Genomic DNA, 72,089 nt, shown 5'->3' on the forward strand with positions numbered 1-72,089 from the left:
GCTTGGGTCATAAAGACGTTCCCCTTCCACAGGTCTGAGAGGTAAACTATCCTATGTTCTTCTAATTTGTTAATAATTTCATTCTTTATGCCTAGGTCATGAACCCATTTTGACCTTATCTAGGTGTATGGCGTTAAGTATGGATCAATGCCTAGTTTCTGCCATATTAGTTTCCAATTTTCCCAGCAATTTTTATCAAACAGTAAGTTCTTATCCCAAAAGCTGGGATCTTTGGGTTTGTCAAAGACTAGGTTGCTATATTTGTTGACTGTTTTATCCCTTGAACCTAATCTATTCCACTGATCAACTAATCTATTCCTTAGCCAATACCAAATAGTTTTGGTAACCTGCTGCTCTATAATATAATTTTAGATCTGGTACAGCTAAGCCACCATCATTTGATTTTTTTTTCATTAATTCCCTTGAAATTCTTGACCTTTTGTTTTTCCATATGAACTTTGTTGTTATTTTTTCTAGGTCATTAAAATAGTTTTTTGGGAGTCTGATTGGTATAGCGCTAAATAAATAGATTAGTTTAGGTAATATTGTCATCTTTATTATATTTGCTCGCCCTATCCAAGAGCATTTAATATTTTTCCAATTGGTTAGATCAGACTTAATTTGTGTGAAAAGTGGTCTGTAATTTTGCTCATAAAGTTTCTGATTTTCCCTTGGCAGATAGATTCCTAAATATTTTATATTATCAGTAGTTACTTTAAATGGAATTTCTCTTTGTAACTCTGACTGTTGGATTTTGTTAGTGATATATAAGAATGCTGATGACTTATGTGGGTTTATTTTATAACCAGCAACTTTGCTAAAGTTGTGGATTATTTCTAATAACTTTTTAGCAGAATCTCTGGGGTTCTCTAAGTATACCATCATGTCATCGGCAAAGAGTGATAATTTGGCTTCCTCATTGCCTATTCTTATTCCTTTAATCTCTTTCTCAGCTCTTATTGCTATAGCTAGCGTTTCTAATACAATATTAAATAGTAACGGTGATAGTGGGCAACCTTGTTTCACTCCAGATCTTATTGGGAATGGTTGCAGTTTGTCTCCATTACATATGATGCTTACTGATGGTTTTAAATAGATGCTGCTGATTATTTTAAGGAAAAGTCCATTTATTCCTATACTCTCAAGTGTTTTTAATAGGAATGGATGTTGGATTTTATCAAATGCTTTTTCTGCATCTATTGAGATGATCATATGGTTTTTGTTAATTTGGTTATTAACATGGCCAATTATATTGATAGTTTTCCTAATATTGAACCAGCCCTGCATTCCTGGTATAAATCCTACTTGATCATAGTGTATTATCTTGGAGATGATTTTCTGTAGTCTTTTTGCTAATATCTTATTTAAGATTTTAGCATCAATATTCATTAGGGAGATTGGTCTATAATTTTCTTTCTCTGTTTTCAGCCTACCTGGTTTAGGTATCAGTACCATGTCTGTGTCATAGAAGGAATTTGGTAGGACTCCTTCATTCCCTATTTTATCAAATAATTTATATAGCATTGGGGCCAATTGTTCTTTAAATGTTTGGTAAAATTCACATGTAAATCCATCTGGTCCTGGGGATTTTTTCTTAGGGAGTTGTTTAATTGCCTGTTCTATTTCTTTTTCTGAAATGGGACTATTCAAGCAATTTACTTCTTCCTCTGTTAGTCTGGGAAGTCTGTATTTTTGGAGGTAGTCATCCATTTCACTTAGGTTATCAAATTTATTGGCATAAAGTTGAGCAAAATAACTCCTTATTATTTCTCTAATTTCCTCTTCATTGGTGGAAAGTTCTCCCTTTTCATTTTTAAGACTACTAATTTCATTTTCCTCCCTCCTTTTTCTAATCAGATTTACCAAAGGCTTATCTATTTTATTGGCTTTTTCATAGACCAACTCTTAGTTTTATTAATTAGTTCAATAGTTTTTTTACTTTCAATATTTTTAATTTCTCCTTTTAATTTTAGAATTTCCAATTTAGTATTTGATTAGGGGTTTTTAATTTGGTCTTTTTTTAGTTTTTTTAGTTGCAAGCCCAATTCATTAATCTTTTCTTTCTCTGTTTTATTCAAGTAAGCCTCTAAGGATATAAAATTCCCTCTTATTACCGCTTTGGCTGCATCCCACAAATTTTGGTATGATGTCTCATCATTGTCATTATCTTGAGTGAAATTATTAATTGTGTCTATAATTTGCTGCTTCACCCAATCATTCTTTAAGATGAGATTGTTTAGTTTCCAATTACTTTTTGGTCTATTTTTCCCTAACTTTTTGTTGAATGTAGTTTTTATTGCATCATGATCTGAAAAGAAAGCATTTACTATTTCTGCTTTCTGCAAGGGTCATTCTTGAAAAATTGTCCATGTACATGTTTTGAAAATAAAAATTTTAATAAAAATGATGGATTATAAGGCAATTTGAGGGGAATTTTAATTTTATAGTAAATGCAGGACAGGTCCAGAAATCATAAAAAAAAAAAACAAAAAAACAAAACCTAATTTCAATTCCTACTTCTTGCATTATTTTATTCACTTTATGTTTACATCATCTAGGCAACATATAAAAGTTATAAATTATAGAGAAGTTACTGATCCTCACTGATAGAGAAAGTAATCTCATCTGGAATTTCTCTATATAAATAAAATTATTGTTCCAATTTATATATCTTATGCTTGTGTGTTTAGAAAACCAATGGAAACAGGAAAAACCTTTAAAAAATAAAATCCTACTATGTGAAATAGTAAGTAACCATATTCCATTTCATTAATATAGACTATTTCTAGGGAGGACATCCATTTTTCCATTGCAGATCACTACTTTCTCATAAAATTACAGTTTCAACAATTGCCTGAGGCACTGAGAAATTAACAGTCACAAATCTAGTATAGGTCAGAAAAATAAATTAAATCCCCAAATCTTCTTAATATACAAGCTAACTATTCACTATCCCATGCTTCTTTCTCGGACATAGACTATAATCACAAAATTATTAACACTTTTACACATCACCAACAATAAAACATACATAGTAGAAAAAAATAAAGAAAAAAATAGCTCAAGATTAAAAAAAATACATTTAATATTTGTGCCCTACCCTATACTCCATCAGCAAACCTAGTCAGTTAAAATGTTGATGACAAACTTTGTAGAATTAGATGAGCCATTATTTCATTACCAAAAATCTACAAAAATTACAAAATTGGGGATACAAATGTGAATTATGGGGAGAAAGGGAAGAAGACAGACTTGTATTACAATGTATCAAACTACATTATAACTATATGATCCTTAGTAAAAATAGCAGAAAATAAAGAGTGGAGTAGTTTATTTAAAAATGAGAACCAAATTTATGTAATACTTTCAATTTATTAAACATGATAATAAAACAAGAAAATTAATCATTAGGCATATAAAATTATAGGAAAACCTGAATAGAAATTTGGTAGATAGACTTAGCTTGAAAAATTTTATCCATATCCAGAGAAAGCTATGGAGACTGAAAGTGGATTGAAGCATACTATTTCCACTTTTTTTCTTGTTTTTTTTTTCCTCTTTTTTCTTATTTTTCTTTCATAACATGACAAATATAGAAATCTGTTTGAAACAACATATAACATTCATGAACATTTAACACATACATTGCTACCTTAGGGAGGGAGAATAAAGAATGAAAGGGAAATTTTGAATTCAAAATCTTAAAAAAGTGAATGTTGACAACTTTCTTTACATGCATTTGGGAAAAAATAAAATAATATTGAGGAATAATAACAAGTTGATAAAATATATGAGCAAATATTTATCTCATTAGCACAAAGCATAATGAGTCTCAAATGGTTCAGTGACCTGAAAACAAATTTTAGAATGAAAATTTTAAAAAAATAGCAGACAGGGAAGTCTTTTATCTTAAACACTTGGAGAAAAGGGATAAATTCTTAACATAATGTCATTTAGAATATGATGGAAGAAACTTGCTTGACTTTGACCACCTAAATCCAAACACTTAATTGCTAAATTATCAGTTACATTCAAAACTCTTCAAAGAGAAATTAAAATAAAAATGACTTTATAATTCCAATACATCAAATGGACTACATAAAATTGTGAAATTATTGTAGTTAAACAGATTTATTATTCAATTGCTAAATATTAAGTATTCCTTAATCTTTTTGGAAAACTATGTACATACATGTATATACTTAGAATTACAAAAATTGTATACTTAGCCCCTATTAAAATAAGATTATTGATATTATTAAAGACCCATCTATTAGAAAAAAAATCTGTGCAATGTTAGTTGTGACCTTGTCAAACTGAAAACAAGCTAACTTTTCAATTCTTAGAATAATTGAATAATTATTAAGAATAAATGAACAAATTTGTTATATTAATAATTTATTTTATCTTATTTTAGAAATAAAACACTTTTTGTGTTCCAGGAACTATGCAAGTTCTGGTTAAAAACATAAGCACTCAAGTTAGTCTTTGTCTCAATGATCTTTAAGTTGAAAAGTTGAAAAGAACACAGAGACTTGGATAAGCAAGAATTTTGAGAAAGATTACGATTTTGCTTTAGGGGAAGAGGGAACAGAAATCTAGAAAATTCATGGTAGCCTAGAATCCAAACTAAGGGATCACTATCATAAAGTAAATCCAGGGAGAGAGTAAAACTTTCCATGGACTAAGAAGGAGAAAAAAGAAAGAGGAAAATGGCCACAGTGAGGACACCTTTTTTAGAAATGGCTGGGGAATATATCAATATTAGTTCACTATAAATAAAAATAAATATGAAAAATTTTAAGAAACATGTAAAAGATTCTAAGAAATAAAATTGGGTAAAACAGTAAAGCAGGACAAATATATGTGTGTGTGTGTGTGTTTATACATATACACAGACTTATAGAATTGATTGCAATAAGAACAATATCATTGTCACTATAAAAAAAGAATGATTTGCATGTTAATGTCACAGTTAATTGACAGCCGTTTATTGTTGAGGCTATTAATTAATAAATATCAAATATTGATATATAAATATAGAAAATTTATAATCACTTTTTATTTATTTAAATTAAATTTATTTTACCCTAATTTTATATTTAGATACATCTGTTCATAAAGAGAAGCATATAGTTATATGACAGATGTGTGTGCATAAATATGTAAACCAGATATACATGTATATATGATACGCATATGTCTATATATGTAAATATGATAGTGACTATAGATAGATTAATAGATCTTAAAGTAATTGCTTCTCTGTTATTGTTAACATGAATTCCAAATTCCTCATTTTGACACTAAAGTTTTCTGACATTATATACTCCCATTTATCCAATCTCATATATATATTTTTTCAAAGGGTGCCACATTTAATAATTTATAGATCTTTCCATTAATTCCTGATTAATAATTATTAATAATGAAAATCCAACAGCACATAGGAGATATAATAATAACTTTTATTTATATACCACTTTACTTTTTACAAAACACTTTTTTTCCTGGTCAGTCATCATGTGAGGCAGGCAGTAGGGTATGATGATGATTTGTAGTTAGAAAAGCCAGGTTCAAATACTGGCCCTACATCTCCTATCACTCATATGTCTTCCTCTATTAAGCTCCTTCTTCAACCCTGTCTTATATGAAGAGGTGGGCTTTCTTCTTGCCAAAGAAAAGTTTCCTATGTGTACTTGTGACCCTCTTTCATTCTGTCTCCTCTAGAATTTCCACTTCAGTTTTTTCCATTTATCAGCTGCAGCTCTGATGTTTACAAATACCTGTGTCTTCTAACAATCCTAAAAGAAATTCTCACTTAATCAAATCATTTTTTAGTATTTATTATCCATCTCTTTTTGGCTGCTTAAACTCTTGATAATTCTATCTAAAATTGGTGCCTGCACTACTTTTACTATCCTTCTCTTCTAGGTCCTCTGAAGTCAGTCTTATGTAGCTGAAACTGCTCTCTATGAAATTGTCAGTGATTTATTTCTCAGTCTCTTCCAACCTTATATTTTGCATTCATTCTATCACACAATATAACTTGATGTTCAACTAAACCAGATCTTTCTCCTAATTTCCAATTTTTAATTGCTTTATCAAGCAACCAGCTATTTTTGTCATGTAGGACATGGCATATACTTCCTTTGAGGCTGCAACATTAGAAAATTTCTTAAAGATGACCACTTTTACGCACAGACTCAATGATCTCTCTATCAAAATTTCATGAATAAATCATATCATCTCAAGTTAAGATTTTGTCACAATTACATTAAAATCAGTGCACATTTTGGGGTTTCTGATTTAATAATCACATAATTTCATGGTGTCCATCTTATCACATTAATTCATGGTGGTATCAGAATATATTTGGTGCACATTTTTGTATCTTAAAAGGTGGCTCATACATGGCTGCCATTTAGGACAACATGGAAATTCCCCTGTATACCCAAAAAATAAGAGATAAAATTCACCTTTAAGTAACTTCCTCAGATCCTATTCAAACTAACTATGCTTATATTCTGTTCTCATCTGTTTTATACATCATTGAAATTGTTCTTATGTCAGCAAGAATGACATAAGGTACTCATGATTATATTGAAGTTTTGCTTTAGAATAAAGATTCCTTTAGTTGGTTGTATTTCTGATTTGTTCTATAATTTCGGTTCTCATAGATTTCTCAATTTCTTCAAACTAACCTTCCTAAATTCTTCAATATTGACCTGTTTTGACTTGCTCTCTTTCATCAATGCTTTCTCTATTCCTTTAATTTTATTTCATATGTATCAGACCACCAAGATTGATGACTATTTCATGACATTATCATGACATTAGTTTCAGTACCTGTTCATACCCTAATTTTGCCTGACTGTCTGATTTCTCATTCAGTTATTTACTATAGCCAATTAACCACCTTTGCTGATACACTTAGTACTGGAAAATTATGTTTTTCATCTGCAAATCTGTTTTATCTAGCAAAATAGAATAAAAACAAAAACCCTACATTTTCTAGGCTTAACTATGCTCTTCATCTTCAAATCTGTGGATACATCAGAAAATTGGAATATGTTAGTAGATTTTATTTTTATAGAACCATTCGATCTCCACTTCTATTTCTGTATTTCTCTTGCTGTCTTTGTCTCTGATTTTCTGTTAAATCCTTCTTGAGTTGAATGAAATCACCAACCTTTTCAAATTTCACCCAATTTGACTTTCACTCCCCCATACCTAAACAGATACATACTAGACGATAGTAATAGTCAAATAACTGCACTAAGACAGACATTTACCAGATATTAAGCCCACTTTTCTATATCACTACAACAATAAATGTATACAACTATAAAAGGAAAACAGCTTTCCCCCAAACCTTCTTTCCATAAAATTACCAAAACGTTTGCTGTCCGATTACCAATGGCCAGTCTAGACTTTTCCCTCTGAACAAATAATGGGTCTATAAAAATGGAACTCACTCTACTAACTCATGCCAAAAGTCTTGACAATTACTTCTGGGCATTCTGCTGCAAATGACTAAAAATCTTTTGGTCTAAAAAACAATTAAACTTTGACATGTAATCTCCATTTCAATGATTACTTTTTCTTGACTGTAGAAATTTAATTCTCATATTGACAACTACTGAATATCAAATTGTTCTCCTTTTTATGTCTCCCCAATTTATTACTTTACTAATTTGTTGAAGACAGAAAAAAATCATCTTGCCTTGAAAAGTATATAACACTTAAAATCTTTAATAATTTTTCTGAAATATTAAAGGTTAGGGTTTGCAGTTTCTCCTAAAACTGATTGGCAAAAGGTGTGTGTTTGTGTGTGTGTGTGTGTGTGGGATGTGTGTGTGTCCAACAGATTATATCTTTTTTCAATGGAGAACCTACTGAAGGAACAGTTCCCAAACCTTCATGTTTTACACTATGTGTTTTAGGAGGGAGGTTAGCTAGGCAAAAAAAGTAAAAATGACAAACCAAAAAAAAACTGAAATTTCTAGTGCATTCTCGCTCTAATAATTTAAATAGAGTAAGGATTTAAAACCAATTACTCCTTCAAGTACAGAATATATTTTAAAGTTACTTTACTATCTGTAAATAATTGAAGAAAATGATTATCAAAGATGCATCCCCAGAAAGAAAACAAGTATTAAGGTAAGAAAAAGTAGCTGGGGCAGAAAATGGCAAGAAGACACACAACTTTCTAATCTTCTCTACCTTTATCAATAATATTCGAGCCTCAAAATACTTGCAGCTGCTACAATTTGTAAGATGAAGTAGAACAACTTGCCAAAAATCTGCAATCTCGCCAAAGGTTGGTTCCGAGGGCCAGGGAGGAGATCATGCAGACAGGAGAGAAGTAGAGTTGAGGAAGAACTCAAACCCAAAAAAAAAACGTAGTGCCATACTGGCATCAGATCTCCTTCGTAAATAGCGAGCCAACCCAAATGGGCTTACTCACTTCAGCAGATGTGATCCTCACAGGACTACATTCTATTAACTCAATCTGCGCAAAGTGGGATAAGAGCATCCATGCAGGCAATGAAGGAAACAATGTATTCACAGGTAAGATTATGCATCTGGGGGCAGAGACTCTGATGGCAAGATTCAAGAGTCTGCGTCAGCTGCTTACTCTACCCTCTACAAAGCTCTGGCCTGGGGCAAGAATTTCATCTTAGTCTCTAGCATCGAAAGATAAGAGATCAACTCTAATGCCAAGAATCTGCAGTCTCCTAACTAAGCAGTTTGATAGCTGGGCCAGTGTGAGGATCCACTTCCTGTTGGCGGAAGGAAATTACTCTCCTCAGGAGCACACCCATACCATCTGAAGGCAGAAATGCAGTATTACATTCTCCCTATTCTGCAGAGGCTAGTTTACCTGCACGCAGGAGGACGCAGCCCATAAGCTCAAAACATGATAAAAGATGAAAAGGACGATCTACAGCTTCTATGCAGAAAAGAGCTAGGTCAGCAAACCTGAAGAGACTCAAACAGACAAAAATACATCAGACTGTCCTCTTACATAATGCTCTCATAGAAGAGACCATTAAAGTCCTCAAAGAGAGTTAGAAGATAAAAGTGGAAAGGAAGAGCAAGCCCTTACAAGAGAGCAACAACTACGAAATACGAATTGAAAAGTTAAAAATTCCAGGAAGTCAAATTGGTGAATTGGAAAAAATAAAAATCACAGAAATGTGAATTGAGATGAAAAATAAAGAATTCACTCAGAAAGTAGGATCCTAAGTTGGAAAAAGACAAAGAACACGCAAGAAAAGTAGGATCGGTGAATTGGAAAAGAAATAATTCACTAAAAAAAATTAGTAGAAATGGAAAAAATCTCCACAGACCAAAACAATACATTCAAAACTCTATTGACATATACAGAAAAAAGTAAAAAAGCTAATGAAGAAAATAATTTTTAAAAATTAGAACTGAACAAATTGAAACTAATGATTCATTGAGACAGCAAGAATCAGTCAACAAAAACAAAAAAATGACAAACTGGAAAAACCATGAATTATCTACTTGCAAAACGACAGACTTGGAAAATAGATCTCAGGAGAGATAATCTGAGGATTATTGGACTTCGAAAACTATGATGAAAAAAAGAGCCTAGATACTATTTTAAAGAAATCATCAAAGAAAGAACTACCCAGATGTAATAGAATCAGAGAGGTAAAATAGGCATTGAAGAATCTATCGACATACCTTCTGAAAGAAACCTAAAATAAAACGCCTAGGAATATTGGCTAAAATTTCAGAACTATAAGATTAAGGAAAAAATTTTACAAAGCAGCCAAAAAAAAAACATTTAAATGCTGAGTGCCAAATAAGAGATCACTCAAGATCTGAGCTGCTTACATTAAAGGAAAAGAAAGGGCCTGAATATGATATCCAAAAAGGCACAAGAACTTAGGATGCAGCCAAGAATAAACTACTCCAGCTAAGTGAGCATTTTCTTCAGGGAAGAAGATGGACATTTAATAGAAACAAATGAATTCCATTTATTTCTGAAGAAAAACCAGAATTAAACAAAAAATTTGATCTCCAAGAATAGAACTCAAGAGATGCAGAAAAAGTAAAAATAACTCTTGAGAATTGTATTTCCTGTTGTGGATATACAAAAAAGAATACATGTATAATTTGATTGAACTGATACTAACATAAAAAGGATAGATATGGAAAAGGGATGATGGCAAGAATAAGAATTAAGAGGAAAAAGAGGAAACCACATCCCACAAAAGAGGCTAAGAGAAACTTATCATATCTGAGGGAATATTAGAGAGGGGAGGAACATTGTGTGAATCTTACTCTCATCAGAGTTAGCTCAAAGAAAAAATAATTGACATTTGTTTTAGGAAAATTCTCTCGCCTCATTAAAAATAGGGAGAGAAAAGGAAAAGAAAAGAGTAATAAGGGAAGGAAGGGAAAGTCAAAGGGGAGGGAGGGATTATAAAGAGGATAAGTATCGAGATACAAGAGGTACATAAGTTCAAAGAGGGAAAGAGGGTTGGGAGGCAAAGAATAAGAAAGCAATCGGGGTTATTAGGATGGCAGGAAATACAGATTTAGTAATTCTAACAGTAAATGTAAATGGGATGAACTCCCCCAGAAAGAGGAGGCAGATAGCAGACTGGATCAAAAGTCAGAACCCTACAATATGTGGTTTACAAGAAACACATTTAAAGCAGGGGGATACATATAGAGTAAAGGTAAAGGCTGGAGCAAAATCTATTATGCTTCAGGTGAATCAAAAAGCAGGGTAGCCATCCTTACCTCAGATCAAGCAAAAGTAAAAATTGATCTAATTAAAGAGATAGAAGGAAACTATCCTGCTAAAGGTAGCATAAAAACGAAGCAATATCAACATTAAACATATATGCAAGTGGTATGGCACTCACTTCCTAAAGGAGAAGTTAAGAGAGTTGCAAGAAGAAATAGACAACAAAACTGTAATAGTAGGAGATCTCAACCTTGCACTCTCAGAATTAGACAAATCAAACCACAAAACAAATAAGAAAGAAATTAAAGAAGTAAATAGAATATTAGAAAAATTAGGTATATTGGATCTTTGGATAAAATTGAATGGAGACAGAAGGGAATACACTTTCTTTTCAGCAGTTCATTGAACCTATTCAAAATTGACCAATATTGGACATAAAGACCTCAAAATTAAAATGCAAAGAAAGCAGAAATAGTAAATGCTTTCTTTCAGATCATGATGCAATAAAAACTACATTCAACAAAAGTTAGGGAAATAGACCAAAAGTAATTGGAAACTAAACAATCTCATCTTAAAGAATGATTGGGTGAAGCAGCAAATTATAGATACAATTAATAATTTCCTCAAGATAATGACAATGATGAGACATCATACCAAAATTTGTGGGATGCAGCCAAAGCAGCAGTAATAAGAGGAATTTTATATCCTTAGAGCTTACATGAATGCAAAACAGAGAAAGAAAAGATTAATGAATTGGGCTTCAACTAAAAAACTAAAAAGACCAAATTAAAAACCCCAATCAAATACTAAATTGGAAATTCTAAAATTAAAAGGAGAAATTAAAAATATTGAAAGTAAAAACTATTGAACTAATTAATAAAACTAAGAGTTGGTCTATGAAAAAGCCAATAAAATAGATAAGCCTTTGGTAAATCTGATTAGAAAAGGAGGAGGAAATAGAAATTAGTAGTCTTAAAATGAAAAGGAGAACTTTCCACCAATGAAGAGGAAATTAGAGAAATAATGAGTTATTTTGCTCAACTTTATGCCAATAAATTTGATAACCTAAGTGAAATGGATGACTACCTCCAAAAATATAGACTTCCCAGACTAACGAGGAGGAAGTAAATTGCTTGAATAGTCCCATTTCAGAAAAGAAATAGAACATGCAATTAAACAACTCCTAAGAAAAAATCCCCAGGACCAGATGGATTTACATGAATTTTACCAAACATTTAAAGAACAATTGCTCCAATGCTATATAAATTATTTGATAAAATAGGAATGAAGGATCCTACCAAATTCTTCTATGACACAGACATGGTACTGATACCTAAACCAGGTAGGCTGAAAACAGAGAAAGAAAATTATAGACCAATCTCTAATGAATATTGATGCTAAAATCTTAAATAAGATATTAGCAAAAGACTAAGAAAATCATCTCCAAGATAATACACTATGATCAAGTAAGGATTTATACCAGGAATGCAGGGCTGGTTCTAATATTGGGAAAACTATCAATATAATTGGCCATGTTAATAACAAATTAACAAAACCATATGATCATCTCAATAGATGCAGAAAAAGCATTTGATAAAATCCAACATCCATTCCTATTAAAAACACTTGAGAATATAGGAATAAATGGACTTTCCTTAAAATAATCAGCAGCATCTATTTAAAACCATCAGTAAGCATCATATGTAATGGAGACAAACTGCAACCATTCCCAATAAGATCTGGAGTGAAACAAGGTTGCCACTATCACCATTACTATTTAATATTGTTAGAAACGCTAGCTATAGCAATAAGAGCTGAGAAAGAGATTAAAGGAATAAGAATAGGCAATGAGGAAGCCAAATTATCACTCTTTGCCGATGACATGATAGTATACTTAGAGAACCCCAGAGATTCTGCTAAAAAGTTATTAGAAATAATCCACAACTTTATGCAAAGTTGCTGTTTATAAAATAAACCACATAAGTCATCAAGCATTCTTATATATCACTAACAAAATCCAACAGTCAGAGTTACAAAGAGAAATTCCATTTAAAGTAACTACTGATAATATAAAATATTTAGAATCTATTCTAGCAAGGAAAATCAGTAACTATATGAGCAAAATTACAGACCACTTTTCACACAAATTATGTCTGATCTAACCAATTGGAAAAATATTAAATGCTCTTGGATAGGGCGAGCAAATATAATAAAGATGAGAATATTACCTAAACTAATCTATTTATTTAGTGCTATACCAATCAGACTCCCAAAAAACTATTTTAATGACTTAGAAAAAATAACAACAAAGTTCATATGGAAAAACAAAAGGTCAAGAATTTCAAGGGAATTAATGAAAAAAAAATCAAATGAAGGTGGCTTAGCTGTACCAGATCTAAGAATTATATTATAGAGCAGCAGTTACCAAAACTATTTGGTATTGGCTAAGAATAGATTAGTTGATCAGTGGAATGATTAAGGTTCAAGGATAAAATAGTCACAAATATAGCAACCTAGTCTTTGACAAACCCAAAGTTCCCAGCTTTTGGGATAACAACTTACTGTTTGATAAAAGTTGCTGGAAAATTGAAACTAATATGGCAGAAACTAGGCATTGATCCATACTTAACGCCGTACACCAAGATAAGGTCAAAATGGGTTCATGACCTAGTATAAAGAATGAAATTATTAATAAATTAGAGGAACATAGGATAGTTTACCTCTCAGACCTGTGGAAGGGAAGGTCTTTATGACTCAAAAGCAGAACTAGAGATCATTACTGATCACAAAATAGAAAATTTCGATTATACCAAACTGAAAAGTTTTGTACAAACAAAACTAATGCAGACAAGATTAGAAGGGAAGCAATAAACTGGGAAAATATTTTTACAGTCAAAGGTTCTGATAAAGGCCTCATTTCCAAAATATATAGAGAATTAACTCTAATTTATAAAAAATCAACCATTCTCCAATTGAAAAATGGTCAAAGGATATGAACTAGACAATTCTCAGATGCAGAAATTGAAACTATTTCTAGTCATATGAAAAAGATGCTCCAAGTCATTATTAATCAGAGAAATGCAAATTAAGACAACTCTAAGATACCACTACACACCTGTCAGATTGGCTAAGATGACAGGAAAAAATAATGGATGATTGTTGGAGGGATGCGGGAAAACTGGGACATTGATGCATTGTTGGTGGAGTTGTGAACGAATCCAACCATTTTGAGAGTAGTTTGGAACTATGCTCAAAAAGTTATCAAACTGTGCATACCCTTTGATCCAGCAGTGTTACTACTGGGATTATATCCCAAAGAGATTATAAAGAAGGAAAGGGACCTGTATGTGCACGAATGTTTGTGGCAGCCCTTTTTGTAGTGGTAGAAACTGAAACTGAATGGATGTCCATCAGATTGGTGAATGGCTGAATAAATTGTGGTATATGAAAATTATGGAATATTACTGTTCATGTAAGAAATGACCAACAGGATGATTTCAGAAAGGCCTGGAGACTTACACAAACTGATGCTGAGTGAAATGAGCAGGACCAGGAGATCATTATATACTTCAACAACAATACTAGATGATGACCAGTTCTGATGGATCAGGCCATCCTCACAACGAGATCAACCAAATCATTTCTAATGGAGCAGTAATGAACTGAACTAGCTATGCCCAGAAAAATAACTCTGGGAGATGACATTACATTGAATTCCCAATCCCTATATTTATGCACACCTGCATTTTTGATTTCCTTCACAAGCTAATTGTACAATATTTCAGAGTCTGATTCTTTTTCTACAGCAAAATAACGTTTTGGTCAGGTATACTTATTGTGTATCTAATTTATATTTTAATATATTTATCATCTACTGGTCATCCTGCCATCTAGGGGAGGGTGGGGGTAAGAGGTGAAAAATTGGAACAAGAGGTTTGGCAATTGTTAATGCTGTAAAGTTACCCATGTATATATCCTGTAAATAAAAGGCTATTAAATAAAAAAAAAAAAGAAAAAAAGAAAAAAAAAAAGAAAATATTGGGGAATATGGAAAATATATATTGCTTCAGTAGCCATTAATAAAAACCTTAATTTCATTAGGTACCCCCAAATACTACCATGTAAACACATTTCCACAGTATGGGTCTATAGCCCATCATGAGAAAAATGCTATAACTTACATCTCACTGTCACTACAGACAGCCTTTTACCAAATACACTATTTCATTGGGGAAGAGAATACACAAAGCCTTATTTATCACACACAGGAACACTAGTGGAGGATCTCATACAAGCTAGAGATGGAAAAGAGTTCCCCATCTTGTGGAGGGCTTTTTTTGGTCTTGATTGGGTGAATTGTACAAGAGTGAAAATGGCATATTTTAATAGAAGGAAGAAGATCCTCTGTACATGCTTACACAATTACCCTCAATCATTCATTGCTACTAGAGGGAAACAAGAAATTATCTATAAAATACAATAAAGTATCAGAACATTTAATATTACTTGCATAAATTGCTTTTAAGCATCCTGTTTAGACAGCCCTCTTTTGCTATTTTCCTACTTCACTTGAATCATTCCTAGTTATCAATTAGCAAAGATTATTCATTACAAATGCTATCTAATGTCTTAGTAAAAGGATAAAATGATTTGTTGGACTTCTTATAGGAATAAGTCTTCTTACTACATTAATTACTTGTACTACTGTTTCAGCTGAAGCTTTGCAAACTGGTGTATAATCTGCTGTCTTTGCTGAAGAATTAGCAAAAAATATTTCCATTGCATTTAATGAACCACAGAAAATAAAAACAGATTTAGAAAACAAAATAGATTAGAAAAATTGGTATTATATCTAGGAGATGATATAGAAGTGATTAAACAACAGTTATCCCTCAGATGTGATTACAGATTTCATATATATGTTTGTGTCACACCCAGTAGGTATGATAATATTACTTCTAACATTATCTGGGATAAAATTAGAACAATCCTTAAAGGTGTTTGGCATTCTTCCAATATCACACTGGATATGAGAGATTTTAATGAATTAATTAATAACATTGAACATAATCAAAAACCAGGAATTGATCCTAGAAATGTTGCAAAAAATATATTATTTGTCATACAACAATTAAATCCTTTAGGCAGCATAACTTCTGTTTTGATCCACTTTGGACTAGTTCTTATAGTGCTTGTGTTATTATTATTCTGCTTGCAAGAGGTTATTGAAAGTGTTGCTTTGGTCTGTCAGTCATATTGGCACCCAATTTCATTTAGCTTCTCTAAAACAAAAACAGGGAATTGTTGAAGGCCACACAAGTGTTTGTAACCCAGAAAATCCTGTAAAAAGGTTCAAGGGAACTACATATTTAAGAGCAGATCATTTCTCCAAAGCACACCGCCCCCAGCTGAGAATCCCAGTCCCTACAGCTGTGAATCACAACACACTTAGAGAGACTAAAAGATATGTTTTGGTAATCTTTATCTCACTCTCTGAGCAGAACCGGCTGACTTTAGAGACTGCTTTGACCCACACTGGCATTCAGTGATAAGAGTCTGGAGGTCTTAAAACAAATTTATTGATGCAGATGTTGCTTGTGAAAGAATGTGTGCTTTTATTTTAATAGCCTTGCAGTACTTAAAAAAACTTTTATATATTCTGTATGGGGAATGGAATAAAGAGAGAGGTTAAGAGATTTTCACTGCAACTGCCTCTCTGTCTCCTTGTATCATTCTCGTCTTTCCACATGACACAATCTCTTCTGCTGGTCAGAATTAGATCCCTGGCAGCCACTAGCAGGTGACTCCCATAACAAATAGAGAGAAAATAGAAAAGCAAATGTGAATGATACAAGAATATTATGAAAAGAGAATTCACAGCTAAATGAAAGAGGAACAAAAATACTGAATAAAATATTTTCTTTTTTTTTTTTTTTTTTTTTTTTTTTATTTAATAGCCTTTAATTTACAGGATATATACATGGGTAACTTTACAGCATTAACAATTGCCAAACCTCTTGTTCCAATTTTTCACCTCTTACCCCCCAGCCCCTCCCTAAATGGCAGGATGACCAGTAGATGTTAAATATATTAAAATATAACTTAGATACACAATAAGTATACATGACCAAAACATTATTTTGCTGTACAAAAGAATCAGACTCTGAATTATTGTACAATTAGCTTGTGAAGGAAATCAAAGATGCAGGTGTGCATAAAATAGGGACTGGGAATTCAATGTAATGGTTTTAGTCATCTCCTCAGAGTTCTTTTTCTGGGTATAGTTAGTTCAGTTCATTACTGCTCCATTAGAAATGATTTGGTTGATCTTGTTGCTGAGGATGGCCTGATCCATCAGGACTAGTCATCATCTAGTATTGTTGTTGAAGTATATAATGATCTCCTGGTCCTGCTCATTTCACTTAGCATCAGTTCGTGTAAGTCTCTCCAGGCCTTTCTGAAATCATCCTGTTGGTCATTTCTTACTGAACAGTAATATTCCATAATTTTCATATACCACAATTTATTCAGCCATTCTCCAACTGATGGACATCCATTCAGTTTCCAGTTTCTAGCCACTACAAAAGGGCTGCCACAAACATTCGTGCACATACAGGTCCCTTTCCCTTCTTTATAATCTCTTTGGGATATAATCCCAGTAGTAACACTGCTGGATCAAAGGGTATGCACAGTTTGATAACTTTTTGAGCATAGTTCCAAACTACTCTCCAAAATGGTTGGATTCGTTCACAACTCCACCAACAATGAATCAATGTCCCAGTTTTCCCACATCCCTCCAACAATCATCATTATTTTTCCTGTCATCTTAGCCAATCTGACAGGTGTGTAGTGGTATCTTAGAGTTGTCTTAATTTGCATTTCTCTGATTAATAATGACTTGGAGCATCTTTTCATATGACTAGAAATAGTTTCAATGTCTTCATCTGAGAATTGTCTGTTCATATCCTTTGACCATTTTTCAATTGGAGAATGGCTTGATTTTTATAAATTAGAGTTAATTCTCTATATATTTTGGAAATGAGGCCTTTATCAGAACCTTTGACTGTAAAAATATTTTCCCAGTTTATTAGATTAGAAGATCTTGTCTGCATTAGTTTTGTTTGTACAAAAACTTTTCAGTTTGGTATAATCGAAATTTTCTATTTTGTGATCAGTAATGATCTCTAGTTCTGCTTTGGTCATAAAGACCTTCCCTTCCACAGGTCTGAGAGGTAAACTATCCTATGTTCCTCTAATTTATTAATAATTTCATTCTTTATGCCTAGGTCATGAACCCATTTTGACCTTATCTTGGTGTACGGCGTTAAGTATGGATCAATGCCTAGTTTCTGCCATATTAGTTTCCAATTTTCCCAGCAATTTTTATCAAACAGTAAGTTCTTATCCCAAAAGCTGGGATCTTTGGGTTTGTCAAAGACTAGGTTGCTATATTTGTTGACTGTTTTATCCTTGAACCTAATCTATTCCACTGATCAACTAATCTATTTTAGCCAATACCAAATAGTTTTGGTAACTGCTGCTCTATAGTATAGTTTTAGATCTGGTAAGCCTAAGCCACCATCATTTGATTTTTTTTCATTAATTCCCTTGAAATTCTTGACCTTTTGTTTTCCATATGAACTTTGTTGTTATTTTTCTAGGTCATTAAAATAGTTTTGGGAGTCTGATTGGTATGGCTAAATAAATAGATTAGTTTAGGTAATATTGTCATCTTTATTATATTTGCTCGCTCTATCAAGAGCATTTAATATTTTTCAATTGGTTAGATCAGACTTAATTTGTTGAAAAGTGGTCTGTAATTTTTGCTCATAAAGTTTCTGGATTTTCCTTGGCAGATAGATTCCTAAATATTTTTATATTATCAGTAGTTACTTTAAATGGAATTTCTCTTTGTAACTCTGACTGTTGGATTTTGTTAGTGATATATAAGAATGCTGATGACTTATGTGGGTTTATTTTATAACAGCAACTTTGCTAAAGTTGTGGATTATTTCTAATAACTTTTTGCTAGGAATCTCTGGGGTTCTCTAAGTATACCATCATGTCATCGGCAAAGAGTGATAATTTGGCTTCCTCATTGCCTATTCTTATTCCTTTAATCTCTTTCTCAGCTCTTATTACTATAGCTAGCGTTTCTAATACAATATTAAATAGTAATGGTGATAGTGGAGCACTTGTTTCACTCAGATCTTGATTAGGGAATGGTTGCAGTTTGTCTCCATTATATATGATGCTTACTGATGGTTTTAAATAGATGCTGCTGATTATTTTAAGGAAGATCCATTTATTCCTATATTCTCAAGTGTTTTAATAGGAATGGATGTTGGATTTTATCAAATGCTTTTTCTGCATCTATTGAGATGATCATAGGTTTTTGTTAATTTGGTTATTGACATGGCCAATATATTGATAGTTTTCCTAATATTGACCAGCCCTGCATTCCTGGTATAAATCCTACTTGATCATAGTGTATTATCTTGGAGATGATTTTCTGTAGTCTTTTGCTAATATCTTATGTTAAGATTTTGCATCAATATTCATTAGGGAGATTGGTCTATAATTTTCTTTTCTCTGTTTTCAGCCTACCTGGTTTAGGTATCAGTACCATGTCTTGTGTCATAGAAGAATTTGGTAGGACTCCTTCATTTCCTATTTTATCAAATAATTTATATAGCTGATTAGGACTAATTGTTCTTTAAATGTTTGGTAAAATTCACATGTATAATCCATCTGGTCCTGGGATTTTTCTTAGGGAGTTGTTTAATTGCCTGTTCTATTTCTTTTTCTGAAATGGGACTATTCAAGACAATTTACTTCTTCTCTGTTAGTCTGGGAAGTCTGTATTTTTGAGGTAGTCATCCATTTCACTTAGGTTATCAAATTTATTGGCATAAAGTTGAGCAAAATAACTCCTTATTATTTCTCTAATTTCCTCTTCCTTGGTGGAAAGTTCTCCTTTTCATTTTAGACTACTAATTCATTTTCCTCCCTCCTTTTCTAATCAGATTTACCAAAGGCTTATCTATTTTATTGGCTTTTCATAGAACCAACTCTTAGTTTTATTAATTAGTTCAATAGATTTTTACTTTCAATATTTTTAATTTCTCCTTTTAATTTTAAATTTCAATTTAGTATTTGATTGGGGTTTTAATTTGGTCTTTTTAGTTTTTTTAGTTGCAAGCCAATTCATTAATCTTTTCTTTTCTTGTTTTATTCAAGTAAGCCTCTAAGGATATAAAATTCCTCTTATTACCGCTGGCTGCATCCTAAGATTTTGGTATGATGTCTCTATCATTGTCATTATCTTGAGTGAAATTATTAATTGTATCTATAATTTGCTGCTTCACCCAATCATTCTTTAAGATGAGATTGTTTAGTTTCAATTACTTTTTGGTCTATTTCCCCTAATTTTTTGTTGAATGTAGTTTTTATTGCATCATGATCTGAAAGAAAGCATTTACTATTCTGCTTTCTTGCATTTAATTTGAGGTCTTTATGTCCTAATATATGAGTCAATTTTTGAATAGGTTCCATGAACTGCTGAAGAAAGTATATTCCCTTCTCCATTCAATTTTCTCCAAAGATCAACATACCTAATTTTTCTAATATTCTATTTACTTCTTTAATTTCTTTCTTATTTGTTTTGTGGTTTGATTTGTTAATTCTGAGGTGCAAGGTTGAGATCTCCTACTATTACAGTTTTTGTTGTCTTTTTCTTCTTGCAACTCTCTTAACTTCTCCTTTAGGAAGCTGAGTGCCATACCACTTGGTGCATATATGTTTTAATTGTGATATTGCTTCATTGTTTATGCTACCCTTTAGCTAGATGTAGTTTCCTTCCTTATCTTTTTAATTAGATCAATTTTTACTTTTTTTGATCTGAGATAAGGATGGCTACCCTAGCTTTTTGACTTTCACCTGAAGCATAATTAGATTTTTGCTCCAGCCTTTTTGCACTTTACTCTTATATGTATCCTGCTTTAAATGTGTTTCTTGTAAACAACATATTGTAGGGTTCTGACTTTTGATCAGTCTGCTATCTGCCTCCTCTTTATGGGGAGTTCATCCCATTCACATTTGCAGTTAGAATTACTAAATCTGTTTCCTGCCATCCTAATAACCCCAGATTGTGCTTTTAGCTTGTCTTGCCTTCCCCAACCCTCTTTCCCCTTTTAAACTTATGTGCCTCTTGCTATCATGATACTTATACCTCTTTATAATCCCTCCCTCCCCCTTTGAGTCTTTCCCCTTCCTTCTCTTATTACTCTTTTACCCTTTTCCTCTCCCCGTTTTTAATGAGGTGGAGAGAATTTTCTAAAACAAATGTCAATTATTTTTCCTTTGAGCCAACTCTGATGAGGTAAGATTCACACAATGTTCCTCCCCTTCTAAATTCCCTCAGATATGATAAGTTTCCTTAGCCTCTTTGTGGGATGTGGTTTCCCTCTTTTTATCCCTCCTTCCCACCTTATTCTGCTCATCATCCTTTTCCATATCTACTTCCCTTTTTTATGTTATATCAGTATATCAAATTTACATGTATTTTTGTATATCCATAGCAGAAATACAATTCTCAAGTTATTTTACCTTTTTCTGCATCTCTTGAGTTCTATTCTTGGAGATCAAATTTTTGTTTAATTCTGGTTTTCTTCAGAAACAAATGGAGATTCATTTGTTTCATTAATGTCCATCTTCTTCCCTGGAAGAAAATGCTCAGCTAGCTGGGTAGTTTATTCTGCTGCATCCCAGTTCTTGTGCCTTTCGGAATATCATATTCCAGGCTTCTTTCCTTTAATGTAGAGGCAGTCCGAGATCCTGGGTGATCCTTGTCTGTGGCACCTCAGTATTTAAATGGTTTTTTTGGCTGCTTGTAAAATTTTTTCCTTTATCTGATAGTTCTGAAATTTTGCACAATATTCCTTGAGTATTTTTTATTTTAGGGTTTCTTTCAGAAGGTGTTCGATGAATTCTTTCAATGCCTATTTACCTTCTGAGTTCTATTTTACATCTGGGCAGTTCTCTTTGATGATTTCTTGTAAAATAGTATCTAGGCTCTTTTTTCATCATAGTTTTCGGAAAGTCCAATAATCCTCAGATTATCTCTCCTAGATCTATTTTTCCAAGTCTGTCATTTAGTAAGTAGATAATTCATAGGTTTTCCAGTTTGTCATTTTTTGGTTTTGCTGACTGATTCTTAGCTGTCTAATGCATCATTAGTTTTCAATTGTATTCAGTTCTAATTTTTAAAGAATTATTTTCTTGCAGTAGCTTTTTACTTACTTTCTGTAGTTCAATTGAGTTTTGGAATGTATTGTTTTGGTCTGTGGAATTTTTTCCATTTCACTAATTTTTTTTTTAGTGAATTATTTTTTTTCAATTCACTGATCCTTACTTTTCTTGCGTGTTCTTTGTCTTTTCAATTCATGGATCCTACTTTCTAGTGAATTTTCTTTATTTTTTCCAATTCACAATTCTTACTGTCCTGTGATTTTTATTTTTTCAATTCTACCTAATTTGCACTTCTAGGAATTTTTTAACTTTTCCAATTGTATTTCAGGAAGTTGTTGCTCTCTTGTAAAGGCTTCTCTTTCCTTTCCCCATTTATCTTCTAACTCTCTTTTGAGACTTTTAATGGTCTCTTCTTGGAAGCATTATGTAAAGGGAGGACAGTCTGATGCATTTTGCTGTTGTTGAGGTCTCTTCAGGTTTGTGACCTGCTCTTTTCTGCATAGAAGCTTCGATTGTTCTTTTCATCTTTTTATTCATGTTTTAAAGCCTTTAGGGTGAGTCTCCTAGGCAAGGGGTTACAGCTTCCTCTGCAGAGCAGGAAAGATTTAAAGCATTTCAGCTCCGAGGTATGGGAATTGCTCTGGGTGAAGTTTTCCCTTCCCCCAACAGGAAGTGGATTCAGCACTGGCCGAGTTATCAAACGGCTAGTAGAGACTGAGTGGATTATCGATTGCCCTAGGCTAGAGACTAAGTGGTGAAAGTGTCACTGCCCAGGCCAGGAGCCTCTTGTGGGACTGTGAGTTTAGCAGCTGACGCAGACCCTTGGAACTCTGCCCCAGAGTCTCACTTGATGCAAATCGTCCTGGAAAAGCTCTATGGCCCAAGCCAGCTCCCACTGCGCAGATTGGAGGCTAACCCGGCAAGCGTCTCCTGCCGTGCAGGATCACAACTGCCCAAGGAAAAGCCCTTACTGCGGGTTGGGGCTGCGGCTGTGCTGAGATCTGTGCTTTCACCTCGGTTTGAGACTCTCCTCGAACCTAATTTCTCTCCCGTGCATGATCTCCCCTGGCCCCAGTACCAACCTTTTGGCGAGACTGCAGATTTCTTTGGCAGGTGAGTTGTTCTGATTATCTTTCCGAATTGTAGCAGTCAAGACTATTTTTGAGGCTCAATATAATATTGGTAACGAGGGTAAGAGAAGAGCTTAGAAAGTCGCGTGTGTCTTCTCCGCCATCTTGGCTCCGCCCCTCTAAAATATTTTCAAAAACAGAATTGGCCTAATGTAAAAAGAGATGTAATAACTCACTGAAGAAAAAAACTCCTTTGAAGGCAGAATAGACCAAATGGGAAAAAAGGTACAAAAATTCACTGAAGAAAATAATTCCTTTTTTCTTTTTTTTATAATAGTTTTTTAAAAATACATGCAAAAATACTTTTCAACATAGACTCTTGCAAAACCTTGTATTCCAGATTTTCTCCTCCTCTATACACCCTCCCTAGATAGCAAGTAATCAATATATGTTAAAATGTGCAATTAAAGAAAATAATTTCTTAAAAATTCAAATTGAGCAAGTGGAAGCTAATGACTTCATGATATTTCAGAAATAATGAAACAAAATCAAAGAATAAAAAATATAAGAAAATGTGAAATATCTTGTTGGAAAAAAAAAAAAACAACTGACTTAGAAAATAGATGGAGGGAGAGAATTTAAGAATTATTGGACTACCTGAAAGTCACAATCACAAAAAAAAAAAATCCTAGATACCACATTTCAAGATAGTATAAAGGAAAACATTGATACTTCTAATCATTCAATGACATTCAAAATGACTTGCAAATAGAAGACTCAAGAGAACATAAAAGGTAAAACATGAAAGAGTAATCATAAAGGAAACAATGAGAATTAAACTGTTTGTATTCTTATATGGTTAAATAATGCATGACAATTGCTAAGAACTTAATCATTATTAGGACAATTAGAAAATTCTCACACTATATAAATGAGTGTGAGTTGATAATTATGGATGATCTCCAAAAAGAATGTAAAGATAAGAAAGAGACATGGCAAAATGGTGGTGTAAACTATGTTTGAACATCCTCTCATGATGAGAGTTGGTTCAAAGAGGAAGAACACTTCATATATGCATCTAGTATATTATATCATATATATAGAATACATACATATATGTATATATCACACATTTCTATATATGTACTTACATAGAAATTTATCTTATATAATAGAGAGATGGGTAAGGAAGGAATACAAATATATAGGGCACTGATCAGAAGCAAAACAAATATTTGAGGAGGATAGAGATAAAAAAGAGAAAAGGATAAATGAGAGGAAAATGGGATAGAGAGAAATGCATAATTAGTGATCATAATTGTGAGTGTGATATGTGATAAGCTAACCATAATGTAGAGTGGTAGTAGAATGGATTGAAAATCCAGAATCAAATATATTGTGTAGAAAGACATATTTTAAACATTAAAACAAACATGCATGAACTGAAGAGAGCAGAAATGCAATTATGATCTCAGATAAAGCAAAAGCAAAACTAGATCTAATTGAAAGATATAAGCTAAAAGGAAACTGTATTTGGTTGAAAGGTACCAAGACAATGAAGGAATATCAAATTTGTATGCATAATTTCTGCAGATAAGAACTATGACAAATTTATAAAAGTAAAATCCATTCCCCAATTAATAAGCAAAGCTATGAACAGGCAGATTTTCAAAGAAGAAATCAAAGTTGTCTATAGTCATATAAAGATATTCTAAATCACTGTTTATTATATAAAGAGCAAAGTAAAATAATTCTTAAAAACATTTCACACCTTATCAGAAATGACAAATGTTGAGAGGGATGAGGAAATATTACGTTATGAACTATTAGTGAGTACTTAAACTAGTCTAATTATTCTGGAGAACAATCAGAAACTATGTTCAAGAAGTTATAAAACTGAGTTGCCCTTTATGTCAATACTCACTACTTAGGTCTGATTACCCCCAAAGAGATGAAATTAAAAGAGAAAGTTCACACACATAGCATGCACATCAACTCTTTTTGTGGCAAAGGAATTGGACAATGGCTCATCTATTGAAAACTGAACAAGTTGTGATATATAATTGCTATGGTTACTATTGGGCTATAGAAATGATGGGGTGGATGTGGTTTCAGGGGTAATCCATGGCAAGACTTTTAGAAAATGATACAAAATGAAGTGGGAAGAATCTGGAGATTATTATGCATTTGTATAACAAAATCTTGTAATGATGATCAAAACTTGATTGATCAGTTTAATACAGAGATCCAAGACAATTCTAAAGGGCTAATGATGAAAAATATTATCCTCCAGAGAAACTGATGTACAATGCAAATTGAGTATAATTTTCTTATTTCATTTTTGTGATATAGCTAACATGGAAATATGTTTTACATGATTTCATAAATATAATTAAATATCACATTGTATGCTTTCTCAGTAGGTGGGAGAGGGGGTGAGAGAAAGGAAGAGAATCTGGAAATCCGGAAATCAAAAATTAAAAAGAAAAGAATGTTTAAAATGAAAAAAAAAAAAAAGAAAGCAGTGAGCTGTTGTGGAAAGAATATTGGATGAGCAGGATATTTATGATACATAGATTTTAATCTTTACATTTACAACTGACTGTGATTTTGGGTTATTTTCACCACTCTGGGTGACAATTTTCTCATCTATAAATTATAGGGACTATATCAGAAAATCTTTTGCAGACTTCAAATGAGAGACTTCTTGAACATTATTGACAATGCCATCCTTTGTAAAATAGATATAGGTTTATAATATCATAGGTTAATACTGGAAACAGCTTTATGGCCATAATATAGATTTCTCTCCTATCATTCTTCTGCTCTGTGTATCTGCCCTACCTACTCAGTTTCATTTTATGCATTATCATCCTTGCTGCAAAATGTGGATATATTCTATGACTTTTTTTATGTGTCCCTTTTACTTTTCTCTATGTTCCCCCTCTTGTCAATCTCATCAACTGCTATAGATGCGATTTTCACCTCTATATAGATAGTTCTCAGACTCATTTTTCCCTTTGTACTCCATTCCTAAGTTCCTGTATGCCTATTGCATATCTTCAACTGTATGAGCAATAACAAGCTTGATACAGATAAATACTTTTTCCCCTCCACACCTGTATCTTCTAAAAATTCTTATTTTAAGAGCACTACTATATTTTCAGTTTTTCATGCTCACAATATCAGTTATGCTTGACTCCTTTAGCTTACTAATCGTTGAACTTGCCAAGTCATATTGCTTCCATTCCCCCTCTCTGATACTTCAATAATATTATTTAGATACTTATAAACGTACCCACCACCTCATTTCAGGCCCTTATCACCTCTCTCTTGGTCTGTTGTAATGGTTTTCTAACTGATCTTCAAAGCCAACTGATTTCATCAAAATAGTCAATAAAACTGACATGAAAATGAGGGAGTATTTGAAAAGCACTTAGCCCAACGCCTAATGCATAGTAGGCACTTAATATATATCTTCTCCCTTCTGTTTGCTTCCTTTGCTATTCACTACTCTTTATTTTCTAAATTATCCTCCTCTTTAACATCTACAGGTCATCTTGCCATCTGGGGGAGGGGATGGGGGGAAGGAGGGGAAAAATTGGAACAAGAGGTTTGGCAATTGTCAATGGTGTAAAGTTACCCATAAATATACCCTGTAAATAAAAGGCTATTAAATTAAAAATAAATAAATAAATTAGCCTCCTCATATCTATTAAGGTGATATTCTTAAAACATAGCTATACCGCTGTCATTTTTATGCTCAGAAATCTTGTTTCCAGAATAAAATAGAAATCCCTATGTCTTGCTTTTAATATTTTTCAAAATCTAGCTATGATTTATATGGTAGGGGACAGCTGGATAGTACAACAGATAGAGGTCTCGGTCTGGAATCATTAAGATTCCTCTTTGTGAATTCAAATCTGCCCAAAGAAACTAACTAGCTGTGTTACCCTGAGTAAGCAACTTAACTTTTTGTGCCTCAATTACTCATCTGTAAAAACTGGAGAATAAAATAGAAAACCACTCCATTGTCTCTGGCAAGAAAAACACAAATTGGATCATGAAAAGTTGAACACAGAAAACAACTGGACAACATACCACTTATGTCTTGCAATATCATATTTTACTCTTTTTCCCATGCTACAATCTACTTCAACTTGACCCCTGGTTCTTGCATGTGTATTCTACCTTTGATACCCATGTCTTCATACTAAATATGTTCCCTTACTCCTCACCCTTACTTCCCAGAATTCATTTTCTGCTTAACACAGTTTTGTAGGAACCAAGCTTTGTTCAAAGCTGGGTTCAGCTTCTACTTCTTCCAGAAACCTGTTAGTATTCTTATTGTCAATAATATACTTGCTTCATGCGATTCCTTTGCATTGAATTATATATGTATTTAATGTTTCCCCTCAACAGACTATGATATCCTTGAGGGCAAATACTGTTTAATTTTTGTCTTTGTGCTTCCAGCTGTCATGATGACTAACACACTAAGTGTTTAAAAAATGCCTATTAAAAATAATGCACTACTGATGTTTTCCAGTTTGTGGAATAAAAGGTAAAATCAATCATATGTATTTTCTTTCATATGAACTAGCCTCCCTTCTTTCTGTTGTTTGTTTGTTTTTAATAATGTTGCAAAATGATATAATCATTCTTCTGATGCCTAAGCAATAAACTCTGGAGGCTTTTTTGATGACATTTCTTCCTCTCTTACCAGATGCCATAGAAACCTCTTAGATCTAAAAGATCACTCCTCCCCTGGACCACTTTGACATTGGAAGAATATCCTTTCCTGAAGCCTCACCAACTGATCAGCCGGTTTCTCCCAGAATTCTTATTCTTAAAAAAATGTTCCAGGACAACCATTTCTTTTCAAGCTACACTGCTGACTCAGCTCCACAGGACCTTACTAATTACTTACTTACTCTTACTAATGCTAGAGAAAGCTCCCTTTCTAAAAGCACAAATCACACTGGGCGTCATTCTCACAATGGAAGTAACTCCTGCTCCTGTGTCTATGTTATTATTATCATGTTTCACTCAGAAGATGCAATTTGAAGAGATCTATTCCAATCATGCCTTTATTCCTCTCCAATATGATGCCATAGGACTAGAGCAAAGTCCTTTGCAAGGGAATTTCTGTATAATGCCCCCAAAGTTGTTTAACTTTTTTTACCTTGATTTTTTTCAGCTTTTTCTTTATTCATATTGCCAGTAACACAGTGCCTGACAATTAATTCATGTTCTTTTTTCTTTTTCCTTTGAAGACCAGTGACATCACAGGTCACCTCTTTACTCCAGCATGAATTGGACTTAAAAGAGGTAAAGTTGAACAAAATTGCTAGCTTTATATTTTGTTCCAGAGTGATCAAAAGTCAAGCGGCAACACAAAAGAGCCTTAATAATGTTTATTCACTAACTGACTAAAATTTGATAATAAACATTTTCCTCCTATTCCTTTTCCGATCTTTCTTCAAAAAAAAAAGAATCCTGAGTATTCGCTGAGTTTATATACCGCCACGCTTTTCCTACACATACTTCCAAATTTAACATGCTGCACAAGAAAAATCAGATAAGAAAGGAAAATATGAGAAATAAGCAAAAATCAAGCAAACAACAAAAAAAATGAAAAACTATGTTGTGATCCTCATTCAATCCCAACAGTTCTCTTTCTGGATTCAGATGGCTCTCTCCATCCTAAGTCCAATAAATAACCTATTGGAGCTGTCTTGAATCATCTTATTATTGAAAAGAGCCATATCTGTCAGAATTGATAATCATATACCTTGTTATTCCTATATACAATGTTTTCTTGGTTCTATTCACTTCACTTAGTATCAATTCATGTAACTGTCCAGGCCTTTCTGAAATTATGCTGCTTATGTTTCTTATAGAAAAGAATATTCCATAACATTCCTATATTTATTCAACCATTTCCTAAATGCTGAACATCTACTCAGTTTCCAATTCTTTGCTACTACAAAAAGGGATGCTAAAAGTATTTTGGCACATGTGGGTTCTTTTCCAAATTTTATAATCTCTTTGGGATACAGGCCCTGTAGAGACACTACTGGATCAAAGGGTATGCACAATTTGATAACTTTTCAGGCATAATTCCAAATTGTTCTCCAGAATAGTTGAATCAGTTCACAAATTCATCAAAAATGTATTACTGTCTCATTTTTCCCACATCCCCTCAAGCATTTCTCTTTATCTTTTTTCTGTCATCTTAGCCAATCTGAGAGATGTAGAGTGGTGCCTCTACACCTAACAACAGAGTTGTTAATTTGCATTTCTCTGACCAATAGTGATTTAGAGCATTTTATTTTCATATAATTTGAAATGGTTTTACTCACTTTATCTGAAATTGTCTAATTATATTTTGACATTTATCAATTGGAGAATAGATTATATTATTATAAATTTGAGTTTATATATTTTAGAAATAAAGTCTTTGTCAGAACCCTTGCATGTAAAAATATTTTCCTTGTTTTCTGCTTTCCTTTTAATCTTACTTGTAGTGGTTTTGTTTATACAAAATTTTTAATTTAATATAATCAAAATTATCCATTTTACATCTCATTCTATACTTTAGTTTTTCTTTGATCACAAATTCCTTGTTTCTCCACAGATCTGAGGGAAACGTTATCTTTTGTTCTCCCAATTTGCTTATAATATCACTCATTTGTAAATCATGAATCTTTTTTGATCTTATATTAGTGTAGAGTGTCAGGTGTTAGTCAATGGTTAATTTCTTCCATACTGGGTTCCAATTTTCTGGGTAAGTTTTGTCAAATAATGAGTTCTTATAGCAGGAGCTGGAGTTTGGGGGTTCATCAAAAACAAGATTACTATAGCTCTAGATTATTGTATTATGTATATCTAATCTATTCCACTGATTCACCACTCTATTTCATAATCAGTAACAAATGGTTTTGATGACCACTGTGTTATGATATAGTTTTAGATCTGCTACAGGTAGACAACCTTCATTTGCATTTTTTTCATTAATCCCATTGAAATTCTTGATCTTTTGTTCTTTCAGATGAACTTTATCATTTTCTTCTACCTCTTAAAGAAGTTTTTAGGAAGTTTGATTGGTATGACACTGATTAAGTAAATTAATTTAGGTAGAATTGTTATTTTTTATTATATTAGTTCAGCCTACCCATGATCATTTGATATATTTTAAATTGTATATCTCTTGCTGCTGGACTTTATTGGTAACAAAACTAATATTTCTAATACAATACTGAATAGTAATGGTAATAGTGGGCAACCTTGTTTAACCCATGATCTTACTGGCCAAGAAGAAATGCTTCTATTTTATCACCTTTACACATGGTACTGACTGTCAATTTTAGATAGATGCTAAGGATCATTTTAAGGAAAATTCAATTCATTCCAATATTCTTTAGTATTTTAATAGGAATAATTATTGAATATTATCCAATGCTTTTTCTATATATATTGAGATAATCATAAGATTTTGGTTTGGTCATTGATATTGTTAATTATGCTAATAGCTTCCCTAATGTTGAAACAATCCTGTATTCCTAGTATAAATCTTATTTTGTCATTGTCAATTATCCAGTTGAAAATTTGCAGTAAGCTTTGCCAAATGTTTTATTTTTATTTAATATTTCTGCATCAATATTCATTATGGAAAATGATTTATAATTTTCTTTCTCTGTTTTGACCCTACATTGTTTGGATATCAGCACCATATCTGTATCATAAAAAGAATTTTGTAGGACTCCTTCTTTCCTTATTTTTCTAAATAGTTTGCTTAATATTGAAATTAATAATTCTTTAACTGTTTGGGAGAATTCATTTGTAAATCCCTCTTGCCTGGAAGATTTTTTTTAGGAAGTTTGTTAATAACTTGTCTAATTTATGTTTCTAAAATGTCTGTACAAAAACTTTTCAATTTGATATAATCAAAATTTTCTGTTTTGTGATCAGTAATGATCTCTAATTCTTCTTTGGTCATAAATTCCTTTCTCTTCCACAGGTCTGAGAGGTAAACTATCCTATGTTCTTCTAATTTATTTATAATCTCATTCTTTATGTCTAGGTCATGAACCCATTTTGACTCTATCTTGGTATATGGTGTTAAGTTTGGGTAAATGAGTAATAACTCCTAATTTTTTATCTAATTCTCTATTTATTAGTTGAAAATTAACTCTTTTCATTTTTGATAGTAGCAATTTGATTTTTTTTCTTTCCTTTTTCTAATCAAATTAATTAAGGGCTTATCTATTTTATTGATTTTTTTTTCATAAAACCAATTCTCTGTTTTGTTCATTAGTTTAACATTTTTTTACTGTCGATTTTATTTATATGCTTTTGTATTTTCAGAATTTCAAATTCAGTACTTAATTGTGGTTTTTAAATTATGCACCCAAGCTATTGATCTTTACTTTTTCTATATTATTCATTAAGTACTTAGAATTATAAAATTTCCCCTAAGAACTGTTTTGGCTACATCTCACAAGTTTTGGCATATTTTGTCATTATTGTTATTCTCTTGAATGAAATTATCAATTGTGTCTATGATTTGCTCTTTAGGATTAGATTATTTAGTTTTCAATTAATTTTGGTTTATTTTCCCCAGCTCCTTTATTATATGTAATTTTTATTGCAGCATATGCTGAAAAAGACACACTTACCATTTTTGCCTTTCTGCATTTGATCGTGACCCTAAGACATGGTCTTGCGTATGCTCCATGTATTGCCAAGAAAAAAAAATAATATTTCTTTCTGTGCCTATTCACTTTACTTCAAAGATCTATCATACCTAACTTTTCTAAAATAATATTTATATCTTTAACTTCTGTCTCTTCTGTTTCTCATTTATATTATGATTCAATTCATCTAGGTCTGAAAGAGTGAGGTTGAAATTCCCTATGAACATAATTTTGCTGTCTATTTTTTCTTGCAGTTCTCTTAACTTCTTTAGGAATTTGGAAGCTATACTACTTGGTACAGATATGTGTAGTATTACTACTTTTTCATTGTTTATAGTACCCTTGAACAGGATGTAGTTTCCTTCCTTAACTTTTTAAATTGGATTTTTTTTTTTTTGTTTTTGCTTTATCTGAAGTCAGGATCATTACCCTGGCATTTTTGTTGTTGTTGTTTGTTTTCTTTTGATTTTGTTGTTGTTGGTGGTGGTGGTGGTGGTGGTGGTGGAGGTGATGGTGCTTTTTTGTTTTTTTTTTTTTTTTTTTTTTTGTTTTTTACCTAAGATGAAGCATAATAGAACTTTTTTTTTGTTGTTGTTGTTATAGCTTTCTTTTATTTTTTAATTTTAATAGCTTTTTATTTACAAGTTATATGTATGGGTAATTTTACAGCATTGAAAATTGCCAAACCTTTTGTTCCAATTTTTCCCCTTCTTCCCTAGACCCACTCTTCTAGATGGCAGGATGACCAATACATGTTAAATATATTAAAGTATAAATTACATACAAAATATGTATACATGTCCAAAACATTATTTTGCTGTACAAAAATAATTGGATCCTGAATATTGTACAATTAACCTGTGAAGGAAATAAAAAATGCAGGTGGGCAAAAATACAGGGATTGGTAATTCAATGTAATGGTTCTTAGTCAACTCCCAGAGTTCTTTCTCTGGGTGTAGCTGGATCAATTCATTATTGCTCCATTGGAACTGATTTGGTTAATTTCATTATTGAAGATAGGCACATCCATCAGAATTGATCATCATATAATATTGTTATTGAAGTATATAATGATCTCCCAGTCCTGCTCATTTCACTCAGCATCAGTTCATGTAAGTCTCTCCAGGCCTTTCTGAAATCATCCTGTTGGTCATTTCTTATGGAACAATAATATTCCATAATATTCATATAACACAATTTATTCAGGCATTCTCCAATTGATGGGCATCTACTCAGTTTCTAGTTTCTGGTCACTACAAAGAGGGCTGCCATAAACATTCATGCACATACAGGTCCCTTTCCCTTCTGCAAGATCTCTTTAGGATATAAGCGCAGTAGTAAAACTGCTGGATCAAAGGGTATTCACAGTTTGATAACTTTTTGAGCATAGTTGCAAATTGCTCTCCAGAATGGCTGGATGTATTCACAATTACACCAACAATGTATTAGTGTCCCTGTTTTCCCACATCCCTTCAAACATTCCACATTATTTTTTTCCTGTTATTCTAGCCAGTCTGTGAGGTGTGTAGTGGTATCTCAGAGTTGTCTTATTAATTATGATTAATAATGACTTGGAGCATCTTTTCATATGGGTAGAAATACTTTCAATTTCTTTATCTGAGAATTTTCTGTTCATATCCTTTGACTATTTATTAATTGGAGAATGGCTTGATTTCCTATAAATTAGAGTCAATTCTCTATGTATTTTGGAAATGAGGCCTTTATTTGAAACTTTGACTGTAAAAAATGTTTTCCCCGTTTATTACTTCCCTTCTAATCTTGTCTGCATTAGTTTTGTTTCTACAAAAACTTTTTTAATTTGATATAATCAAAATTGTCTATTTTATGATCAATAATGATCTCTAGTTCTTCTTTGGTCATAAATTCCTTGCTCTTCCACAGGTCTGAGAGGTAAACTATCCTGTGTTCCTCTAATTTATTTATAATGTCATTCTGTATGCCTAGGTCATGAACCCATTTTGTCCTTATCTTGGTGTATGGTGTTAAGTGTGGATCAATGCCTAGTTTCTGCCATAGTAGTTTGCAATTTTCCCAGAAATTTTTGTCAAAAACTGAGTTCTTATCCCAAAAGTTGGGGTCTTAGGGTTTGTCAGTCACTAGAGTATTGAAGTTATTGACAGTTTTGTCTGTTGAACCTAACCTATTCCATGGATCAACTAATTTATTTCTTAGCCAATACCAAATGGTTTTGGTAACTGCTGCTTTATAATATAATTTTAGATCTGGTACAGCTAGGCCACCTTCATTTGATTTTTTTTTCATTATTCCTTTGAAATTCTTGACCTTTTGTTTTTCCATATGAAATTCGTTGTTATTTTTTCTAGGTCATTAAAATAGTATTTTGGAAGTCTTATTGGTATAGCACTAAATAAAGAGATTAGTTAGGTAGTATTGTCATCTTTATTATATTTGCTCACCCTATCCAAGAATATTTAATATTTTTCCAATTGGTTATATCAGACATAATTTGTGTGGAAAGTGTTTTGTAGTTTTGCTCATAAAGTTTCTGATTTTCCCTCGGCAGATAGATTCCTAAGTATTTTATACAATCAATAGTTACTTTTAATGGAATTTCTCTTTGTAACTCTGACTGTTGGATTTTGTTAGTGATATAAATGAATGCTGATAACTTAGGTGGGTTTATTTTGTATCCTGCAACTTTGCTAAAGGTGTGGATTATTTCTTATAACTTTTTAGTACAAACTCTGAGGTTCTCTATATCATCAGCAAAAAGTGAAAATTTGGTTTCCTCCTTACTTACTCTAGTTCCTTTAATCTCTTTCTCAAATCTTATTACCACAGCTAAGATTTCTAATACAATATTGAATAGTAATGGTGATAGTGGGCAACCTTGTTTCATTCCTGATCTTATTGGGAATGTTTGCAGTTTGTCCCCATTATATATGATGCTTTCTGATGGTTTTAAATAGATGCTACTGATTATTTTAAGGAAAAGTACATTTATTCCTATACTCTCAAATGGTTTTTTTAATAGGAATGGATGTTGGATTCTATCAAATTTTTTTCTACATCTATTGAGATGAACATATGGTTTTTATTAATTTGGTTATTAATATGGCCAATTATACTGATAATTTTCCTAATATTGAACCACCCCTGCATTCCTGGTATAAAGCCTACTTGATCATAATGTATGATCCTCGGGATGATTTTCTGTAATTTTTTTGCTAATATCTTATTTAATATTTTAGCATCAGTATTCATTAGGGAGATTGGTCTATAATTTTCTTTCTTTGTTTTCAACCTACCTGGTTTAGGTATCAGTACTGTGTCTGTGTCATAAAAGGAATTTGGTGGGACTCCTTCATTCCCTACTTTTTCAAATAGTTTATATAGCATTGGGGAGAATTGTTCTTTGAATGTTTGGTAGAATTGACATGTAAATCCATCTGGTCCTGGGGATTTCTTTTAGGGAGTTGATTAATAGCTTGGTTCATTTGTTTTTCAGAAATAGGACTATTTAAGCAATTTATTTCATGCTCTGTTAATCAGTGAAGCCTATATTTTTGGATGTAGTCATCCACTGCACTTAGGTTGTCAAATTTATTGGCATAAAGTTGGGCAAAGTAATTCCTTATTATTTCTCTAATTTCCCCTTCATTGGTGGAATGAATTCTCTTTTTTTATTTTTGAGACTACTAATTTGATTTTCCTTTCTCCTTTTTCTAATCAGACTTACCAAAGGCTTATCTATTTTATTGTTTTTTTTTCTTAAAACCAACTCATAGTTTTATTTATTAGTTCAATAATTTGTTTTACTTTCAGTATTATTAATTTTTCCTTTTAATTTTAGAATTTCAAATTTAGTATTCGATTAGGGGGTTTCAATTTGTTTTTTTTCTAGTTTTTTTTAGTTGCAAGCCAAATTCATTTATCTTCTCTTTCTCTATTTTATTCAAGTAAACCTCTAAGGATATAAAATTTCCCCTTATTATGGCTTTGGCTGCATCCCACAAATTTTGGTAGGATTTCTCATCATTGTCATTATCTTGAGTGAAATTATTAATTATGTCTATAATTTGCGGTTTCACCCAATCATTCTTTAACATGAGATTACTTAGTTTCCAATTACTTTTTAGTCTATTTACTCCTAACTTTTTGTTGAATGTAGTTTTTATTGCATCATGATCTGAAAGAAAGCATTTATTATGTCTACCTTCCTGCATTTAATTTTGACGTCTTTATGTCCTAATGTATGGTCAATTTTTGTATAGGTTCCATGAACTACTGAGACAAAAGTATATTCCTTTCTGTCTCCATTCAGTTTTCTCCAAAGGTCTATATATTGAATTTTTCTAATATTCTTTTTACCTCTTTAATTTCTTTGTTATTGGTTTTGTAGTTTGATTTATCTAATTCTGAGAGTGTTTGAGATCTCCTACTATTACAGTTTTGCTGTGCTTGCAACTCTCCTTAACTTTTCCTTTAGGAAGTTAGATGCTATTCCACTTGGTGCATATATGTTTAGTATTGATATTACTTTATTGTCTATGCTACCCTTTATCAAGATACTGTTTCCTTCCTTATCTCTTTTAATTAGATCAATTTTTGCTTTTGCTTGATCTGAAATAAGGATGGCTACTCCTACTTTTTTTGACTTCACCTGAAGCATAATAGATTCTGCTCCAGCCTTTTACCTTTACTCTGTAAGTATCTCCCTGCTTTAAATGTGTTTCCTGTAAATGACCTATTGTAGGGTTTTGACTTGTGATCCAGTCTGTTATCTGCCTCTACTTTATGGGAGAGTTCATCCCATTCACATTTGTTGTTAAAATGACTAATTCTGTATTTCCTGCCATCTTATTATCCCTAGATTATGCTTTTCTTTTACTTGCCCCCCAACCCTCTTTCCCAATTTTAAACTTATGTGCCCCACTTGTATCACACTGCTCACCTTCTTTAGTATCCCTCCCTCCCCCCTTTGAAACTCTTCCCCTTTCTTGTACCCTTCCCTTATTACTCTTTTCCTTTTCCATTTCCTCTCCCCCTCTTTAATGAGGTGAGAGAAGATTTTCTGTAAAACAAGTATGTCAATTATTTTCTCTTTGAGCCAACTTTTATGAGGGTAAGATTCACACAATGTTCCTCCTCCTCCCTGAATTCCCTCAGATATGATAAGTTTCCTTTGCCTCTTCATGAGATGTAGTTTCCTTCTTTTTATCCCCTCTTTTCCCCTTTTCTGACATTATCCCCTTTCCATTGCTACTTCCCTTTTTTATGTTATATCAGCAAAATCAAATTATATATGTAGTTTTTTTGTATATCCACAACAGATATACAGTTCTCAGGAATTCCTTTTACCTTTTTTGCTTCTCCTGAGTCTTATGGTTGGAGATCAATTTTTTTTTTTTTTAGTTCTGCTTTTTTTCCTTAGAAACAAAAGGAATTCATCTGTTTCATTAAATGTCCATCTTCTTCCCTGGAAGAAAATGCTGAGCTTGGCTTGGTAGTTTATTCTTGGCTTCATTCTAAGTTCTTTTGCCTTTCAGAATATCAGATTCCAGACCATGCAATCCTTTAATGTGGAGGAAGCCAGATCTTGGGTGATCCTTATTGTGGATCCTCGCAACGTGAATTATTTTTTTCTGGCTGCTTGTAATATTTTTTCATTACTCTGATAGTTCTGAAATTTGGCCACAATATTCCTTGGGATTTTTATTTTTGGGTCTTTTTTAGAAGGTGTTCGATGAATTCTTTCAATGCCTATTTTACCTTCTGATTCTATTACCTCTGGACAGTTCACTTTGATGATTTCCTGTAAAAGAGTACCTAGGCTTTTTTTTAATAATAATTTTGAGAAAGTTCAATAATCCTCACATTATCTCTCCTATATCTATTTTCCAGGGCTATCCTTTTTCCAAGTAGATATTTCAGGGTTTTGTTTTGTTTTTTTTTTTTTTCCAATTTATCATTCTTTGTTTTTTGTTTTTTGTTTTTTGTTTTTTTTGTTTTCCTTGACTGATTCTTGCTGTCTCAATGAATCATTGGTTTCTATTTGTTCAGTTCTGATTTTTAATAAGTTATTTTCTTCATTATTTTTTTTTTAACTTCTTTTTGTATATGTCCAATTGAGTTTTTAAATGAGTTGTTTTGCCCTATGGAATTTTTTTCCATTTCACTATTTTTTTAGTGAATTATTTTCTTTTTCCAATTCACAAATCCTAATTTCTTGCAAATTCTTTATCTTTTCCAATTCACAAATTCTGTTTCCCTGCACTTCCTTGGAATTTTTTACCTTTTCCGTTTCATATTTCAGGAAGTTGTTACTTTATTGCAAAGCTTCTGTTTCCTTTCCCCATTTTTCTTCTAACTTTCTTTTGAGAGTTTTAATTGTCTCTTCTAGGAGAACATTATGTAAAGGCGGCCAGGTAACATTCCCCTTTGGGGTATTGTCTAGAGTATGTTTGCTATTTGTTTCTAGGGGTTGCAAACCTGTTCTTTTTCTGTATAAAAGCTATCGATCCTCCTTTTGATTTTTTTACTTATTTTTTAAAGCCTTTAGGGTCTGCCTTCAGGGGAAGGGGGTTACCAACTTCCTCTGCAAAGCACAAGAGATGTAAACAGGCTTCAGTCATTGAGGTGTGGGAATTCTCTGGGCAAAAGTTCCCCCCCCAACCAGAAATGATTCAGCATGGGCAGAGCTACAGAAGTGCCTAGTGGAGAACCCCACCATGTGGTTTAGCAACTGCCCTAAGGCTAGAGACTAAGCAATGAAAGTGTCACTACCCGAGGCCAAAGTGGGCCTGTGAATATTAGCAGCTGACCAGTGAATAGCCCACTCAGACCGGAAGTGTCTTTGCCCTGAATCAAATTGTGCTGCAGCAGTTATATTACCCCAAGTTGAGTCCCCTACTGTGCAGATTAGAGGCTTCCCTGGGATGTGCCCCCCTGCCCACTACCATGCAGGTTCAGAACTGCCTCAAGGAAAAGTCCCATACTGCGGGTTGGGGCTGCACAGTTGTGCTGTGATCTATGCTGAGTCACTTCCAGTTTTGGGTGGGTAAAGCTAGATCCTGTTAGGTTCTGGCGTTTTTTAGGGTGGCTTTGATTTCTCTGCCGATCTACTGTTTTGCAGAGCAATCAGTCTATGCCAGTGTCGTCTCTGTAATTTTCTAACCACAGAGACCACTCTCGCCCGATCTGCACAATATGCTAGCCTCTAGTTCTCTCCCTGCTTGGGCCAATCTTCTCCCTGGTCCCTCAGGACAAACCATTTCTGACGAAATTCCAAACTATCTTTGGCAGGTGAGTTGCTGTACTTCTAGTTTTCGTGGGTTTTACCAGTCAAGCATTATTTTTGAGGCTGAATTTAATGTTGGTCATGAGGGTATGAGAAAAGCTTAGAAAGTCACATGTGCCTTCTTCACTATCCAGCATAATCAATTCTAATCCAGCCTTTTACCTTTGCTCTGTATGTATTTTTTTTTTTTTTTTTTTTTGTAAACCATACATTGTAGGATTCTGGCATATAATCTGGTTTGCTATATACTTCTGTTTTATGCAAAAGTTCATTCCATTCATATTCACAGATAAAGTTACCAACTCTGTGTTTCCTGCCTTCTTATTTTTCCCATGTTGTACTTTCTCTATTCTTTTTCCTTATCTCCCCTAACCAGAGTTTTGCTTTTATCACTTCTCTCAATTTTGCCTCACCTTTTACAGCCTCTCTCACTTTTTTAAATCCCCTTCCTCTTCTACTTCTGTTCTTCTTTCTGTTACCTTCCTCTTTCTTTACCTTTTATCCTGTTACTTCCCTATTAGATAAGACAAGTTTTTGTATTACTCTAAATATCATATATTCTTTCTTTGAGCCAAATCCAATGACACACAATGCTCATTTTTATCCTGTCTTTTCCTCAACTGTAATGTCTTTTTTACCTCTTCATTTGATATAATTTACCCCATTTTATTTCCCATTCCCTCTTTTTGCAGTACAATCCTTTTTCCACTTCTAGGTTTTTTTTTTTTTTTGTTTTTTTGTTTTTTTTGTATATAATCACTATAAAGTTAACTTATATCTTCACCCTATAAGTATTCCCCTAACAAAGATACAGCTTTCAAGAATTACAGAAATCATCTTTCCAAAAGAGGATGTAAGGATGTACATTTTTTAACTTTTCACAAACATATTTCTTTCTTTTTCTGCCTTTTTAGGGTTCTATTGAGTTCTGTATTTGAAGGTCAATTTTTTTGTTCAGTTCTAGTCTTTTCATCAAAATAAAGGAAAATCCCTTATTTCTTTGAATATCCCTCTTTTCTCCTGATAGATAATGCCTGATTTTGCTGGATAGTTGATTCTTATCTGTAGAGCAAGTTTCTTTATTTTCCAGATATCATATTTCAGGCCCTTTGATACTTTAAAGTAGAAGCTATTAAGTCCTGGGTAATCCTGATTGTTTTGTTCTGGATTCTTGCAGTATTTTCTCCTTGATCTGATAATTTTGGAAGTTAGCCACAATATTCTTTGGAGTTTTCATTTTGAGATCTCTGTTAGGAGGTGATAGGTGTATTCTTACAATTGTTCTAGTATATCAGCACAATTTTCCTTGATGATTTCTTGAAAGAAATTGTTCAGACCCTTTTTTTTAATTGTAGCTTTCAGGTAGTCCAATAATTCTTAAATTAGTCCAATAATTCTTAAATTCTTTCTCCTGGATCTATTTTTCTGGTGAATTATTTTTCCTATGTGGTATTTAATATTTGCCTCTTTTTTTTTTTTTTGTTTTGCATTGTTTGAGGGATTCTTGATATTTCATTGAATCATTTGTTTCCATTTGTTCATTTCAAATTTTTAGTGAATTATTTTCTTCAGTTAACATTTTATCTCCTTCTGCATTTGGCCAATTAAACTTTTAAGTGAGTTGTTTTTTTCATTGGGTTTTTTATTCCATTTCACACAATTTGTTTTTCAAGGAACTATTTTCTTTTTCCATTTCTACAAAACTATTTTTTAAAACAAATATTTTTCTTCAGACAATTTCTCTTTCCTTTTCAGGGCTCTTGTTTTCTTTCCCCAGATCCTTTTTAACTCTCTTTTAATATCCTTTTTGAATTCTTCCAAGAGAGCCTTGTGAGATGAAGACCAACTCATACCACCCTTTAAAGCATCACATGTTGATATTTTGCCTTTAGTCTCCACAGGTTTTGTGGTTTGTTCTTTCTCTTCATAAAAGCTATCTATAATCAAAGCTCTTTATGTTTTTCAATTCGTTTTTAAAAGTTGGGATCTGCTCTTTGGGCAAGGGATAGATCATCCCAAGTTTCCTCTACAAGTGACAAGGGCTTCATGCTTCTAGGGTACAGTGCTGCTGGCTTCCTTCTGGTCCTAGATGGGTGTGGCCAAATCTTGCTTGTTATATTGGATCTGAAGGACTCTTCTGTAGTTTTATTGGCAATCTCATAGCTAGTGTCCTGATCCACTAGGTTCTGAAGCAGGGCAGAATAGCAAACACTGCTCTATTTTGGCTTTTAGCTTCCCACTAGATGTCCTCAATGTGTGGAAAACTCACTGCCTTATGCTCCTCTGTTATATACCTGCACTGGACTATAATCCCATCCCCTGTCTGATTGAGACATATCTTTTCTGACATTTTTTTTCAAAATATCTTTTGTTGGAAATTTATTATGCTCTAAATATATTGTGAGTTCTGTAACTCCAAAACCCTTTCAGAGTTTTGAGCTGGTGTTGATTTGAGAGAACCTTGAAAGAGCTAAGACGAAAACTTGTCTGCTCTCTATCATCTTAGCTCGCAATCCCCCTATACTGCTACATTTTCAACTCAAGAAGAGAGTTCCTGACTGTTTTTTACCTTTCCTTTTCTTGTTTGAGCATGTGGTTTAGAGTGTCCTTATTTCTGTATTATTCTACTTCATTCATTTTGTACCAAGGCAGATTTTTAACTGTTTCCTGATCCCAACTGGCAGGTTTTTTCTTTTATATAATTCTAATAATCATGAAGACAATTCTCCCTCCCTACCTCTTACTTTACCACTCATCATTCAATTTTTCCACTTGTTAAGACACTTTTTTTTTAATCCTTGATTAAATGGTGTCTCCCTTATAATGGTGGATCCCTTCAATTCAATATGTTACCTTCTGAAATATCCCTAGGATTTTTTTCCTGGATTCATTCTTTGCCTTCTTTCACATTTTATTTTGTATTAAGCCTATATGTGGGCAAATCTTACTGTGTATGTATGTATATATGTATATATGTGTATATATATATATATATATATATATATATATATTGCATTTTAGGGGAAAATAAAGTGCATATTTTTTTCAGATTTCTGTTGCCAGAAATCTAGACCAATGTTCTGTACATAATAGATCATATATTAATGAGTCAAATGGAGTTGAATTGATCTAGACTACTTAAAGTAAAAACTCTAAAACTTTGGTATATTCCAGATGAATACCTCATTAGAAAACTTTGAAGTTGAAATATTATTCAAAAAGGGACATCTAATTTCTCCTTTTAAAGTTCATTTTATGTTTGAAAGCAAAGTCACATTCTCAGTACTTGATTTTCTTTCATTCTATTCTAGATTCTTTGCAGATACTGGAGGCTTTCATTTAAAAAAATAGAAATTTAATTTTGTTTTAGTTATTCCTTGTTTCATTATTTTGTTTTAATCATATCTTTTTCCTCTGTTGACTCTTCTCATTTGATTCTTTGCTGATGCAGTTTTATTTCTTGTCTTTTCTCAAGTATTCATTTATTTTCTCTTAGTCTGCCTTATTCTCTGTGTGTGTGCCTGTCTCTCTGTCTCTCTGTCTCTCTCTCCCTTTCTCTCTCTCTCTCTCTCTCTCTCTCTCTCTCTCTCTGTCTCTCCCTTTTTTCTCTGTCTCTCTCTCTCTCTCTGTTCCACTCTGTTTCTCTCTGTGTCTCTGCAATTCTCTGTCTCTCTCCCACCTCATGTGTTTTTTTCTATCACTATGTCTCTTTTTCTATGCATCTATCTCCATATATCTGTTTCTGTATTTCTCTCTTTCTTCTCTCTGCTGCAATCCCTTTCTCTCTCTTTTTCTCCTCCCTATGTTTCCCTTGAAAAAAATGCAGTTAATGTTATTAAATTCACTTTTCTGTTTTCTTTCACATTTTTAATTTGTCTTTATTGAATTTTGCATTACATATACCAGCAGAGAGAAATAAAACCTGAGATGATGTGCAAATTAGTCATACACCAGGGCTTATGTTTATAAACTTAAAGGAAATACTAATTTAAATTGATCAGAATTAAATGTCTTATACATAGAGATAGACAGGTGGGCAAAAATTGCATAATATTGTGGCTCCCTCCAATAAGCAATGTGGTACTTAATTAAAACTCAGCCTTCCTTGACACGTGTATACTGAATCCTTAAAAAGCAGGTATCCCTGAGGGTTGGCTCTTCCTATTCTTTATAAATAAATGAGGGCATTTTTTTCCTAGGTAGATTGTCAAGAAAAGAAAAAAGGCTTCCAGCTTCAATAATATCCTTACCTTGAGCCCAAAGCATTTAACTTAAAAAACTTCCAGTTAGGTGAAGAATATCTTTCCTCACAATATGAGTTGTTCCATTTGAATCACACTAATTCTTTTCTAAATGGTAAATAAATACCAACTCATTATTGTCAAAGATGATTTACTAAAGGTAATAGGCCTTTCATGAGACCTATCATCTAAATACCTACTCTCATATTAATTAAAATAATGATAGTAAAATTAATAACTAGCATTTTTATATCAACTCAAGTTTTTAAAAAGAGATTTTCAAATAAATTCTCATTTTTTCTTTACAAGTCTTGTAGATAAGAACTATTATTATCCCCATTTTAAAGATGAGAAAACTGAGGCAGATAGAAGTAATGATTTGCTCAGTCATACAGCTAGTAAATATCTGAGTGTGAATTTGAATTCATTTATCCCTGACTCTAGACACAATACCCTATCTATTTCAATATTTAGTTAAAACAACTTAGAGATCTGCTTGACAACTGAGAAGTTAAGTGATTGTTTTTAATTTGATTTTATTAAAGCTTTTTATTTACAAAATATATACATGTGCAATTTTTAAACATTGACCCTTGTAAAACTTTCTATTCCAAAATTTCCCCTCCTTCCACCCACCCCTTCACTTAATTGGCAGGCAGTCCAATACATGTTAAATATGTTAAAATATATTTTAAAATCAATATGTGTAAATACAATTCTCTTGCTGCATAAGAGAAATTGGTTCAAAAAATTAAATAAATAAGTTCAGAAAATAAAGTAAACAACAACAAAAAGAGTGAAAATATTATGCTGTTATCCACAGTTAGTTCTCACAGACCTCTCTCTGGATGTATATGGCTCTCTTCATCATTGACCAATTGTAATTGGTTTGAATCATCTCATTGTTGAAGAGAGCGATGTGCATCAGAATTGATCATGTTATAGTTTACTTGTTGCCATGTATAATGATCTCTTGTTTCTACTCATTTCACTTAGCATCAGTTCATGTATGTCTCTCCATGCTTCTCTGAAATCAACCTATTAGTCAATTTTCAGAGAACAGAATTGCTGCTTCATCAAGCAGCAAGAAGCCTATCCTTTCAACAGAAGACTTATCTTTAAGTCTTTGAGTTTACAAATAAAAGCATTGGCATGTGACAAATTGGCATAATATATTCTGTTTATTTCTGTTTCCTGATTATTTCAAGAGGTTAGCTGAAGCTTTTTCATTAAGGCCAGGTAAGTTTAGATTTAGCCTTTTGCCTACTGAGAGATTACTTCTTAAATAGGAAGAATTTAGCTTCAAATGTAAAATATATATAAATAAGCAAATTCAGAATATTTGATTATATCTCAAATAACAAAATAAATGAGATGGAGAAAAATACATAATGTCTAAAATATATTTTACAAGCACAATTGATTAATTAAAGATAGCTTAATTAATTTTTGATTATTATGTTACTTATTAAAATCTCTTTTTTTGACTTTCTATTTCTATATTGAAAAAAATTTTTAAAATACTGCATGCTTCCTTAATTTATATTGTTTTTCTGCCTACCCTCTAGGAGAATTCTGATAAAAATTTAGAAAATATTTTAGAGTAATATGTTCCATTATATAAGTGAGAATGCTATATGTTGTGAGATGTTGGTGTATTTGATTTTGTAGATTAGTAAGTCTAAGTATATGTCTATATTTGACTGGAAGGAAAGCAAGAAGGGATATGTTTGACATTTTCTCCTCCATTCTTCTAAAAGATACCCTTCAATTCCTGCCAGGAAATGAAGCAGGCTATTCAGGCCAGAGGCAGCCCTTTCCTATCCACATACTTTGAGAATCAGTGACTTTGACTTCCTTGTCAGGGGCATGCTAAAACCATAACAGAACAGTTTACTATAGTCAATTAAGTTGTCAGTGTGCTGCATTCACACATCAGAAATCGGTCAAGACTTGATGTACTGTTTCGGTGATTACGTATATTCTGAAAAGTTATAGAAAAATAGATAATAGATTTCATTGCCTCTCTACTCCTGGAAGAGGATTGAAAATTAAAATTAAATTTAAATCATATTAAATTAAACAGGTGCCCTGTGCATATTTTTTTCTTTAAAGAATTGTTAAACATTTATCAGCATACCCCTTATACATGACACTGTACCTCTTGACTGTGCATATTCAGTGGCTACCCTCAATGATTAAAATATCCTTCCTTCATTTCTACATCTCCTTGTTTCCCTAGTATCCTTAGAGATCAAACAAAAATCTTACCTTTAGCCAGAAGTCTTTCTGGATTCTCTTCAATACTACTCTCTTCCTCTGTTAATTTCTCTTTTAAGACTTTAGATGCTACACCACCTGGTGCATATATGTTTAATATTGATATTGCTTCATTATCTATGCTACCCTTTAGCAAGATATAGTTCCCTTCCTTATCTCTTTTAATTAGATCAATTTTTGTTTTTGCTTGATCTGAGATCAGGATGGCTACCCCTGCTTTTATGACTTTACCTGAAGCATAGTAGATTCTGCTCCAACCTTTTACCTTTACTCTGTATGTATCTCCCTGCTTCAGGTGTGTTTCCGGTAAACAAAATATTGCAGGATTCTGGCTTTTAATCCATTCTGCTAACCACTTTTTCTTTATGGGGGAGTTTACCCATTCACATTTATAGTTAAAATTACCAGTTCTGTATTACTTGCGATCTTGTTAACCCCTGTTTATGTTTTTCTCCCTTCTTTCCCCCTTAGTCCCCTCACTAGTATTAAATTTGTGAGCACCATTTGCTTCTCACAGCCCTTTCTTTTTAGTGTCCCTCCCCCCGACTTAGAGTTCCTCCCCCTACCTTTCTCCTTTTCCTCACAGTTTCTGTATTCTCTTCTGCTTAGCTTATCCCTTCCCTTTTCATTTTTCACTTCCTACTTTTCAATGAGTTGGGAGAAGTTTCGCCATAAATTGAATATGTCTAAAATTTTTCTCTTTAAGCCAATTCTGATGGCAGTAAGATACACATTATATTCATCCTCTTCCATTCTTTCTCTCAGATATAATAGATTCCCTTTGCCTCTTTGTGGGATGTAGTACCCCCATTTTACCCTTTTTCTGGTACAATTTCCTTTCCACCTCTAGTTTCTAGAACAAGGTATATATGCACTCTTTATATATCTTTATAGCAGAAATATAGTTCCCAAGATTTCTTTTTTACCTTTTTAGGTTTCTGTTGCGTTCTATATTTGTAGATCTAACTTTTTGTTAAGTTCTTGTTTTTTCATCAAAAATAGGTGAAATTCCCTTATTTCGTTGAATGTCCATCTTCTTCCCTGGAAAAAGATGCTGATTCTGGTTGGGTAATTTTTGGTTGCATACTGAGTTCCTGAGCCTTTTGGAATATTATTCCAGGCCCTTCAATCCTTTAATGTGGATGCTGCTAGATCCTGTGTAATCCTTATTGTGGTTCCTTTATATTTGAATTTTTTTTTCCCTAGCTGCTTGCGATATTTTTTTCCTTTGTCTGATCGTTCTGGCATTTGGCCACTATATTTCTTGGTGTTTTGATTTTAGGATCCCTTTCAATAGGTGATGGATGAATTCTTTCAATGTCTATTTTACCCTCTGTTTCTATGACTTTTGGGCAGTTCTCTTTGATAATTTCCTGGAAAATAGTGTCCAGGCTCTTTTTTTTCATCATATTTTTCCAGGAGTCCAATAATTCTCAGATTGTCTCTCCTACATCTATTTTTCAGGTCTGTTTTTTTCCCAAGAAGGTATTTGACATTTTTTTTCCATTGTTTCATTTTTTGGTTTTATTTGACTGATTCTTGTTGTCTCCTTGAGTCATTCAAGTCCACTTGTTCGATTCTGATTTTCAATGAAGTATTTTATTACTCACTTTTTAAAAGTATCTTTTTCTAATTGTCCAATTGAGTTTTTAAGTGAGTTGTTTTGTTCTATGGAATTTTTTTTCCATTTTGCCAATTTATTATTATTATTATTTTTAGAGAGTTATTTTCTTTTTCCCTTTCACTAATTCTATTTTTCAAGGATTTGATTTCTGTATCCACTCTTTAAATGAGTGGGATGACTTCTCCAGGCTCTCTTGACAAACCTCCCTTTCCCTTTCCCATTTTTCTTCAAGGTCTCTTGTGAGAGCCTTTTTAATTTCTTCTATGAGATTCATCTGTGTTGAGGACCAGATGATATCCTCCTTTGCGGATTCACCTGGAGACAGTCTGTTTTTAATCTCTTCAGAGTCTGCTCTCTATCCATATAGAAGCTGAATGGTTAAGGTCCGTTTAAATTTTTTGCTCATTTTGTCATAGAAGAACCAAAGACAAACTAGCAAAGGAAAAAAAAAAAACCAAATGGACTTTCCTTTTTTGGAAGGGATGGGGGGTTGGGTGGTGTTACCAAGCTTCCTCTACAGAATGCAGGGGGCAGCAGCAAGGTCCTAACAGGACAGCAATGGCTGTGCTATGCCTGCTCTCTGAGACTCTGAGAGTGTGCTGAGACATTTTGGGTGGGTGGGGATGGCCAGGTCCAGAGAGACTCCAGCTGTTTGGGGTTGTATTCTTTACCCCCTGTGTTTTTAGCTTCTCTGATTGTCTTCTGGCTTGCTGCCAAGTCAAAATATCCAATACTGTTGCAAAGCTCTCCCTGAAGAGATGGCTGAGATCACATCCCACCCGACTCAGGTCTGCTGGGCTGGAGCTGCCTGCCAAGCTATCGCTGCCACTGCCTGCCCTCAGCCTGTGCCTGATCTAAAACTGTCCCCACCCTAGAGCAAAAACAGAACTTTCCTGGCAAATTTCAAGGATGTCTTCTCTAAGTAATTATTTGTGTGTGTGTGTGTGTGTGTGTGTGTGTATGTTTATTTTTTAGTTTTTCAGTCAAGCATTAATTCAGAAGCTTGCCATGAAATGAATTCTGAGAGAAAACAAGGAGCCTAACAGATGTGTGCCTCCTCTCCGTCATCTTGGCCAGAAGTCCCCTACTCTCTTCATTCTGTTGATTATTTCAAATTTCTCTTATATAAATTTTATTTAGTATTTTATTTTTCCTAATTGCATGCACAAACAGCTTTAACATTCCTTTTTTTTCAAATTTTGAGTTCCAGAAAAATAAAGTAGAAAAAAATATGCTCCAATCTTCATTCAGATGCTATAAGTTCTTTCTGTAGGGATGAATAGCACTTTTTAATCATAATTTCTTCAAAGTTATCTTGCATCATTTTATTGCTGAGAATATTTGTGTCATTCACAGATGATAATTTTACAATATTACTTTATTTTGTACTTAGTTTCTTTCCCTTTGCATCAACTCATGAAAGTTTTTTCCAGTTTTTTTCTAAGAGCATACTTCTCATCATTTTTTAAAGAACAACATTGTTTCTTCACAATCATATTCAGTAACTTATTCAGTTATTTCTCAATTGCTAGACATCCACTCAATTTTCAATTCTTTTCCACCAATAATTTAAAAAAAAACTGTTATAATGTTTTTGTATATATAAGTCCTTTTTTATTTTTGTTTTTGTTTTTGATTTCTTTGGAATACAGACCTAGTAGTGGTATTGTTTGGTCAAAGAATATTTAGCCATGGTTCTAAATAGCAATCCAGAATGGTTGAAGCAATATACAACTTCACCAACAGTTCATTAATGTGTCAATTTTCCCACACCCCTCCAACATTCTTTATTTTCTTTTTCTATCCTATTACCAATCTGATAAATGTGTGATAGCATCTCAGAGTTTCTTTAATTTATATTTCTCTAAGCAATAATAATTTAGAGCTTTTTTCTTCCCATGTGACTATACATAGTTTTGATTACTTTGTCTGGAAACTGTTCACATTCTTTCATGATTTATCAGCTGAAGAATGGCTTTTGTTTCTATGAATTTGACTAAGTTTTTTACATTTTTAATAACTGAATTCTTTATTAGAGAAAATCACTGAAAATGTTTTTTACAGTTATGACTGCCAACTATGTATTTCCATTTATCCTCTTTCCCTTCTTGTTTGACCCAATCTCTTCATCCTGTTACCATGTTCATTCTCAAAAGTATTTTGCTTATGATTTTTACCTTCACCAAATTGCTTTTTCTTTCTTGCCACCTCCCCTTATCTTATTCTCCCTCCTTTATAATTCCCTAATTGGTAAGAGAGATTACTACATCCAGATGCATGTGTATATTATTCCCTCTAGGAGCCAATTTTGAGAAGAGCAAAGTTCATGTGCTCCCTTCCCCCTTTCCCTCATAAATTTGAGTCCCTCTCAAAAATGTAAATCTCCTTTAGCAAAAATGTAAAGAGGTAAAATCCCACTTTTAATGAGGGAATTTATCCAATTCTCTCTCCCTTTCTCCTTTATCTTAGTGATTTCTTCTTTCTTACCCCTTATTTTTATTCTTTTAGAGAATCATAGCACCACATTCAACTCAACAGTGTTTTTTATCTATGTATGTATGTTCTTAATAACTGATCTAATAATGACAAAGGTTCTAGGAATTGTCTTGTTTGAGTAGTAGGAATATGAGGGTGACCAGACAGACGACCCTGCCCCTGTCATAATTTCAATCATGGACAACTCCTCCCCAGCAAAGGCAGTGATATGCAGGAATGTCAGATTGCATTCCATGATTCTGTAGTACATATTTGTAGGCAGGTCTTGGGACAGTCCCTGTAAGATATATAGTCCCAAAACAGTAGAAGTAGAAAGCGCACAAAGCAGCTGGCATGGTCAGCAGGAAACAAAGAAGAAGGAGGAACAGGAGCAGCAGGAGTGACTTAAGCAGTAGAAGTGGGAACCCAGGAGGAAGCAACTATGTGGTAGAAGATAACTGAGGATTCTTGGCATCCCTGACTCCCAGGCAATGGTCAAAGTCCAGGGGGGTAATAAGCATGGAACCATAGATTCTACCTCTGTGTCTACCCTACCTCCCCAATGACATTTGGACAGCATAAGGTAGAAGGTTTTTTTTTTCCATTGACATATTCCAAATTATTTTTCCCATTCTCTTGGGTTAATTTTATTCTCTCTTGAACTTTCATGAAATTCTTATTTTTGAGGAATTATTTTCTTCAGTGAACTTTTGTATTTTCTTTTGCATTTTGTCAATTGTACTTTTAAAAGAGATTTGTTTTTCTTCAGTGATTTTTTTCTAATTTTCCATTTAATTTTTGGCTTTTCAATGCATTCTTCTCCTTACTGTTTTTTCTCTTTTAACATTTAGCCTGGTCTGATTTTTAAAATTCTTATGCTCATCAGTATTGTTTTGTGCCTCATTTACCAAGCAGTTAATTGTTTTTTCATCATTTTTCTTGCATCATATTCATTTCTCTTTCCTATATTTCCTATATTTCCACTACCTCACTTGTTTCATTTTCTTTTTCTTTTGAGCTCTTCCATGGACTAAAACCATTTCAGATTTCTTGTTGTAGGATTTTTGACCTTGCTATCTTCTTCTGAGTTTGTGTTTGGATATTTCCTATCATCACAGTTTCTTTTTATAAGTTAGAAGATTTTATTTTCTGTTTGCTCATTTTCCAGTTTATTTCTTGACTTTTAACTCTATGCTAAAGTGAATCTTTGCTTTCTGAGGGAAATTCTAAGTTTTAGGATTTTGTGCAGGTTTTTTCAGAGGAAATTCTGGGGATCTATATGTTTTTCCCTCTTCTGAGATAGTATGATTTAGGAGAAGGAAATTTAATATTTTTTCTGTACTGCACTCAGTAATCTGTGCGAGAGTGTAAGCACATTTTTATACCCTGTAACTAACTACAATGTAACTACAATGGTGCCACAAACTAGTGCTTCTCCTCACTCTGGGGTCTCAGACCCAGGACTGTGACTCATATCCAAGTATAGGCAATACAACACAGTCCTTCTCTAAGTGGCAGCAAAGGAACCCCTGCACATCTCTTTCTGTACAATTATCTAAGCCTTTATCATTTGTGAGCTGATAGATCTAGAAACCACTAATGCCACCATTGATTCAGTTGCCCTATCCTTGTTTGCTAGAATCCAATCTGTGCTGTACTGTACTCTACTCTCACACCTTTCCTACCAACATTATAAATTGTTTTGAACTGGAAATTTTATTTTTCACTCCATCTTTTTGCTTCTGCTCCTCTAGAAGTTGTTTATAGTTATATTTAAAGGTATTTGGAAATTTTTGAAAAAGTGTTTGGGCAAGTATTTGCTTTTACTCCACCATCTTGATCTGAATGACTATATATAGTAATCTGCATTTTGTATTCTCAACTACACTGGGACTAGGGACTGCATTTAATATTTCTCTGTATACCCAGGACTCAATACAATATCTGATTCATAATAAAACATTAATAAACATTTATTGATTGATTCAGGTAGTGATATAAGTGTGCTAATAGAACCTATTTTCCTTACATTGGCACAGGGAAAGATCAAAAGAAGTACATTCTCTGGCTTTAGTTTCTCCTTTCCTCCTTTTGAAATGAGAATGTCTGCTTTAAATTATATTTAATTTTATGCACAAAAATGTAAATGTTGAAAAGTTGTGATGTTTCTTGAGGAGGGTGAACTGTACTGAAATACTTATTAATAGAGTGGGTAAAATCTCCATTTCTAAAAGGCCAATATTCATAGAATTTTAAGTTAGTTCATACTTACATATTACCTAATCCTACTCAATATATAAATGTAGAACTTGAGAAATAAAGTTAAAGTGAGAACTAAATATCTTTCCCAAATTCAATCAGTCAATATTATTTATTGAGAGTTTACTGCATTCCAGACACTATGCTAAGAACTGAGGATACAAAGAAAGGCAAAAAATTCCAGGCCCCATTCTCAAGGAGTCTGAGGCCTAATAGGGTGATAATTTACAAATAATTACTTATAAACAGAATATATACAGGGCAACTTTGAAATAATAATAATCTCATCAGATTAGAATACAATATTATTTATTCCCTTATTCTAGGCACTACATTTCTAAAAGCAGATGAAGGTCGCATTAGGTTTGGTTTGGTTGTTTTTTTTCCTGTAATGCTATTTCCTTTTTTGTTGTTAAAACAACAAAATTCTTAACTCTTACCAACCTTTCTATCAACTGAAGACTTTAACTAAAGACCCATTAGTTAATGGTAAACCATATGATGAATCTCTGAATAGTGATTATTCAGAAGATCAGGATTGGAGAATGGTGATTTAATCGAAGAGAATTAAAGATGGGGAATGAATTGGAAACTGAGAAAGGACAACCAAAAAAGATATAATATAAATTGTACTAATTATGGAGTCAGAGGAATTGGGTTCAAATCTTGAAAATATTGCACATTACCAGTATATTATTGAAGAAGTCACTTATCTTTCCTTAGCCACAGTTTCCTTATTTGTAAAATGAGGGCTTAAACTTGATACATATCACAATCTATATATGTGATGCAAGTATTGTTGATAATTCTTCCTTTACAATGACAACTGTCAATAAAATAAGATACAAGATATATTGAAGAAATTAATCATTTGTCCATCTTAACTTATCTCACAAAGCCTTGAGTCATTTAAGAGGACTGATTTTGTGTTCCATTCTTAGAGTGTCAAGCCTGGAGTAAGAAAAACTGAATTCAAATCTCACCTCAGACATTTACTATATGTGAGACCTTAAGCAAGTCATTTAGCCTTAGCTCAATTTTGTTATTTATATTTTTTGCAAGCCAATTGAAACTAAATGTTAGGTGTAAGAAGTTGGATTTGAACTCAGATTCTTCTGACTCCAGGATAGATGTTCTATCCACAGCACCATCTAGCTGTCCCCCAGTTTCTTCATTTTTACAATGAATTGGAGAATGAAACAGGAAAGCATACTGCTATCTTTGCCAAGAACATGCTAAATGGATTCAACAAGAGTTGGTAAAAGCTGAAACAACAATAACAACAACAAAAGTTTTGTACCAGTGATCTAGTGTTTTTTCTCTTAACATGGTTTGTTAAATAAATCTTTGGGTGGCACAGCTAGTAAGTGTCTGAGAACAGGTTTGAACTTGTATCTTTCTGATTGCAAATGCAATGCTCTATCACTGAACTGTCTAGTTGCTTCATAGGCAAATTAGATGAAGTGAATTGCTTAGGGTCACATAGCATGTAAGTGTCTGAAGACAATTTTGAATTCAAATCTTTCTGACTGTAAGTTAAGTCATGCAGCTGTTTTATCTCTATTCACTAGCCCCCTTATTCTCTAGAAAAGGAGTTATGTATACTCCCTTCCAAATACTAAAGTTCAATTTTGCAAATAGCCTTACTCCTGACAACACATGACTTAAGATCGTATGTCAATGTTGAAGACCACTAGCAATCCCAGATAGTAATGGAAATCAGGACTCTACACTGAGGTCATGGTTGTAAGTTCATGCTTGTCTTTCTTTTTCTAAAAAAAAGTAATAAATTAATTTTTACACAAATTGCTTTATGAATCATATTGGCAGAAAAAAAATAAACAAGAACAAAAGGGAAAAACCCTGGGAGACAACCCCCCAAAAAATAAAAACAAAAGAGGAGTAAACATAATATGTGTTGATTTACATACATTCAATTTCCACAGTTCTTTTTCTGGATACAGATAGTATTTCTTATCAGAAATCTTTCAGATTTGTTTTGGATCGCTGAACAACTAAATATTTCATAGTTGATCTATACACATTTTTGCTGTTATTGTGTACAATGTACTCCATTTTCTGCTTGTTTCCTCAGTATCAGTTTGTGTAAATATTTCCAAGTCTTTTTAAAATCAACTTGTTCATTATTTTTAATAGAAATGTAATATTTTATTTTTTACCTTCATATACCACAACTTGTTCAGTTATTCTCCAACTGATGGGCATCTACTGATTTTCCAATTCTTTGCTACCACAAAAAGAACTACTACAAACATCATTGCACATGTGGGTCCTTTCCCACTTTTATGATTTCCTTCTCATACAGGCTAAGTAGAGACACTGCTAGGTTAAAGGGTATGCACAGTTTGATAGCCCTTTGGACATAGTTCCAAAGTGCTCTCCAGAACAGTTGGATCATTTCACAACTCCACCAACAATGCTTTTGTGTTTCAGTTTTCCCATAAACCCTCCAGCATTTATTATTTTTTTCTTGTTATCTTAGCCAATCTTATAGGTGTAAACTGGTACTTCACAGTTTTAATTTGCATTTCCCTAATCAATAGTGACTTAGAAGTTGTTTTTCATATGACTACAGATGGCTTTAATTTTATCATCTAGAAATCGTTTTTTTTTTTCATATCCTTTGACCATTTAACAATTGTGGAATGACTTATATTCTTTTTTATTATAATAACTTTTATTGACAGAACGCATGCCAGGGTAATTTTTTACAACAATATCCCTTGCACTCACTTCTGTTCAGATTTTTCCCCTCTTTTCTTCCACCCTCTCCCCTAGATGTCAAGCAGTCCTATACATGTTAAATAGGTTACAGTATATCCTAGATACAATATATGTGTGCAGAACCAAACAGTTCTCTTGTTGCACAGGGAGAATTGGATTCAGAAGGTAGAAATAACCCAGGAAGAAAAACAAAAATGCAAACAGTTTACATTCATTTCCCAGTGTTCCTTCTCTGGGTGTAGTTGCTTCTGTCCATCCTTGATCATTTGAAACTGAGTTAGGTCTCTTTGTCAAAGAAATCCACTTCCATCAGAATACATCTTCATACAGTATTGTTGTTGAAGTATATAATTTTAATTTAATATATAATATATATATATAATATGTATATAATTTATAATTTAATAAACATTTTGGCACATATAGGTCCTTTCTCTTCTTTAGTATCTCCTTGGGGTATAAGCCCAGTAGTAGCACTGCTGGATCAAAGGGTATGCACAGTTTGATAACTTTTTGGGCATAATTCCCACTCTCCCAATGCTCTCTAATTGCTCTCCAGAATGGTTGGATTCATTTACAACTCCACCAAGAATGCATCAGTGTCCCAGTTTTCCTGCATCCCCTCCAATATTCATCATTATCTTTTCCTGTCATCTTAGTCAATCTGACAGGTGTGTAGTGATATCTCAAAATTGTCTTAATTTGCATTTCTCTGATTAATAGTGATTTGGAACACTCTTTCATATGAGTGGTAATAGTTGCTCTCTGAGACTCTGAGAGCAAGCTAAGACACTGTGGGGGTGGCCAGGTCTCGGAGAGATTCCAGCTGTTTGGGGTTGTATTCTTCACCCCCGGTGTTTTCAGTTTCTCTGCTGGGCTACTGGCTTGCTGCCAGGGCAAATTATCCAATACTGTAGCAAAGCTCTCCCTGCAGAGATGGCTGTGATCACACCCCACCCCCTTCTGGTCTGCTTGGCTGTGAGCTGCCTCCTGTGCTCTCACTGCCCCTACCTGCCCTCAACCTGTGCCCCATCTAAAACCATACCTACCCTTGAGCAAAAACAGACCTTTCCAGGAGAATTTCAATGATGTCTTCTCTTGGTAACTATTTGTGTTTTTTTTTTTCAGTCAAGCATTAATTGGGAGGGTTGTCATGAAATGAATTCTGAGAGAAAATGCGGAGCTTACACAGCTGTGTGCCTCCTCTCTGCCCTCTTGGCCAGAAGTGGAAGTACAATTTCTTGAAGTTGCTTCTCCTTCAGTATCTGAAAGCATAAGGACCTTATGGGAAAGAATCAAGGACAGTCCTCAAGGCCTTGCCATTTTTATGCACTATTTTTCAGTCTTTGTTCCTTTTTAAAATTTCTTCCGTTTGCTCCCTTGTCCATTCATTTAAAATTATTTTTGCTTTATATCGTCCAATTTTCTTCCTATATTTTTTTTGTTTTCAAAGAGACTTCTCCCTCTATATATATTTATATATTTCCAAATATATATATATATATATATATATATATATATGTATATGTATATGTATACACATACATATATCAAGAAAATATATGCATGTATGCAGACAAAAATATACATAAACACCTATACATATACATGTGTTCATATATACATACAAATAATAATGATATGAGTATATAATCATGTTTCCCCCCAGGATTTTTGGGATGCCTGCTAGTACAGTAAATTGCCAACTTTCACAGGAGTAGTGTTCTAGAGATGGCCTGAAAGTCAAAAAACATGAATGATAATACATTGAACCTATGGAAAATATGGGAAATATTATTTCAAACAACAAAAACTCATTTTTTTTCTCTAGGGCAGTTGATTTTTTCTAGATACAATTCTTTATAATAAAACATAATTTCTTGAAATGAATACTTTTTCTAACACAGTACCTGAAATAACCCATAAAATGTAGGGGAGAGGAAAAGCAAAGCCAGACAACAGTAGGAGGAACAGCAATTTTGGGAAAACTCCTGACATAAAAGAGGGTAAAGGGGAACCTGACATATTTTACCTCCCTTTTGGCTTTGTCATGAATTTAACATTTATCTCAGAATAAGTTTTCCTCATTTCTCACTCAGAATTCCTACTCCTTGCTGACCTAAGTTCTCTAAGTATACCATCATATCATTTGCAAAGAGTGATAGTTTGGTTTCCTCATTATCTACTCTAATTCCTTTACTCTTTTTCTTGAGACTTATTGTGAGACTAGCATTTCTAATACAATGTTGAATAATAATGGTGATAGTGGGCAACCTTGTTTCACTCCTGATCTTACTGGGAAAGGTTCCAGTTTCTCCCCATTACATATGCTGCTTACTGATGGTTTTAAATAGATGCTCCTGTCTATTTTAAGGAAAAGTCCATTTATTCCTATCCTCTCAAGTGTTTTCATTAGGAATAGATGTTGTCTTCACAGTTAAAGGTTCTGATAAAGGTCTCATTTCCAAAATATATAGAGAACTGACCCTAATTTATAAGAAACCAAGCCATTCTCCAATAGATAAATGGTCAAAGGATATGGACAGACAATTTCTAGATGATGAAATTGAAACTATTACCACTCATATGAAAGAGTAGTAATCACTCTTTTTTTTTTTTTTTTTTTTTTTTTTTTTTTATTTAATAGCCTTTTATTTACAGGATATATACATGGGTAACTTTACAGCATTAACAATTGCCAAACCTCTTGTTCCAATTTTTCACCTCTTACCCCCCACCTCCCTAAATGGCAGGATGACCAGTAGATGTTAAATATATTAAAATATAACTTAGATACACAATAAGTATACATGACCAAAACATTATTTTGCTGTACAAAAAGAATCAGACTCTGAATTATTGTACAATTAGCTTGTGAAGGAAATCAAAAATGCATGTGTGCATAAATATAGGGATTGGGAATTCAATGTAATGGTTTTTAGTCATCTCCCAGAGTTCTTTTTCTGGGTATAGCTAGTTCAGTTCATTACTGCTCCATTAGAAATGATTTGGTTGATCTCGTTGGTGAGGATGGCCTGATCCATCAGAACTGGTCATCATCTAGTATTGTTGTTGAAGTATATAATGATCTCCTGGTCCTGCTCATTTCACTCAGCATCAGTTCGTGTAAGTCTCTCCAGGCCTGTTATTACTGTATACAATTATTCCTGGTTCTATTTGTTTCTCTTAGCATCAGTTCATGTAAATCTTTCCAGGCCCTTCTAAAATCAGCTTATTTAATCATTTTTATAGAACAACAATATTTCATTACTTTCATATACCATAACTTATCTGAATATTCCCCAATTAATAGTCATCTACTTACTTTCCAATCCTTTGCCACCACAAAAAGAGATGCTACAAATACTTTTGCATGTGTGGGTCCTTTTCCTTCCTTTATGATTACTTTGGGATACAGACACAGTGGTAGAACTGTTGGATCTAGGGTATATACAATTGTTTTAGTCCTTTGGGCATAGTTCCAAATTGCTCTCCAGAATGGATGGAGAAGAGATCATTTCACAACTCCACCAATGATACATTAGTGTCCCAGTTTCCCCACATACCCTCCAATAATCATCTATAAAAGAAGTTGAAGAAGGAAATGGCCAATTGCTCCAGTATCTTTTCCAAGAAAACCCAAATGAGGTCCTGAAGAATTTGACATGACTGAAATAATTGAATAACAATGAAAGGTATATACTATCCATTCTGTTGGTATGTTTCTGATGGTATATGTATGCATGTATATGAGGATGTGTGTGTGTATAAATTATATACTCACACACTCACATAAACACAAACATACGTGTACACACACACACAACTGAATGGATGTCCATCAGTTGGAGAATGGCTGAATAAATTGTGGTATATGAAAATTATGGAATATTACTGTTATGTAAGAAATGACCAACAGGATGATTTTCCTCTTTCTATTTTTCTTTAAATAAATTGTATTTTATAAAGAATAGATCTCAGAGATAAGGTTGGAGGAAAAGTTAGATTATGCTGAAATATATGTAAAATAAAATTAAAGAATGAGCAATAAAATATATTTTCAAAACTATTCAACCTACTTATGTACAATAGCAAGGAGAATTGCTAAAAAAAATAGCTGCAGTTCAGATTGTAACATAAAATTTGAATAATAGCCTATAGAGTAGATCTACCAATACACTGTCTTAGACAAAATAGTAAATAAATGGTGAAGTGATAATAGAATTAATTAATTACAGTAAGTTTACAGTACAGTATAGTAAGATTACAGTAAGTTAAATTTGTATTTTTCTTCTAAGTGACTCATGAATTTAATAATTGTAAAACTTCTTCCTGAAACTGTATTTTGAAAATATTAATATTAGTTTGAGCCATACACTATTACAATCTCCAAAGATCTAAAGATGATGGTCACAGAAATTGTGGAAATTTGACACAATATTAAGACTTAGAGGAACTCAGACTTCCCAGAAAACACTCAAGTAAAGTCTGAAAATGCACCTGACTAAACACTGATATAAAAAAGTAAAATTAAATAAATATAATAAGCACCTTGTATAGTCAGACTTTATGAAGTATTTATCAGAATTATGTAGAACTTCTAAGCGGTAGTCCAGCATAAGAGGAAGAGTAAACACCTCAGGAGACAAGGCCAGATTATCTTTCAGTTAATCTTTTTTTGTTGTTGTTGTTCTTTTTTCATTTTTTTTGATGCCTTTTGATTTTACACATAGTCAGTTCCAGACATATTCCATCTCCCTATCACTGAATCCTTGACTTTTTTTTCTTCTTTTTTTAATAATTAAAAGGTTTATTGACAGTTGCCCATGCCTGGGCAACTTTTTACAACAATATCCCTTGCACTCACTTCTGTTCCGACTTTTCCCTTTCCTCCCTCCACCCCCTCCTCTAGATGGCAAGCAGTCCTATACATATTAAATATGTCATAGTAGATCCTAGATACAGTATATGTGTGCAGATCCGAACAGTTCTCTTGTTGTACAGAAAGAATTGGATTCAGAAGGTAAAAATAACCTGGGAAGAAAAACAAAAATGCAAACACTTTACATTCATTTCCCAGTGTTCTTTCTTTGGGGGTAGCTGCTCTTGTCCATCATTGATCAATTAAAACTGAGTTAGATTTTCTTCTTTGTCAAAGAAACCCACTTCTGTCAGAATAGATCCTCGTACAGTATCATTGTTGAAGTATATAATGATCTCCTGGTTCTGCTCATTTCACTTAGCATCAGTTCATGTAAGTCTTTCCAAGACTCTCTGTTTTCATTCTGCTGGTCATTTCTTACAGAACAATAATATTCCATAACATTCATATACCACAATTTACCCAACCATTCTCCAATTAATGGGCATCCATTGATTTTCTAGTTTCTAACTACTACAAACAGAGCTGCCACAAACATTTTGGCACATACTGGTCCCTTTCCCTTCTTTAGTATCTCTTTGGGGTATAAGCCCAGTAGTAGCACTGCTGGATCAAAGGGTAGCACAGTTTGATAACTTTTTGGGCATAATTCCAGATTGCTGTCAGAATGGCTGGATTCGTTCACAACTCAACCAACAATGTATCAGTGTCCCAGTTTTCCCACATCCCCTCCAATATTCATCATTATTTTTTCCTGTCATCTTAGCCAATTTGACAGGTGTGTAGTAGTATCTCAGAGTTGTCTTAATTTGCATTTCTCTGATTAAGAGTGATTACCATTGGAAACTAAACAATCTCATCTTAAAAAATGATTGGGTGAAGCAGCAAATTATAGATACAATTAATAATTTCACTCAAGATAATGACAATGATGAGACATCATACCAAAATTTGTGGGATGCAGCCAAAGCGATAATAAGAGGGAATTTTATATCCTTAGAGGCTTACTTGAATAAAACAGAGAAAGAAAAGATTAATGAATTGGGCTTGCAACTAAAAAAACTAAAAAAAGACCAAATTAAAACCCCAATCAAATACTAAATTGGAAATTCTAAAATTAAAAGGAGAAATTAAAAATATTGAAAGTAAAAAACTATTGAACTAATTAATAAAACTAAGAGTTGGCTCTATGAAAAGCCAATAAAATAGATAAGCCTTTGGTAAATCTGATTAGAAAAGGAGGGAGGAAAATGAAATTAGTAGTCTTAAAAATGAAAAGGGAGAACTTTCCACCAATGAAGAGGAAATTAGAGAAATAATAGGAGTTATTTTGCTCAACTTTATGCCAATAAATTTGATAACCTAAGTGAAATGGATGACTACCTCAAAAATACAGACTTCCCAGACTAACAGAGGAAGAAGTAAATTGTTGAATAGTCCCATTTCAGAAAAGAAATAGAACAGGCAATTAAACAACTCCCTAAGAAAAATCCCCAGGACCAGATGGATTTATATGTGAATTTTACCAAACATTTAAAGAACAATTGGCCCTCAATGCTATATAAATTATTTGATAAAATAGGGAATGAAGGAGTCCTACCAAATTCCTTCTATGACACAGACATGGTACTGATACCTAAACCAGGTAGGCTGAAAACAGAGAAGAAAATTATAGACCAATCTCCTAATGAATATTGATGTTAAATCTTAAATAAGATATTAGCAAAAGACTACAGAAAATCATCTCCAAGATAATACACTATGATCAAGTAGGATTTATACCAGGAATGCAGGGCTGGTTCAATATTATTAATCAGAGAAATGCAAATTAAGACAACTCTGAGATACCACTACACACCTGTCAGATTGGCTAGAATGACAGGGAAAGATAATGTGAAATGTTGGAAGAGATGTGGGAAAACAGGGACACTAATACATTGTTGGTGGAACTATGAATACATCCAACCATTCTGAAATTATCCTGTTGGTCATTTCTTACAGAACAGTAATATTCCATAATATTCATATACCACAATTTATTCAGCCATTCTCCAACTGATGGACATACATTCAGTTTCCAGTTTTTAGCCACTACAAAAAGGGCTGCTACAAACATTCGTGCACATACAGGTCCCTTTCCCTTCTTTATAATCTCTTTGGGATATAATCCCAGTAGTAACACTACTGGATCAAAGGGTATGCACAGTTTGATAACTTTTGAGATAGTTCCAAACTACTTCTCCAAAATGGTTGGATTCGTTCACAACTCCACCAACAATGCATCAATGTCCCAGTTTTCCCGCATCCCCTCCAACAATCTTCATTATTTTTTCCTGTCATCTTAGCCAAGCTGACAGGTGTGTAGTGGTATCTTAGAGTTGTCTTAATTTGCATTTCTCTGATTAATAATGACTTGGAGCATCTTTTCATATGACTAGAAATAGTTTCAATTTCTTCATCTGAGAATTGTCTGTTCATATCCTTTGACCATTTTTCAATTGAGAATGGCTTGATTTTTTATAAATTAGAGTTAATTCTCTATATATTTTGGAAATGAGGCCTTTATCAGAACCTTTGACTGTAAAATATTTTCCCAGTTTATTGCTTCCTTCTAATCTTGTCTGCATTAGTTTTGTTTGTACAAAACTTTTCAGTTTGGTATAATCAAAATTTTCTATTTCGTGATCAGTAATGATCTCTAGTTCTTCTTTGGTCATAAAGACCTTCCCCTTCCACAGGTCTGAGAGGTAAACTATCCTATGTTCCTCTAATTTATTAATAATTTCATTCTTCATGCCTAGGTCATGAACCCATTTTGACCTTATCTTGGTGTACGGTGTTAAGTATGGATCAATGCCTAGTTTCTGCCATATTAGTTTCCAATTTTCCCAGCAATTTTTATCAAACAGTAAGTTCTTATTCCAAAAGCTGGGGTCTTTGGGTTTGAAGGACACTATATCCTAAGTTCTCCATTTTATCTACCACTTTCTCTCCTGTTAATCCCAAAAAATAAATGTACTAGTTATATTGGGGTGATATGTAATTCTGGAAAACCCAATTCTTGCTTTATATTCAGTAACTTTTTATGATGTGTGTTCAGATCTTAAACAAGTACTTAATTTTATCTGTTTCTGTTTACTATGGTAGTAAGAGAGAATCTGGAACAACAGCTGAAACAGTTGAAAACAGAATTTTCATAAAGGAAAATATTTCACCTACTCATTCAAGACATTTAAATCATCTTGGACATAGCTGTTTTATCTCATTTCCACTTAAAATAATATTATTCTGGATAATATAATAGGTATAACATAATTAATATAATATAATAATATTAAAGATACATTTTATATATAATATAATACAATATAATAATATTATTCTGGATGGTGGCCTTTTCTTGCAGGAGCTAAAATTAAAAAAACAAAAAAAAACAAACAACAACAGAAAAAAAATCCTTTGTAAAAATAGTTTAGTGTAAGAGAAGGTATTTCAGTGATTTATCAATTATGACTATTAAAGTGGGGATTTAAAATATCTTGAGCAATGACAGTCTCATTTGACTAAGTCTGTAACCTCTAAAGATGACAAAGGGATCACAGTCAATTACTCAAAAGTTTCATTATATTAAAGCCTATATTCTTATGCTGGCATGGTATGTACTTTCCAAATTTACTGATAAACTCCTATACCATACTTCTAGAACTCCCATGGATTAGTTGTCTATAAAAAATGAAAAAAGAGAAAAAAATTCAAAAGGGAGGGGGGAAGGAAATGGTTTAATACAGATTTCTCACTACTATCTTTTGAAAAGAGAAGACAATATCAAAGATTTTGCAATAGATTACATCAACAGATAAATTTTCACAGTACATTTTGACAGTTCTAGTCATTCACTATGTACATTGACTATATTTCATGTCTTTGTCAAAATTCATCATTAACATTTTATTTATGTAGACTTATTTTAGAAGGAATATACACTTTAATATTTTTTCAAGCTATTCCAATGCTGTTATTTAAAACCTTAATAATGTTTGCTAGCAACATGATTGCCTACAGCAGTAGTCAGTGAATATGAAAATGACTTCCTGAAGGTAAAAGTAGGAAGCCTTTACTAATAGGATAAGAAGAAATTTGTAAGTCAAGTGCTCAGAAATGAAGCTCATAATATTTTCAGCCATAAGAGTCATGAAGAAACATTATTTTGCTTTTCAGTTATCAGAAGACTTTATTAGAGCAACTTGTTAGTGAATAAAACATTCAATTTATGTTTACAGCTGTATATTTTCATTTATCCCCAACACTCTATGCTTGATCTGTGAACATCTGGAATGAAGATGAGAATGCATTTTCAAAGAAAACAGTCGACACTAGAGGCAAAATTGTAAGGCTTTTGAAGCAAAACAACTTACTTCCTTGGAAATAGCATAAAAAGCAATTCCAGAATATTCAGATGCTGATGTTAAGATATCTCTTTAAGTTTAGACTACAGTTAACAAAAATATTAATGACAATTTTATTAAAATTTGATTTCTTAAAAAAGTAAATTCTTCTTTATTCATTTTTGTAATTATAACTATTTTCCTGTTGAAAATGTATGCATCATATAAAATTGCAATATATGACATCTGATTTATTATTTGCCTGGGGAAAAAAAAAAACATTTTTCAGATTATAGTCATTTATAGGAAGCAAGAATTAGGCCAGACAATACGTGATATCAGAGCTATCAAAAATTTTGGGCAACACTAAAATTTTTGAAGTCAAAATTCAGGAACAATTAAAATGCTAGCAGAATATATGCATAATTTCTTTGACAAAGTTTTTCTTACAGTTTCTACTTTCATTCTTCCTTCCCACATTCACATACTCCTTTCCTTCCTTTCCACTCTCTTTCTTCCTTTGTCATGTTATCAATAATGATTTTCTCCATGTTAATATTAAATATACTAAAGCATGTTTAATATTTCTGAAACAGCACTTCAATATGTGTGAATAACTACTTATTTAGAATAGAATCTGTTGATACACTCACTTCTATGTGACTGTCATTAATTTACTGTAATTGCTTTACTCTAAGTGATTTCTTTACAGAAAACATATAAATACTATGGTTCCCAGCATTATGATGTCATAGCACCTATAAATACTAGGAGAAGAGAAATATATCCTTTTAAATGGAGAGTTTATAGTTCTCCTGTGCATATCTTCCAGTTAGAGGATGAGCAGCTCATAATTCTTCTTTGACAGAATAAATGGTAAATCCATGATTCTTATCAAGTTCTGTAGAAAATCCAAACAATGAAATTCATATGCCATGTTTTGCCTAGGTCATATATGAAGTACTAGATAATTTAATTGTTATACCCTTGGGATCTTTTGAACTACTGATGGCAAATACAAGTGATTGTAATAATATAAATATTTCTCACTATATTTACCAGGTGAATTTGCTGTTTCAAAAGTAGTAAATTATCATTTTTACTCATCCACAAGACTATTACATTATTTGAAGGAAAACTTCACCTATGACTTGTGAATTGTAAAAAGTTAATTATAGATTTTAAAATTATGCATGCACTCAATCATCAAGCCTTGTAACTATCCAAAATTTAAATTACAATTTTATTTTAGATGGATTGATATCTTAAACATTTTATTTCATGGATAGATAGGTGACAGAAAATTTGTTTATATGGCAGCAAGTACAAGAAGTTGCAGATGTATGCATTCCCTTCTTTCAATGGTCATGGCAAGCCTTAGTAACTTGAAAAGATTAGTTTTAGATAAATACTTTAATTTTTGAAATATATTACCATAGCCCAGTTTTCATAATTTGGGAATCTGAGACTTCACTGGTGCTAAAACATTTATTAAGTCCCTAGCATATTATAAATAGTTTGATAAACAGAATGGATACAAAACAGAATTGGCACAGTCCCTGACTTCAAGGGCATTCCCTTTAGAAAGATAATGAGTGTATATAGAAACATGCAGAAAATGGATGCTGAAGTGTAGTGTAGTAGTATTAGTGTAGGTGAAAGGTGATCATGAAATAAAGATAAAAACTATAAGTTGGGAAGAAGGACATTAAATGCTCTCCAAAATTAATTTATATACTATCCTTCAAGTAATAGTGAGCCACTGAACTTGATTTCACATGTTTCCCCTTTTCTCCTCATATCGCCAACATGCTAGTTCAAGCCCTTATCATCTCTTCCTTAAAGTTTGAAAAAAAATGTAATTTCTCTTCCTACTTCAAATTTTCTTGTAAAATAATTAATAGTTTTTGTAGTCATAATAATTTCCCAAAGCTCAGATCTAATGATTTCATACATGTATTAAACAAACTCCACAGAATACATATTACTTATAAGAACAAATCAAATTTCCTCTCTGTGAATCTTAAGGGATTGGGAATTCTATGTAGTGGTTCATAGTCATCTCCCAGAGTTCTTTTGCTGGGTGTAGCTAGTTCAATTCATTACTGCTCTATTGAAACTGATTTAGTTCATCTCATTATTGAAAAGGGCCACGTCCATCAGAATTGATCATCGTATAGTATTATTGTATAAGTATATAATGATCTTCTGGTCCTGCTCATTTCACTCAACGTCAATTCGTGTAAGTCACTATAGGCCTTTTTGAAATCATCCTGCTGATCATTTCTTACAGAACAATAATATTCCATAATATTCATATACCACAATTTATTCAGCCATTCTCCATTTGATGGACATACCCTCATTTTCCAGTTTCTGGCCACGACAAATAGGGCTGCCACAAACATTCTTGCACATACAAGACCCATAGTTCTAATAAATGAAATTCATATAGAAGAAATTCAGCAAAAATGGAAAGCTTTTGAGGCACAATGCAAAGAATATTGGGTTTGTGAAAGATTTGCTTCATTTTTTACCTATCTTTAATCACTGAATGAGTATTGCCTCAGACACACTGAAACTTAGTGAAGACAATAGCTTAAAAAGGCAAGGTCTCCAACTGCATCAAGGGTGATGTTCCATCATGCTTATCTATATCTTGCCATTAGATCCAAATGGCTCTGGAGGAGAAAATGAGGCTTTTGACTTTCCATAACCTTCCCTCAATTAAATCCAATTCACTTACAAGTCATGACATCACCTTCCCAATGTCATGTTCATCTTGAAGAATGAAAGAGAAAAAAATAATGACCCAGATTAATGATTGTGGTTGATCTATCTATCTATCTATCTATTTACCTATCAATCTATATATCATAATTCCTCTACTTATTTATCCATTTTATGAATTGGGTTTAATGTATAAACATCTATGATGATATTGTTGCTTATTTTGGTTATGTTTATTTTGACTCATTGTACAAATTGTTATAGTAAATATCTACAAATGTCATTATTGTAAGTGACTGAGGATTAAAATAGAAACAAATCTATGGAGGCTGAAAAGCTAAAGAAGTGAGTGTAGGAAGTGTATTCACCCATAACACAATTATTCCTTCAGACCCTGAGAGAATAATGATAAGGGTCACATGTAGATTTTGTTTTAAAATGTATTATTATGTATGTTTTCTTCTATTTTTGTTTATTTTGCTAACTGTTTCCAAATTAAAATTTAGTTTGATTGGACTATACTCAAAAGTGAAGCTGTGAATTGACTCATTCTGAAGAGCAATTTGGAACTATACCCATAGAATGATCAAATTGTGCATATTCTTTGATCCAGCAGAGTCTCTACTGAACCTGCACCCCAAAGAGAACATAAAAAAGGGGAAAGGACCTATGTGGGCAAAAATTTTTGTAACAACCATTTTTGTAGTGATAAGATACCAGAGACTAAGTGGTTCCCCATCAGGTGGAGAATGGCTGAATAGATATGATATATGTATGTAATGGAATATTATTTTTCTATAAGAAACAATCAGCAGGATATTTTCAGAGAGGCCTGGAGAGACTTACATGAACTGATACTAATTTAACTGAGTAGCACCAAAAGAATATTAAATACAGCATCAGCACAATTATATGATGACTTATTCTGATATACATGACTCTTCAATAGTGAGGTGATTCAACCGAGTTCTAATAGTCTTGTGATGAAGAAAGCCATCTACACTCAGAGAGAAAACTGTGTGGACTGAGTGTGGATCACAAAAAGTATTTTCACTTTTTTGTGTAGTATTTTCACTTTTGTGGCTGTTTTCATTTTGTTCTCTTTCTCATTTTCTCCCTTTTTGATCTGATTTTAATTTTGCAACATGATAACTGTATATATATATATATATATATATATATATATAGAGAGAGAGAGAGAGAGAGAGAGAGATTGCACATATTTAACATATTGGATTACATGCCATCTAGAAAAGAGGATGGACGGAAGGAAAAGAAAAGAAAAGTAAAAAATTGGTTTTGTTTTTGTTTTTTGAAGCTTTTTCTTTTCAAACATATGCATGGATAATTTAGCAACACTGACCCTTGCATAGCCTTGTGTTTCCCATCCCCTCCCCCAGATCGCAAACAATTCAATATATGTGAAACATGTTAAAATATATGTTAAATCCAATATGTGTAAACATATTTATACAATTCTCTTGCTACACAAGAAAAAAACAGATCAAAAAGGAAAGTAAATGAGTAAGAAAACAAAATGCAAGCAAGCAACAAAAAAAAAGTGAAAATACTCTTTGTGATCCACACTCAGTCCCCACAATCCTCTCTCTGGGTGCAGATGGCACTCTTCATCACAGTATCATTGTAATTGGCATCAATCATCACATTGTTGGAGAGAATGTCTATCTGAATTGATCATCATATAATATTGATGCTGCCATTTACAATGATCTCCTAGTTTTGCTCATTTCACTTTGCATGAGTTCATGTAAATCTCTCCAGGCCTCTCTGAAATCATCCTGCTGATTGTTTCTTATAGAACAATGATATTCCATAACATTCATATACCATAACTTATTCAACCATTCCCCAGCTGATGGACATCCACTCAGTTTCTAGTTTTTTGCCACTGAAAAGGGCTACCATAAACATTTTTGCACATGAGTCCTTTTCCCTCCTTTAAGATCTCTTTGGCATATAGGCCCAATGGACAAAATGCTGGATCAAAGGGTATGCACAGTTTGATAACTTTTTCAACATAATTCTAAATTGCTCTCCAGAATGGCTGGATCAGTTCACAGTTCCACCAGCAATGTAGTAGTGTTCCAGTTTTCCACATCCCCTCCAACATTGATCATTATCTTGTCCTGTCATCTTAGCCAGCCTAAGTGTGTGTGGTAGTATCTCAGTGTTGTCTTATGGAGATTGGTCTATAATTTTCTTTCTCTGGTTTCACCCTACCTTGTTCAGTTATCAGCACTATATCTGTGTCATGAAAGGAATTTGGGAGGACTCCTTTTCCTATTTTTCAAATAGTTTATAGTATTAGAATGAATTTTTCTTTGAATGTTTAGTAGAATTTATATATAAATCCATCTGACCCTGATTTTTTTTTCCCTTAGGGAAATAATTAATAGCTTGTTCTATTTTTTTTCTAAAATGGGACTATTTAAATAATTTATTACTCTTCTGTTAAGCTGTACAATCTATACATTTTTAGATATTCCTCCATTTCATTTAATTATCAAGTTTATTGGCATATAGTTGAGCAAAATAACTCCTAATTACTGCTCTACTTTCCTCTTCATTGGTGGAAATTTCTCCCTTTTCATTTTTGAGACTAACAATTTTATTTTCTTCTTTCCTTTTTCTGAACAAATTAACTAAAGGTTTATATATTTTGTATTTTTTTTTCATAAACTAACTCAGTTTTATATATTAAGTCAACAGTTTTTTTTTATTTTCAATTTTATTAATCTTCCCATTTTTAAAATTTCAAATGTCGTATTTAATTGAGGGTTTTTAATATACTCTTCTTCTAGCTTTTTAAGTTGTAAGCCCAATTCATTGATCTTCTCTTTCTCGATTTCATGCAAGTAAACATCTAGAGATATATAGTTCCCTCTTATAACTTCTTTGGCCGTATCCCACAAATTTTGGTATGTTGTGTCATTATTTTCATTCTCTTGAATGAAGTTGTTGATTTTGTCTATGATTTATTATTTCACCCATTCATTCTTTAAGGTTAGATTGTTTAATTTCCAATTAATTTTTGGGCTACTTTCTCCTGGCCTAAATGCCATGTGATTTTTATTGCATCATGATCAGAAAAAAATGCATTTATGATTTCTGTGTTTCTGCATTTGATTTTGAGGCTTGTATGCACTAATACATAGTCAATTTTTGTATAGGTTCCACTAACCTATGAGAAAAAAGTAAACTTTATGACTTCATTTAATTTTCTTGAAATATCCATCATAGCTAACTTTTCTAATGTTTTGTTTACCTACTTCACTTCTTTATTTTGTTGTTTGATTTATCTAATTCTGAGAGATCATGGTTTAGATGCCCCACTAGTATAGTTTTACTGTCTATTTCTTCTTGCATCTCTCTTAATTTCTTCCCTAGGAATTTGGATGTTATGCCACTTGCTACATATATGTTTATATTGATTCATTATCTATGGTACCTTTAAGTAAAATATATTTTCCTTCCTCATCTCTTTTAATTAATTCTATCTTTGCTTTTTTTTTTTTTATTTCACCTGAAGCATAATAGATTCTTCTCCAGACTTTTACCTTCATTCTGTATGTACCATTCTGTTTTAAATATGTTTACTGTATACAACATATTGTAGAATTCTGGCTTTTAATCCAGTCTGCTATCTGCTTCTGTTTTATGGGGGAGTTCATCCCATTCACATTCACAATTAAAATAGCTAATTCTATATTTCCTGCCATCTTATTTACCCTAAGTTATGTTTTTCTCTTTCCTTTCTCCCTTCCCTCCTTCCTAGTATTTTGCTTTTGATGACCACTTCCCTCAAACAGCTCTCCCCCTTTAGAATCCCTTACCCTTGTTTACACATTTCCCCTAATACTTCTATTTTCCCTTCTCCTAGCCTCTCACATTTCCCCCCTTTCCTTTCCAGTTCTCTATAAGGTGAGACAACTTTCTCTGTGAAACCAAATATGTCTGATATCCTGTCTTTGAGCCAAATTTTATGAGAGTAAGATTCACACAATGCTCACCCCGCCCCCTCTTATTTCCCTTAATTGTAAGAGGTGTAATTTGTCTCTTTGTGAGATGTGATTTTCCTTATTTTACCTATTTTTTCCTCTTTTTCCAGTATGATCCCCTTTCTACCACACTCTCTAAGTTTATCCATAACAGAAATAAAATATATTTCTAAAGAGTTTTTTTTTTCCTTTTTACCTTTTTATGCTTTTCTTAAGTTCTGTGTTTGAAGATCAAATTTTTTGTTCAGTTGTGGTATTTTCATCAGAAATAGGGAGAATTCACCTATATCAGTGAATGTCAATCTCCTTCCCTGAAAGATAATGCTTATTTTAGCTGAATAGCTCATTCTTGGCTGTAATTCAAGTTCCTTTGCTTTTCAGAATATCAGATTTCAGGGCTTTTGATTCTTTAAGATAGAAGCTGCTAGGACCAGGAGATCATTATATACTTCAACAACAATACTATATGATGACCAGTTCTGATGGACCAGGCCATCCTCAGCAACGAGATCAACCAAATCATTTCTAATGGAGCAGTAATGAACTGAACTAGCTATGCCCAGAAAAAGAACTCTGGGAGATGACGAAAAACCATTACATTGAATTCCCAATCCCTATATTTATGCACACCTGCATTTTTGATTTCCTTCACAAGCTAATTGTACAATATTTCAGAGTCTGATTCTTTTTGTACAGCAAAATAACGTTTTGGTCATGTATACTTATTGTGTATCTAATTTATATTTTGATATATTTAACATCTACTGGTCATCCTGCCATCTAGGGGAGGGGGTGGGGGGTTAAGAGGTGAAAAATTGGAACAAGAGGTTTGGCAATTGTTAATGCTGTAAAGTTACCCATGTATATATCCTGTAAATAAAAGGCTATTAAATAAAAAAAAAAGGTAGAAGCTGCTAGATCCTGTGTAATCCTAATTGTGGCTCTTCAATATTTAAATTATTTCTTTCTGTCTTCCTACAATATATTTTCCTTGGTGTGATAGTTCTAAAATTTAACCCCAATATTTCTTGGGGATTTAATTTTAGAGTCTTTTTCAGAAGATAATTGGTGAATTCTTTCAATGGCTATTTTACCTTCTGATTCTATTGGGGCAGTTTTCTTTTATGATTTTATGTAAGATAATGTTTAGGGTTTTTTCTTTCTTTTTTTTTATCATGGCTTTTAGGAAGTCCAATAATGCTCACATTTTTTTTCTCCTAGATCTATTTTCAGGTCAGTTGTCTTTCCTAGGAGGTGTTTTATATTTTCTTTTATTTTTTCATTTTTTTTTTCATTTTGTTTGACTGATTCTTGATATCTTGTTGAGTCATTCCCTTCTTTTTGTTCAGTTCTAATTTTTAGTGTATTATTTTCTTCAGTTACTTTTTTTAGCTTTTTTTGTATTGGGCTAATTGA

This window comes from Sarcophilus harrisii, chromosome 3 (assembly GCF_902635505.1).
Source record: "Sarcophilus harrisii chromosome 3, mSarHar1.11, whole genome shotgun sequence".
Classification (NCBI taxonomy): domain Eukaryota; kingdom Metazoa; phylum Chordata; class Mammalia; order Dasyuromorphia; family Dasyuridae; genus Sarcophilus; species Sarcophilus harrisii.